General features: G+C 45.7%; 1 non-coding gene across 1 annotated transcript; it reads left to right on the top strand.

Moving 5' to 3' along the window:
- The first annotated feature begins 25,732 nt into the window (after window positions 1-25,732).
- On the top strand, window positions 25,733-25,839 carry LOC123945328. The gene has a single exon (XR_006819172.1). It is a non-coding gene; the product is annotated as a U6 spliceosomal RNA (small nuclear RNA).
- Window positions 25,840-72,089: the final 46,250 nt, after the last annotated feature.

The raw sequence follows: 72,089 nt of genomic DNA on the forward strand, positions 1-72,089 counted from the left end.
AGAGATACACTGTAATCATAAAAATACTCAAATGATGAGCATTACGGAGGGCACTTGTAATGAGCATTTGGCGTTATATGGAATTGATGAATCACTAAATTCTACCCCTGAAATTAATAAAACACCATATGTTAACTAACTTGAATTTAAATAAAACCAAAAAAAAAAAACCCTCAAATATTTCAAAATTAGGAAGAACAAAAGGAAAAGAAGAACAACAGATTGGACAAATAGAAAAATAAAATGTCAAGACAATAGATTTAAATCTAATTATATCAATCATCACATTAAATATAAATGATCTAAACATCACCAATTGGGTGATTTTCTTAAAAGCCCAATACAATAAATGATGCTAGAATAATTGGATATCTACATGGGAAAAAACGACTTCCATCCATACCCACACCATATACAAAAACTAACTCAAAATGGATTATGGATCTAAATTGTAAAACCTAAAACTACAAATCTTCTGGAAGAAAACAAAGAAGTCAGTCTTCATAACCTCACTTTTCTTTTTTTTTTTTTATTCATTTATTTGACACAAAGATCACAAGTAGGCAGAGAGGCAGGCAGGGGTGGGGGGGGAGCAGGCTCCCCGTGGAGCAGAGAGCCTGATGCGGGGCTCAATCCCAGGACCCTGGGAATCATGACCTGAGCCAAAGGCAGAGGCTTTAACCCACTGAGCCACCCAGGTGCCCCTATAACCTCACTTTTCTTTCCTCTGGACATTTTTCTCAGGCCATCCTCTCTACCTGGAATACCCTTTCCTTCACCTCTGTGTATCAAGATGTTATGCGAGCAACTGTTCTTTCACTGTTCTTTGAAAGTTGTTCCCTATACTTTTTTCAGGATGCACATCAAATATGATCTCTCGTGTTTTGTAATTTTCCATCCTATTCTAGTTTTTTCAGTATTTCTCACTATCTAGAATTCTTGAGATATATAGATACTCTAATTTTCTTATAACATAGGAAGCTCCTTGAAGGCAGAGATCAGATCTCATTTATGTTCTAATTTCTCCCAGTGCTTCGCAAGGCACTTGGCACAGAGTAGGCATTACCAGCATTACCAAGACCCTGCCATATGCCAGGGAGCGATGGAGATGGCAACTGAGAACCGGCCCCTGTGTTCTGCTGCTGGGATGCTAAGAGGTGAAAGCATACCTGTTCACTGAGCCTGTTCATTGCCTTCATGATCATGGCAAACATCAGTATTAGATGTATCATTATACTATAAGTACTAAGCAGTATAAATTTGGGTAGTTCAATATCTTTACCCAACATGTCCAGTTCAGAGGCTAATGCATACCTGAAACGGAATCTCTTGATCACTCAAGAATTGTGTTGGTCATTTTCCACAATAATTTCTTGTTTTTTGAATGCTATTTTTTGAGAGAGAGACAGAGAGAGCACACAGGCAGAGGGAGAGAGAGAGAGAGAATCTTAAGCAGGCTCCTTGCTCAGTGTGGAATCCAACACAGAATTTGATCTCACAACCCTGAGATCATGACCTGAGCTTAAATCAAACGTCAGACGCTTAACTGTCGGAGCTACCCATGATATGACGGAAACAGGGACTTGGCCTCAATTCTAGCATTGCTGGTGGGGGGAGGAGGGAATGTAGATTTTATTATAAATTTACATCCAAAGAGGTGGGTTTGTAGGACCAGGGAAGATTTTTCTGGATAGGAGTATCGCAGGGAGGTTGGATCCTTTCTCAACCAGATCTGGGAATTAGCAGGAAGAAACTGGCATCTGTGACCTTGCTCATTAAATGAGGAGTCGAATGTGCTAGCATCTATCTGCATGGGGTGCCAAAAATGCTGCCCCAAACCCTTCCCAGCCTCTCCCTCAAGACAATGTCAGGGCAGTGAATGTACAGAAGCCATGGTAATCCCAGAGACTCTGAACACACAGAGAAAAGGCACTTAGCTCAGACCTGAGGGAAAGAGAGGGAGCTTCCTGGAAGAGGAGTCATCAAGACAGACTAAAGGAAGTCTACAATCTAACCAGAAACAGGTTGACACATGCACAGTTTTCTGGGCAACGCCCAGAAGCCAGAGAGCAGAAGGCCACTCTGGGCCCTTGAGAGAACGTTTGGTGAAGCCAAGGGGTGAGGGTTTAGAGGTAGGGATGGGCTGGAGCAGGAGGCAGAGCCAGGTCATGAAGGACAAAGGGCCCAGAGTACAAAGCTTAGTATTTGGAATTTACTTTGAAGGCAATGGGGATTGATGAGAAGTTCAAATACACAAGAGAGGGCATGTGATTGACTGCCTTAGTTGGGGAAGCTTGAAGGACCCCAAAGAGACTGGTACAACCTGCTTCAGAAGAGGAGAGACCATTTTGAATGGGTGATGCATGCAGAAGTGCCCAGACAATAATCAAGTCCTTGGAGAAATGGATGTTAAGTTACCAACTGAGTTTGTTAGTCACAGACTAGGAAGCCTAGTCACAGAGTGCCACGAGGGCCTCAGAAGGTCAGGAAAGTCTCCCCAAAGAAGTGACATTTAGGCAGGGACCAAAGAAATGAGAAGAGTAGATGAGACATGATAAAGCCTTTTGGGTCTGGGGGCACAGCATGTGCTAAGGTCCTGAGGTAGGCAGAGCAGCTCTGGCCCCTTCCAGGCTCTCCACACCTGTCTTCCATGACCCCCCACTCCAGTGCTCCTGGGCATATGTGGCACTTTCCCATCTCCCTTCTGGGTTGCTCATCTTTTCCCTGCAGCCCCCTGGGGCAGTGCCAGGGGCACCTCCTCTGTGAAGTCCTCTGTAGCTTACCTGGCACTTGGCCACGCACCACAACACCATATAAGCGTCTCCTGTCTGGGTTTATCATTTCTGAAAACACATTTGGCTTTCCCACTAAATTGCAAGTAGGTCCATAGACCGTGCTTTACTTTGTCTGGTTTTCATCTCTGGTTTTCCCGGTGCACGGTCTGGCACACGGAAGGCCCCAGTGAGTGGGTTTTGCATTAAGGAGTTCATCCAGGTTTCTTAACCCCAGCATTGTTGACATTTGGGGACGATACCTCTTTGCTGTGGGGGCTGTTCTGTATGCAGTGGGATGTTCAGCAGCCACCCTTGTTCTGCCCATTAGATGCCAGCAACACCCTCCACACCAAACTGTGACCGCCCAAAATGTCCCCAGATATTGCCAAACGTCCCCTGGGCAGAGAAGTCGCTCCCAGTTGAGAACCGCTGGATTAGTCCAGTGCAGACTCTCACTCTGCAGGGCAATGGGACAGACGTTGTCTGCCAGCCAGGCTTCTCTCCCAGGGGACTTTCCGTCGACAAGCGCACCGTCAGGAAGGAACTGAAAGTAAGGCAAAGGGGAAAGAAACGGGCTCCAAACACACAGATTCCCTTATCCTAACTCTCCTGACAACATCGACAATTGGACCACAGAGCGGATCCCCATCTTATAAACAAGAAGAGAAGCGGCTAGAAAGACAACACCCTCCCTCACTGGCCCTGGGAAGGGCTGGCCCACTTTCAGACCCTGGGAGGTGGCCACTCAGCGTCTCCAGAGGACACGCGGCCCTGCCACGCGACTGCTGCCCGGGAGTACAACAGAAGCCTCTTCTGGGGCTGTAAAGGGACGGACAGACGGAGCAGGGAGCACATGCGACAAGCAGCCGGACGGGAGTGAGCACAGGAACGCCACGCAAAGGTGTGGCTGTTCTCACAGTAGGGATTTCCCAACCGGGACCGGGGCCGGTGTCAAGGTTAAGAGTGCCCGTGCAGGGGCCCGCTCCCATAGGCTTGGATTCTGGCTCTGCCCCCAACTGGAAGCATAACATGGGCTAAAATACTCAGCTTCCTCACCTGGAAAATGGGCATAGTCATCCCACGTCAATCGTGCGGCGTCCTTAGCACAGTGAGGAGAACGTAACTGTGCACAAGCTGAGCACATGGGTGTGCCCCCTGCTACTACCATTGTCGAGGCACACACACCAGGTCCAGGAAGTAGGTTTTCCCTGAGAGATTTTAAACGTTTTAAGAATAGTAAGGAGGCTCTGTGACGTCAGACACGGGGTCACAGAAGAGGAGAAGCCCAGATCTGCCATGTAACCTACCTTCTCATTTTGGTATCGTCACTGACGGAAAAGAAGACGGTGAAACCTCTCCTACTTGCTTGTCAAAGCCGTAGCCAGGGTCAAATCAGATCTCATCATTTTCCTAACATTTTGACTGTGACCCACAATAAGAAATAAACAGTAAAATCTAGAACACACACACACACATGCACACACACACACACAGCTGAAACAGAAGTTTCAATGAACAATTATCTCCCTCCCTGTGTATAACACACTCTAACAAATTCTATCCTGTTTGATTTAAATTTTTGCAGTCCCCTCAAGTGATTTCATGACCCTCCCTTAGAAAAGCAAGAAGCTTTACCAAAATGGAAGAGTCATTGATAAAGCTGAGGAGTGATGGTCAACCCCAAGTGGGCAGATTAGCGTTATGGGTGGGGTTCCAGTTAAATATTGCTGCATAAGAAACAACCCTACAACATAGTGGTTGACACCAATAATGTATTATTAATTTTCACAGCTGGGAGGATTACATGAGCTCTCGTGCATCCAGCTGGGACTGTGGTCATCTGAAAGCTGGGCTGGGCTGGATATCCAAGACGGTGCCCTCCGAGGGCTGAAAAAGTGGATGTTGGCGGTCAGCTGAGGCTGTCACCCAGAACACCTGCAATGGCGTCTCCAGGTGACGTGGATTTCTCATATTATGACAGCTTAGTTCAGAGAGAAAGTGAACCAAGAGTAAAGGTTCCAAGAAGCCAGAACCAAAAGCCGCCGGGCCATTAAAGGCTATGCCTGGAAGTGGACAAAGCTGTCACAGCATCATCCCAGATTCAAGAGGGAAGAAATAGACTTCACCCCTGCAAGGAAGGATGGAAAGACCACGTCGCAGAAGAGCTTGTGGGATGGGAGACATGGCCGCACCCACCTGTGGAAAATACAGCCCTGTGGCAGTCGTTAATTGGAGCCTTTCTCCCGCAGCTCACTCTGGGATCGTGTATAGACCGCCTCATCTGCTCTGGGCTCCATTTCTCATCAACAGAAAAACAAAAAAAAGGAATTGATTAAATATGTCAAAACACTTTCTAACTCCAAGCGTCTGTGTTCAGGATAAAGTTGGGGAATACATACACCACCTTACATTTTGTGTATTTGGCATAGCGGAAAGTCACCCAACTCACCTTGATTCTTGCTTTGTATTTGCCAAGCCCTGAAATACCCTTACAGGTTTTCATATCAGAAGAAAAAACACCTCTTTCGCTCCCACCAGCCAGGCAAAGTCATGCTGACAAGATCCTCACAGGCTGTCCTTGGTTTTCACTCCCCAAAGCCATCAGGACATGAACTAGGTTCTCCAAGTACCCATTTGGTGAAAACTGATCAAAGAGGCGCGATGAGTATTTGCAGTAGGCAGGGAACCGCGTTCTCCCATCCATCCTGCCCAAGCCACACGGGAAAGAAGCAAAAACCGCGAGGATTTTGTGAAGCATCACCTTGTCAGGCTTAGAGGAGGCAGAAAAGAAATACACAGCCAGAACTACAAAAAGAACGTCCTGCCAGACTTCAAGATCAATTCCAGTATAAACCAAAATGACTGCTTTTCAGGGGGAATCGTATTTCTTGTCCACTGCACCAAGAAGCTATAGGCACTTACAGTATTCGAATCTGTTCTCCTTCTCTTTGGATACAATCACTAATCTTTCTTCCTTGCCTTTTTTCTTTTCTTTTCTTTTCTTTTTTTTTTTTTCCTGGGGATGCAACCTAGTCACCTAGCACATAAAATACTCATATTATGACACCCAGGCTTTAGAGCTTTACATGAGAATCAGCAAACCTTATTTTAGCCCAATCCAGAGAACGTGTGAAGCACGGAGGGAACTCTGGGCTTATTCCCCAGATAAGTCATTTATTTCTTTCCTCAAAGAAAAATCCAATATCCTGAGATCAGATGCATATTGAAGCTTTGGTGGAAAAGAGCCAGACGGGGCTGGATTAACATGTTCACACTGGCCTCTCCCCGTAGAGTGATCTGTGAGGATGCAGGGAGGCTCCGTGGAGGAATGTCCCACGCCGGGCGGGGGCAGGGCCTCTGACCTGGTCATCAGCCACACCGTCCGTCCTGGAGCAGGGTAGAATCCACCTCACCCGAGCGATCCTGGAAGCACTTTCTGACTTACCGACTCCAGAGAGAGGCATGCATTTCCTTCATGGTTCAAGAGACTATTTAAGAGCAAGCAGAAAACAGCAAGCCTGGACTTCCTACCTGTTCAGGACCCTCCTTCCCACCCATGGTCCTGCACACCCAGCTACACCACGCAAGGCAAGCTGTTGCAGGCGTCTGGGCACATAGTGCTCCCTCTGCCTGTGACACCCTTCTCCACCCCACCCCTACTTAGAAGCACCTACTCATTTGAAGGTCCTGAGCCCAGGACACCCCACAGTCGACCCTTCGTGGAGTTTTCCTCTCCCACCCTGGCCCACACTCCCCAGAGCTCCCTGACCTGACTTTGTTGTGTGCTTTCACATGCTATAACCCCCCTCACCGGTGTAGCTGTTTCTTAAAGACAGGACTCCTATCTTTGTGTAGCTGGAACCCCGAAGAGCACCTCACACACAACGCTGGTACGTTTTAATGGAATAACCAGAGAGACAGCGGGAAGAATGACCAATCAGCCACCAGCTAGGCTGCAGCCTTTGTATCCCAAACGTCATCTTCCAGGCTGATTTTTCGGAACCGCCTCCAAAATGGCACCACACTCTATGGCAGATTTTCACAGCAGAAACCCAAGAGTCCTTCCTGTTACCTGCTTCTCCCTCACACCACACCTTCCTCCCTCCCCTCCCCAAGTGTTGCCCACACCACCTCCAAAACAGGTCTTCAAAGCCCACCCACCTCTCTCCTTCCACAAGGTTTCCGCCATCGCTCACCCAGATCCCCTTCAGCAAAGGATGTGTGGCCCCAGCCAGCAGCCCCCAGCCAGTCACCCCCTTCAGAGCCTCACCCAAGAGCATGTGTTTCCCAGAACAGCTCCCCGCCAGAGACTGACAGACGGGAGTCTGAAGACCCTGTCATTTCACCCAGCACGGCTATCGACGCTCACCACTGGGGACACGGAGGTGCCGTCAGCCTGCGTCCCAGCTGGACTTCCTCCTTTGCACAGCCCTGCTGCCCCCCCTGCCCTTGCATGGGAATTTATCCCTCATAAGCGCCCTGCCCATCCCATTCCTGTCTGCTTCCTGAGACACGCACCTGCCATGCATGGGCGGGGGGGGTAGGGTGTAGGAGTCCACCCGCGGAGCTGCCCTTCTAGTGTACATATTGGGCTGCTGGGGCGCCTGGGAGGCTCGGATGATTGAGCATCTGCCTTCAGCTCAGGTCATGATCTCCAGGTCCTGGGGTCAGGCACTCTGATCAGTGGGGAGTCTGCTTCTCCCTCTCCCTCTGCATCTCCCCCTGCTTTTGCTCACTGTCTCTCTCAAGTGAATAAATAAAAAAGTTTTTAAAAAATACAAAATGGGATTAGGAGGGAGACAAACCATAAGAGACTCTTAATCTCACAAAACAAACGGAAGGTTGCTGCAGGGAGGGGTGGTGTGGAGAGGGTGGCTGGGTGATGGACATTGGGGAGGGTATGTGCTATGGTGAGTGCTGTGAAGTGTGTAAGCCTGACCATTCACAGACCTGTACCCCTGGGGCAAATAATGCATTATATGTTAGTAAAAATAGTTAATTAAAAAGAATCTTTAAAAAAATACAAAATAGATATTGGGGCACGGCACAGTCCATTTGGGCTGCTATCACCAAACTCCACAGACCAGGAAGCTTCAATAGCGAAGGTTTACTTCCTACTGTTCTGGAAGTCCAAGGTCAAGGTGCCAGCAGGTTCAGTGTCTGCTGAGAACCTGCCTCCTGGTTTATAGGCAGCACCTTCTCGCTGGGTCCTCACCTTGCAGAAAGCATGAGGAAGCATGCTGGGGTCTCTTTTATAATGACACTAATCCCAAAGACCCTACTTCCCAGGATTTAGGATGAGAACTTCACCATATGAATTTGGAAGACACAAACATACAGTCCACTGCACGAGCCAACTGCATTCTTAAAAGGTGTCCACTGCTGAAAATCAGAAAACGATGAAAGCTTTTATACCACACAGCACTTCCTCCTCCATGCAGTCGTCCCAAAGATAGCTGGCCAAAAAGCAAGAAGAAAAGAAAGACTAGGAGGAAAGAAAGAGGGAAAAGAAGAAGGAAGACTTCTGGGGCTTTCAACACAGCGCAGGACCCTGTGTAATGTTCTTCCTCCTCTCTGTCCTTTCTCCCACCTGTCTGTCTGTCTCTCTCTCTCTTTCTCTCTCTCTCTCTCACACACACACACACACACACACACACACTCACTCACTCAGACACAGTTTCTGCATTCGGCTCATCTCCCCATTAGACCAGAGCCCTTTGAGGCCAGGGAGAAAGCCCACCCTTCTGCATCGTACCCACACGAGTCCCAGACCAGGCAACGATGGGCCATAAGCTTGCAAGTGGTTTGCACTCACTCTTAATCAACCTTATGGGTCGACGTTTCTTTGGATTACTGTAGCTATGTCATAAGTCTTGAAGTCAGGTAAAGTGACTTCTCCCACTTGATTCTTCTTTTTCAAAGTTACTATAGCTGTTCCAGTTCCTTTCCATGTCAATTTTAGAATAATTTTGCCGATCTACAAAAATCATGGTGGACTTTTTTTTTTTTAAGATTTTATTTATTCATTTGACAGACAGAGATCACAAGTAGGCAGAGAGGCAGGCGGGGGGGGGGGGGGGGCGGGGGGGGAGGCAGGCTCCCTGCTGAGCAGAGAGCCCGATGTGAGGTTCCAACCCAGGACCCTGGGATCATGACCTGAGCCGAAGGCAGAGGCTTAACCCACTGAGCCACCCAGGTGCCTCATGGTGGACTTTTGATAGGCATGTATTAAACCTCTTTGTCAACATGGAGAGATCCTCTGTCTTCATCACACTGACTTTCCTGACATGAACGCAGCGTGTCTCTCCATTCACGTGCCCTTCTTTGATGGCTTCCATCAGTATTTTGTAGTTTTCAACATCTGAGCTCTGTTATTTATACCTAAATATTGTTTGAGCGTTTATACGTGGTACTTTTTTAAATTTTTTATTTCCATGGGTTCTTCACTAGTACGCACAAATAAAATCATTCTGTGTATATTTATCTTGTCTCTTACAACTTTGCTGGCTCTCTTGCTCGTTTTAGGAGGATGTTTTTGCAGATTCCGTGGGATTTTCTACAAAGACCATCATGTCATACACAGGTATACCTTTGTTTTGATCACCACCTTCTATTTCTAGTACATGATCCTAATTTCCCATTTATAATCGTGGTCTAATGTTTCCCTTTTAAACAAGTCTATGTAGAAAAAAGCGAATTGATTTACATGAAAATAGTAAATAAATCATGGTAAAGCAAATACATACATGAGACCAAAGTTGTAATCGGTGGCACAGTGTGGGAAACCTTGCATTCTATCGTAATGCTCACACCGGCCCTACGGCACCAGGTGGGACGCAGCTGGGTGCAAGGAGTGCTAGGAGGAAGCAGACGGGACGGAGGCATCCTGATTGCCGGCGCTGACTGAGTTTTTGCCAGAATCTCTATGGCAGTAGCTCAATTCTTTTAAAACTCAGAAATTGGTCCGTTAGGTCAACTGTAGGTAAAACTTCTGAATGAAGACGTTCCACGTTAAGTTGCATAACCCAGAGCACCTCCGCCAGCGCATCTGGTAGACCAGGGTCCTCCTGACACACTGGCGCGAGCTCCGCTCTCCCGTCGGCCGCCCTAATTAGCTTTTGTGCAAACGGCCTCATCAGATCTAATAAAAATCTCTCCCTCCGAACAAGACGCTTCATGACATCACTCCCCTTGGGGAAGCTGGGACGATGACCTTCCATTTGATGAAAGCGGAGGATTCGTTTTTATGGTCTGCCCCTGCTAATGTGTGTTTAGACAGAGCAGGACGATCAATACTAAGGAGAGGAGGCTGATTTGACTCACCGGAGTTGAGGAAAGGACCTTGCTTCCCCATCCATTTTTATAAATCACTTTAAAGGCCTATCGATCTTTCCCTGGGCACCGAGGGGCGCTAACTCCCCGGGCAGCAGCCTGTCAAGCCCCTTAACCCTTTCTGGTATCCCACTCGTGGCCAGAGCCACTTGGGCTGATGTTCCCTCCCCAGGCCCAGAGTCTGGCTGAATCGTTCACCAAGTGTGACTTCCAAGGCATTTGGGAAATAAGGAGGTGCCCTTCAGCCCTATCTACGCACACGGGTGCACGTGCATGAGTGCACACACTTGCACACTGCATCTCGCTCGCCTACAGAGACCCGTGCAAACCCAGCACCAAAATAAAGCTAACGCACGAGGTGCGAATACAAGCAGTAGGTCTGTACGCCTCCTCTGAGCACCGCAACAAAGGGGCCATTCGCCGTCCCTCCAACTGTATTTTGCCCCAGTTTCGCCACTCGGGAGGGTGGGACAGTGGTGTATAATGGGTTTCCTTCTGGGCCACCCCAAATGGCAGGGGCAGCTCTGATCGGAGCCTCTCCCTTCCCGTGTCCCGAGATGTCGCCCACACGTGTGACGGACGGTTCTCATCCACAGCCCCACCACGCACAGGTGCACCCTGGAGACGGCGCTTGAGATGTCCCAAGTGGTTATTAAAAATAGTCACTTAAAAGAGAGTTTGGGGTAATCTTCCTAACTTAGAGGAGAGCTCCTTCCAGGAGGAGCATGACAGCAGGGTCACCACGGAGCATTTGAATCCCAGCCCGCTGCCCTGCGTCTGTGACCTCCCACCCCAGTGGCTTGATGCGTCTCTACTTCAGCCGCTCCCCGTGGCCCTTCATCTTCGGGGGGCATTGTGTGACACTGTGCGTCGGTGGGGTTGGGGTCTGCACAGGACTGTGATGGGATGGGGTCCAGCCAGCGGCTAGGAGCCCATGCGGACCTCAGGGTGCAGGTGACCCATCCGAGCTATGGGTGCTGGGCGGCTTATGCAGAAGGGAGGGGGCGCCTCCATTGTCCCGAGTGCCTCTGATGGGGCATCTGTTGGTGCAGGGTCCTGTGGACCCTTCTCGGGGGTTAGGGCTCAGGGCTTCCCAGGAAATAAGAAACGGGAAGTAGGCAGCCAGTGGGAGGGGGAGGACATGCTCTGCCCTTGCACTAACCTTGAGGATGCCTTAATCACAAAAAAGCTCCAGCTCTATCGCTTTTGTGGAACTAAACCCAAAACTTCTGGCAGGGACAGGAAGTAGATATTGCCAACCACGTAAGGAAAGGGAAGGGAGGGGAACCAAAGGGAGGGCAAGGGTCCCTCTTTCCTGAGCCTGCTCCGCCCCTTACCCTTTGCCCCTGTTGCTCCTCCTGCTTCCGCCTTGGTCCCTCCAGGCCACCGTCTTCCAATCTGGCAAACGGCGTGGCCCTCCCCAGGCACCAAGAGACAGGTCACCTCCCACTTCAACCCTCCGTCTCCTGCCGTGAAAAGGTTAAAATCAGATCTCTTTTCCTAATGCTCAAGGTCCTTTGAGTCTGGTCGTGGGGGACTCCTTGCCTCAGACCCGGCCACGAGCCCCATGCAGACCCCAGCACCTCGGGGTCTCCCCATGATGTCCCCCACACCTCCTCTCCTTCATTCATGCTCCTACCTCATCAGCCCCAACTTCAGGTGGAGAAACTGCGGTTTGGAGAGACTACGTTGTTTGCCCAAGGTCACACGCTGGGACTTGTGCAGACCTGAAGACCATGCTCTTTCTCCCACAGGAAAAGGGTCCGATGGTGAGGCCTCGTCTCCACCCGTTTGTAGCCCAGATGGAGCAAAGACAGCATGGCCTGCAGTTCCCGGGTGGCCCTGGTGTGCGGCCCAGCTTCTTCCTCCTTCCCGGGGTGGCCCTTGCCTGGTCACTGAAGGTCTCAGTCTCTTACTCTGAGTGGAGCGAGACACAGCCTGGGCAGCTTGCAGTGGCATCCAGGGTCTCTCATAGAAGTGCTGTGGCCTTCTGCAGGCAGAGTCCCGACTGCCCGGCTTCTCCCCACCTGGGGAAGTGGGCAAGCGTTCCGGAGAGGAGGGGGGCTTGCTTGGTGCCCCTCAAGTTTCAGGGATAACTCTGATCTGCGAGGCCCCTGGGATGTGACTGACTGACTGTCCACCCTGTAGGATTAGAAAAAATGCGTGAAAACGCTGGGAACCAGGAGCTCTGAGCAAATGGGGAGATTACGGTGACCAAAGCCTGGCTGCCTGGCTGGGGGTGGGAGAGAGGGGGATTCGCGAAAGGGAAAGAGGCAAGGCTGGGGAGGAACTGGAAAACACTGTTATCGGCTGGATTCCAGCAGAGAAGGGCTGACTGCACAACTGTTTGCTCACAGAAGACGCCATGCCTTGCTGTGTGATCCTGAGTAAGTTCCCGAACTTCTCTGAACCCCTTTCCTACAGCTGTAAAATCAGAACATTGGACTGGCCTTTTCGATCTTTCCAGACATTAGAAGTACCACCCATGTTCCCCCAAGTCTGCGCCGTGAGGCACAGTCCCTGCCATCCTGGGGGAGGTCATTGCTCCCATGTTCAACTGAGGCTCTGAGAATCGTGTTGTTCCCAAGGTTGGAGAACAAGATGGCGGGCTGGGCCAGGAGCAGAACCGGCTCCATCCGCCTCCAGGGCGGTGCTCTCCCTCCTTGCAGGCGCTGGCCTGAACTGGCTGGCCGGCCCCCCAAGCCTCCCATGCTGGTGGGAGGCCCGCCAGGCACAGCCAGTGTGTCCTCCGCGGCGGCCCGTGCCAAGCGGCCCTGCCCAGACCGCACGAGGAGCTGGCCGTGGCCTGCCAGCCTGTTTCTCATTTAGAGCAAGCCCCGGCTGCAGCCCAGACATTCCAGAGGGGACATGCAGACGCCAATCCCGCCCATGGCTTGGGAAACCGGGCTGCAGGCAGCCCCGTGGTCAGAAAGTGCCAGTGTTTTCCCTTCCCTGTCGACATTTTAAAAATTGCTTAACCCCTCAAGGAGTTTGGGCCACTCTTTCGGGGGCCCTGACCCTGGCATTCAAGGCCCCCGTGGCCAGGAATACACGTGCCTCTGCAGAGCAGGCCAGACTCCCCTGGGGCCCCACGCGCTTCTGCATCGGCCCTTCCCTGGGTCTGTGCGCACAGGCCGGTCCCCGCCTCGCAGATGGCCTCACCGGCAGCTGGGGGTCCAGAGGCTTCCTGGTGGAGGCGGCCTTGAACAACACAATGCCACTGATGTTATGTCAGCTGCTGGCTGAAGTGAGGTCCCCACCTCCTCCCAGGAAGGAGCAGGTGCTCTAACTGTCCCTGGAAGAATCCTACCCTTCACACATCCTTGAGTGAGTTAATTAGAGACTGCCTCCTAATGATGTAAGTAGGGCTCCTGAATTCGGCCCAAGTGGCAATTTGCCGTCAACATAAGGCTGCGGCCCGTGCTGCTAGCCGGCTAGGCATCCGGCGCGAGGCTCGGAGCTCTTCCTGGCCACCCCCCTCCTCCTGCTGCCCGGCCCTGGATTACGCTTGCTTGGTCTGCTAGTCAAAATAAATTCTTTTTCCCGCCAGGGTGCCATTTCAGCTCCCGGAAGGTAGGGCTTTGTCTTCTTTTCCCTTATCTGGTTTTTTTTTTTTTTTTTCCCCTTTCTGATTTATAAGTCCTTGCTAATGGGACCAGAGGCTTTTAAAAATGCTCCCCCTTCCCACCAATGGCGGTTCCTTAAAAAATTAAAAATAGAATTCTCATGTGATCTAGCAAGTCCACTTCTGGGTATAGACTCAGAAGAATTGAGAAAAGGGTCTTGAATAGATATTTGTACACTCATTCATAGCAGCATTATTCCCAAGAGCCGAAGGGCGACACAACCCCAGTGTCCGTCCGTGGGTGAATGGACGAGTGGATAAGCCGCACGCGGTCCAGCCAGACAATGGAATATTACGGAACCTTCAAGAGGAAGGAGATTCTGATACCTGCTCCAACGTGGATGAAGCTCGAGGACGCTGTGTTGAGTGATATAAGCCAGTCACAAAACACAGATCTGAGTGATTCCACTCAGTATGAGCTCAAAACCCTAAAGACAGAAGGAATGGGGGTTGCCAGGAGCTGGGGGAGGGGGAAAGGAAAGTTCGCGTTTAAAGGGACAGATTTAGCTTTTGCAGGATGAAAGGTATTCAGGGGATGGACAGACGTGAAGGTGCTCGATGTGTCCCTCAGCGGCATACTTGAAAATGGTGAAGACGATCATTTTTATGTCATGTGTATTTTACCACAATAAAAAAAAAATGGTTAAAAAAAAAAAGCAATGGAGATGCCTGGGTGACTCAGTCATTAAGTGTCTGCCTTTGGCTCAGGTCATCATCCCGGGGTCCTGGGATTGAGTCCCACATCAAGTCCCACATACTGAGCAGGGAGCCTGCTTATCCCTTTCCCTCTGCCGCTCCTCCTGCTTCTCTCTCTCTCTCTCTATCAAATTAATAAATAAAATCTTTTAAAAAAAGGCCATAGTTGTCCAGGCTCCCTGATCGGTGGCCTTCAGGCTGAAGGATGACAGGTCACTCTGATGCTGCAGAAATCAGCGTCTCTACAGGACAGAGCCTCTCCCACGTGCAGACGCCATGCCAGCCAGGCTCAAACTGGGACCTCGGGGAGAGGGAAGGAAGTGACGGGCCCAGGGTCATGCATGTTGCTGCCAAAGCAAGCAAGACTGAGGGAGGGAACCTGGCCCTGACACCACATAGTGCTCTCTCTGCAGGACAGGAAAACATTCTGGGTAAAGGACACACTCCCCTCCGGGAGATGGCCCTTTAATGAGGCAGCTGGGAAGGAAGCAAGTGCCTTTTTCCAGCACCGTTATAGCCTCTCCTGCCCCAAACCATGCCCAGGCATGGGGGCAGGCAGGTGAGGAGGCCAGGCCATGAGTTATGAGCCTCCTGAGCAGCTTCCTTCCATTTCCCCAGAGGCAGACCATGCTGGAAGTGCACAGGCATCTCCAGGGGTGTACATGGGTCTTCCTCCAACCACCTGTTCTTCTCCTTATCCAGCTCCGGGTTACAGGCTTGGCCGAAGATCCGCTCACCCCCAACTCCAAAGATGAACACGTGACCCAGCCTAGCCACTCAGAACACTGGAACTCCTACCATCAACCAAAGGGTATATGTGTGACCCAAGTCAGAGTGGACTCCAGGACTTATTCTAAAATAATTGAGGTAAATAGTATCTCTTTCCCCAAAGATAAAGGAGGAGCTAATCTCGGAGCTGCTATAGACCATCTTTGCCACCTTAGAGAACATGAAGTCAACATAAAGAAAAACAGGAAAGAGAAAGAGAGCTTGCCACCATGCCTGAGCACCTAGATCTAGCCATACCTGAGGCTTCATTCATCCCCCACATTTTAATAAATTTCCTTTTCTTCTTAAGTTATTTTGAGTGGAGTTTCTGTCCCTTGCAAACAAAAGACAATTCTATTTGATACAGAAACAGACTCTCAGAATTAATCCCTGCCGGCTTCCACCCACTGTTTTGCCCTCTCCCTGTGTGGGACTGTGCTGTTCCTGTAACACACAACCTGAAAACCTAAGTGGTTTAACACAGCCAAGGTTTATTTCTGACTTACCTCCCAGTTCACTGCAGAAGAAGGGAGGTTAGTGGGGGGCTGGCCTGGCTCCAGGCAGCTTTCTGGAGACCCAGGGTCCTTCCAACAAGTGGACCACTACCTTGAGCCTCGCAATATCCACCGGGGTATGAGTCTGCCCCCAATGAATGAGGCGCCAGAGCATGAAGAAAGGACACAGCTGTTCTTAGCAGCCCAGGCCAGAGGGGACAGTCACCTCTGCTCATCCTCCACAAGTGAGAGCCTGGCCCAGAGAAAAGAGGCTGTCATGGGCACACAGCACCCATGTCTGTCTACCCTCATCCCTCTCCCCGTGCTCTGCCCCCATATGAAGCTGTTGACCTTCACAGCTAGTCTCACAGCGTTTGCCCCACTCCCCACCACCTTCCACCCTCCTCGACTCATCTATGATTCCAGTGTGATGATCTAGAGGGGCTTTGCCCTCCCTGAAGGCCAGGTATGATCTATACGGCAGGGAACCAGAGTCCCACCCACCCTTAAAGTGTTTGTGGGGTGGAACGGGAGGGGGCTGGGCAAAGGCCAGGGGAGGTGTGGTGGCAAAACAATGTCCTTGGCATCTAGAATGCCAGCTGTTGCCTGATGACCTCTGTCTCTCCCTCCCCCAAACACCCTCCACCACTACCCAGACAGGACCCTCAAATGGAGACCCAGAGAGGACTTATAGAATGTGGCCCAAACCCAGCTCATTTTATAGATGGGTAATATGTGAGTTACAGGGCAGAGTCCAGATGCACATCCCAGGGACCCTGTCCAGGGCTCGACCCCTGGGCCATCTCCCAAGCCCTGATCCAGGAAAGGACAGACAATAGGAGGGACCCTGCATTTACAGATCCCTGCTGAGTGTCCCGGCTTGTGCAAGTTGCCTTTTGTATCACTCGGGTTCTAGATCCCACAATTAGTTCCCAATTCCACCAAACAGTAACAGGGCAGGTCCCTCTGAGAGGGGGCAGTGTGCGCTCAGGAGGAGAGGAGGGCAGCCTGTCTACGGAGAAGTCAGGCTGCAGGCCGGACGGAGGGGCTCCACACTGCCTATCATTCACCTCCAGGTCCCGCATGGATCCCGGAGTGGATCCCGGAGCTCCTTCTCAGTCCCTAGGCAGCCAGGGAGGCAAACGTAAGCTGGGCTGGTGCAGGATGGGGCAAGCGGGACGGGGACAGGGACAGGGACAGGGTCAGGGTCAGGGGGGCCAAGACGGGTCCAGGCGGATATGGGACATCACACATGGACTCAGCTGCCAAGAGGGAGGAGAAAAAGAGAGAGAGAGAGAAACGTGGCCAAAACAAAGGCACTGGGAAAGAAAAGCCAAGAACAAAGCCCACTAATATTACTAGTCAAAGACCCATTTCTCTGTAAACTTTAATTCATCCACTAAATGTCAAGCGCCGTTGGCTGGGGCACCTTCTCCACACTTCCCCTGGTTATTAATGCGTACTTAGCGGCAACGGGAATTAGAAGCTCCGTAATAATACCCTTTCCAAAACACTGCAGATGAACATTTCTGTTTGAAATTTAAGGAGAATTCTATTACGGCTGCAACACGCTATGTGAAAGGCCGGCGTTGGCAAGGTTTCGCTTCTGCTGCCCCCCCACCGGGGGCTAGAGCTACCGAGCCAGGACCCAAGCTTATGGAATGTGGCCATGTGCGGTCAGGGGCAGGGACACAGCCAACGTGGCCTGTGGAATTCTGCTCCCCCCGCCCCACCCCGCGAGGCCTCATCAGCCTTCCCCGGGCTCCGTCCTCCTTTCTGGGGCCATGCAGGGGGGGGCCCGCAGGGTGTCTGGGGACTGCCAAGCTCTTGCTCCAGCCCCAATCAACCCAGTGTCAGGAGGCCCCCTGGCTTGGGAGCTCAGAGTGTGAAAAATAAAGTCTACACTTTGTCGAAACTGACCTTCTTAATCCAAGACTGGGGTATGGGTCACCCCTGCATTTGTTTTCACTTCCGCCCACACTGTGAAGGAAGATGACACGATCAGGTCCTGTTACACCTCACTGTGTCCTTCGAGTTCTCTGCCATCCCTCGCGGGGACGCAGAGATGGCCAGCCCACCTGCAGTCTCACCCTTCCCATCCAAGTCACAGAACTCCTGAAGCCCAGATGGCACCCTGTAGCTCTTCAGCTCATTTCCTTAGCCAAGAACCTAGGATCCTGCCAAGGCCGGCCCACCCGGGCCTTCCCTGCTCCCGACTCACTCATCTGGGGTTTCACCCCTCCATACTTTGGTAGGACTGTGCGGCAAATTGCTCGGCAATGTGTATGCTTCCTTATACCCCAGGGTTTTTGCATATGTTATCTCTGGAACCCCCCTCCTCCACCACCTAGCTAACCCATCCATCCTTCAGGCAGCCCCTCCTTCAGGAAGCCTCTGCCCCTCTCCCACTGCTCCCCAGACTGGCTCAGTGCCCCTCTGTGGACCCACAGCCCCATATAATTTCCACATAACCTCTGCCTGGTCCTGAGCCTGTCCCTCTCCCTATGCAGGTGCTTAGGGCAGAGACTAGGTTCCTACCATTTCTGTGTTGCCAGCCCCTGGCACTGACCCTGGCACATAGTAGATGCCCCCCGCCAAAAAAAAAAAAAAAAATTTTGCCCAGTGAATGAAACTTGCTGAACTAGGCACAATCCCTCCCCCGTGTTCAGGTTCACTGGACGAGCAGCATGACTTTATGATGCATGGGATTGGCTAGGCAGGGCTAAGCCTCCCCAGTTTCACTCTCTGTAGCCCTCCAGTTGGGAGGGGCCCCAGACATATCCTCATAGGACGCTTGGAGGGTGGGCTGAAGTGGAAGCCTCTCTTCCACTTCAAGCTCAGAACCCTGGGTGACCACTTCTGTAGCTCACACCCGCTGCCCAGCTCCTGGCTTGCCTCAGCGTGAAACGAGGCTGCAACTGCCCCATTATCACGCACGCGCTCCTTCAGCTCTCTAGCCCTGGGCCGCCGTGTGTTTTGCTTCTCCGTGCAGGACTCCAGCTCCTCAGGCAGGACAGCCTGGAAGACACGACAAGCAACTGGGGCGGCAACATCCATCCCCACACGCTGCAGCATGGTTTCTGATTCACCTGACTCTTGACGTCCTCACTTCCCACTTCACATCCTGCGTCCCTTCCCAAACCTCTGCTCTACAGACTGGGAGCTCCAGCTTCGGAAGTAAGGCCAGCAGTGCACAGGGACAGCGTGCACAGCTCCCACAACGGTGTGAGGCCAGCTCCCTACAGCAGACCACGCACTTGCCAGTGGTTCTGCTCTTGGCTGATGGACAGAAGAAGATGGTCCTGCACTGACTCAACCAGACTGAGACATAATGAGAAGCTCCAACATGGGAACACCAAAGCATCATGAGCGAGAGATGTCCGGGAAAGTTCCAGAGAGGGGTGGCCTCTGAGCTCAACCTTGAAGATCAGGAGTATCCAGTGGAGGCAGCCTGTGGTCCCCAGGCTGAGGAAGGAGGCCCCATCAGAGCCAGGCCTCCAATGTGTGGGAGGATGGCCATCCAAGGGTCCTCAACTCCAGCTCCCAAGCCTGCGGGGTGATGCTAACCCAGACCGGGGCTGCTTGGCCTTTCCCTGTGCCCAAGGTTCTCATGATCAGAGAATGAAGGTCAATCAATCCCAAGAGAAATCTGCTCAAGCCAAACATGACGTTGGAGAGTTGGGTGCTGGCATTTTTTATGGAGAAAAGGGTCAAGTCTGGGGTGAGATGCAGAAGTGGAGTTTGGCCAGGCTGAGGGCAGAGTGGAGCTCTGCCTTGCTTCTAAGAGAGCATGGAGATGGCAAGCCCATGGCATTGCCCCACCAGCCGTGTGCCCAGGGAAAGGGATGTGGCCGCAAAGGGCTCTCAGGGACTGAAAAGATGTTCCCAGGCCCCCCTGCCAGCACCCAAGCAACTAGGAGAAGACCGCCATGGAAAGGCAAGGGACATGCCCGGGACAACATGGAGTAGAGACGGGGACAAGTGATGATCACAGATGGCCCACATGCGCTCCTCTTAGATGGTGGACTCAACCCCAGAGCGAGGGGTCCCCCTAAACTGACAAAAATACACTTCTGTCATTTGGAATTAAGCTCGGTCATAAGGCCTTCAAGGAGGTCCCTGGAACCCCCACAGACAGTGGCCTGAGATTTGCACAGAAACCAATCTCCAAGTTCCTATTTCAAGACGACTCCCATGCATTCACAGAGCTGGAAACGCGACCACCACCAGAGGGACCGGCTGCCGTAGGGCGAGGATTTCCAGCAGTGGTGGAAAATGCCAGGGCAGGATTTAAAGCTAACCAACAAAACCAATTGGAAACAGCAGGGGAATTTGCTGTGAAAGTTGGTTTCAAGCTCACCCCATCCATAATTACTCACTTTGAAAGTGTCACGATTCTCCTGCCAAAATTATGGCTTCCCTCCCCTTATTAAACCCCTTTCACACCACTCCTTCTTCGCTCTGCAAAAATGGATTTCACTCAAAAAAGAAATTAGAAAAATAATTGATGTAATAACCATAACCTTGAAAATACTTCTGCCAGAATTTAAGAGCAGAAGGGAAAGGAGGCCCAAAATAAAGGCATCTCTCTGGAAATCAGAAATCTAAATTAGTTCTGAGCACCAGCTACACCCACTTCCCCGCCAACTCCTTGAAGGTGAACATGAGTGATCCTGCTCCCGTTACACAGGAGGCAGGACAGTGTGTTGACTCCCGTTACACAGGAGACAGGACAGTGTGTTGCCGCGGGGTGTCTGGTGCCCGCTGGTCCTGCCTCCTGCTTTTACAGATGGGCAAACTGAGGCACACATCTCTGCCCATTCTCCTTCCGGGAGCCTGATAGAATGTGGCTCCTCAGCTCCTTGGACGTCAGGTGTGGCCAGACGACTAGCTTTGACCAAAGAAATAGGAGTAGAAACAACGCGGGTCATTTCTGGTGGAAGCTCTAAGTGTCTCGGGGTGACACCCCAGTCTCCCCCTGGCCCTTTTTAGGGATCACGAAACCCCGTGTCTAGGCGATTCTGCGTCAGCCTGCACTTCTGACCAGCTGTGACCAACGGAGCCCTCCTGCTGACCAGCGCTCAACACGTAGCACGAGCCAAAGTCCAGCCATGTTGTTTTTAAGCTACGGCGTGTGGGGCTGTTTGTTACTGCCCCAAACCTGCCTTATACTCTGTCGGTGCTACCGATCCGCTGCTCTCGTTTTTCTGAAAACCGTCCCTAACGGCAGGATCCACGTTTCATCTGACTACCATGCAGGATCCACAAAGAAAACCTACCACGTCGCTGGGCCGAGAACGTCCGTGGAATGGCAGAGTGAAGACGCCATGAGGAAGTGAGTCAAAAACTGGTGTTAAGTGGCGATCTTGGATCAGACCACCTGACGTGTGTGGATAAGAACAGTCCGCCCTCTGGCAATGGATCAACAGGGCCCACAGGCTCTTAACACGGAACCCAAAATCCACCCAAGTGACTACTAACCACTGCCTCATAAAGGCAAGGCAAAGAGGCCCAGAGCACTTAGGTGAGTCACCCAAGGTCACAGCTAGCATGTGAGCTGCCAAGCTGACTCCAAAGCCTGGGATGGTCCCCAGCCTGCCTGGGCGCTCGCACTCCAGGACAGGAGCCCCAGGGGGAAGCCCATGTCCTTGCTGCTCACCTGACGCTCCCAGTCAAGTATAAGCACGGGCAGAAGCTGACATGTGAGATGAGCAAACGTGCCAGATGCCAATGTAACGTCAACCCCGGATGCCTCTTCCAGAATGTGGAAGCCATAGGCATCAGGAAGCCTGCGGCCAGGAAGAGCACTGAGCTGGGTGTGGGAGTCCTACACTCCGATCCTGCCAGCGGATCACCTCTTCTCTGTGCCTCAGTTTCTCCTGTAGGTACAACAGACAGGCTGGACAAATTCACCCTCAGGACCTGTTCCAGCTCCAAAGATCTATAGTTCCTGTAAACATACCTCTGGCTGATAAAGGAAAGAAAGTCGAACCCTTTTAAGAAAATCGCAAAAGCCCTAAAATTACGTGAAAGCCTTTGAGATCCGTGAAAGAAAGGCATTTGCTAAATCCCCTCTATTATTTCCAAAGGATATTTTCTATTATTATTATTTACCAAAGGAATTTCTGGACAGAGTTTAAGTGCCTCAGAGCCCACAAAATAATCATCTCTTCGAAACATAACAAAAGGTCCGGAATATTCTTGGCTGATGACTTTTCTTTGAAACATGTTCTCCACAGAACAAAGGATTTTCTTCGTTTTCCCAATTTTTCTAACTTTAAGTAAAACACACACACGAATCCTCATCATGATTACTAACTTAAATGCTTTTTAAGTTGGCTAAAGGACCTAAGAACACATTTTTTTTTTAATTTATTTGACAGAGAGAAATCACAAGAGAGGCAGGCAGAGAGAGAGGAAGGGAAGCAGGCTCTCCGCTGAGCAGAGAGCCCGATGCGGGACTCAATCCCAGGACCCTGAGATCATGACCTGAGCCGAAGGCAGCGGCTTAACCCACTGAGCCACCCAGGCGCCCCACATTTATAATATCAATGATTCTCGTTTCGGGCGTGCTCTGTATGATCCACTATCCTAGGAACTGGTTATTAGGAGAAAAACAAAAATGGGATGTACTTATTGAGCGAGATGAGCCAGGCTCTGTGCCAAGAGCTTACACTCATTCTCTCACTTGAACCTCTGCATAACCCAGTGATATGGGGAAACTGAGTCCAAGAGCCATTTAGTCTAAGCTGATCTAAGATCAGGCAGCTGGTAGGCGCTGAAGTTGGGTTCAAACAGGGGTCTCACGGACTCCAGAGTCCATGCTTTTAACTATCAGGCTATGTTCACTCCATACAATGCCGCACTGAATCCTGACACCCAGCCTATAAGGCAAGGAGCCCCTTTATACAGACGAGGAAACTGGGAATGGGCCAGATCAAGTCACTGGCCCATTGTCATCTAGACGGAGTGTCTGTCAGGGAAGTCAGGATTCAAATTCAAGTCCATCAAACTGGATAGCCCTTTGCCTGACTCTACACTATTTCCAGGTAACATAGGCCTCAAGACACAAGCTCTTCTTGCCTGGGCCTACCTCGTGGCCCAACACATTGATAGTGCCAAATCCCAAAACTTCCAAGTCTTCAGTGAATGAAAGAAAAAGGGAATTCTTTGCAGTGCCAGTAAACATGTGTGGCCAAAGAACTGTTTAAATCTCTAGAGCCGGGGGGGAAACTCTGCACTTGGTGAGCACTGCACTGCTTTTGCCCAGAGACCTGAGCCCTGTCAATAATTCCACTGTAGGCAGCTGCTTGCAAAGGTTAATAACTCGAACCATAAAAATGTGCGGCGAGTTGCAACTTGGCACCAGCCGCCTCAGACTGGGAGAGAAGCTAGCGTTTGCAAAATATGGTTCAAATAATCCCGCCTCTCCTTTTTTTTTTTTCCTTCTTTAGCTTTAAGAGTGCAAGAAACATAGAAGTTTTGTGGTTTCACACTGTCTTTTTATGGTTCGAAAGACTCCCAAACAGAGTTGATTAAAAAAATGCCTCTGCATAACGCCGACCATTGTGTGGGCATTTTCAAGGAAGCATGCCATCCAATGCTGGGACTTTGGGGACTTGGACGTTCTTCATTGGCTTAAATGAAAGGTTTTGTTCTTAAACAAAAGGGACATCCTGACTCAACAACTGTTTGTGTTCTGACCTCTGCACTTAAATCCCGAATCTGCCCACAAGAGGCAATTTGATACAAGGGAACGAGCATGGACTTTGGATCCAGCCAGGAAAATGTGATGGTGCCTAGCTCAGCTTCTTCCTAGCTTTAGGACTCTGAGAATCTTAGGAATCTCAGAGGATCATCTTTCCTCATCTCTGTAATGGGCACATTTTTTTTGTATTTTTTTTGTATTTATTTTATACCTTATATTTTATATTTATTTTAAACCTTAGGGTTCCTGAAAAACTTGAAAGAGATGATGTAGGTAAAACACAAAGTGGATTCACCCATTCCTTCAAAAAATAATTGTTGAGTACCTACTAAGTGCCTGGCGTTATTTTCAATATTGGAAAGTCAACAGTGAACAAGTCAGACCCAGATACTGACCTGGTATATCTCACATTCTTGCTGGGGTGAGACCATAAATGAATAAAGACATAAATGAGATCATATTTGATGATGAAGGCTTAAGGAGCAGGAGGTAGTACAGTGGAGAATGAGTGGGGGTGGGGAGCAGTGCTGGACTACTTCAGCAAGGGTAACCAGGGAGGGCTTCTCTGAGGAGTTGGCGCTTGAACTGACGCTGAGTAGTATGAAAGAGACATCAAAAGGATTAGCATGTGCCAAGGCCCTGAGGCAGAATGAGATGGCCAGGTTAGAACATGTGAGGTAGGTAGGAGTAACGGAGGAGAGGATACAAGGGAACACAACGGCCAGATCAGGGGACGCCTTGAAGTTCACAATAAGAGATTGTATTGGGCTTTGTTCTAAGTTCAATGGGAAGCCATCTGTAGGTTTTAAGCAGTGAAATTGCAGGGTTAATTTCCATCCTGACTCTGCTAGACGGGGACAGAAGCACAGTAAGATATGCAGGAAAAGACAAAGACCAGTTAAGACACTTTCTCAGTCTAGCCAAAGATAATGGACTATCACAGACGCAATAGAGAGGGAGGGAAGTGTATTAATCTGGGAATACAGCTTGGTAATGAAGTTAGATGGAATGTGGAGAAAAGAAGCTTAACCTTTAGAAGCTGGACAAAGGAGTGTTGGAATGGTTGCCAGTGAGACGGGAAGAAAACAGGAGAGTGCAGTGTCCTGGAAGCACTGCAGGAAAAGAATTTGGTGAAGAATGGAAAGGCCACCTGAGCCAAGAGAGCAACAAGAGGACAAAGAACAGCCTACTGGATCTGGCCAGATGAAGATCACACAGGGGACTTTGACTGATACACACCATTTCTGTGAGGGAGCTGGGAAGGCAGAGACTGAAAATAAGTTCAATGCATGCAAGGTATTTTAAAATTCCTCCCTTAGAGATGGAAATTGGGTACCTCATACCTTATCTATGGAGACTAAGACATTTCTTTCATGATATTAAAAATATCCATAATAATAACAACTCATGAGCCTCACATGTCCAGTCAGTATGGCAGACTGAGCAGACAATGAAAAACTATTCACCTCACATACCCCCAGTCTGAAAAAATAAAAATGTTGGATACAATGTGACAATAAACTATTTAAATACAAAATCAATTTCAAAAGTATGAAAAGGAAAATCTCCGGGAGCTCAAAATGAAGATAAAACCCAAACCAGAGTCATTGATAAAAGCTGAAGACAAAAATCTCACAAGATACTGGAACTGGTTATAGGAGCTGAAGTCTAGGGAAGAACAAGACTTGAGGCTTAAGTGAGGAGAGTGTGCTTCTGAGTCCCTTCATAAAGCCAAGAACCATGAAGCATGGCATGTCCATGAAACTCCAAGCTGAAATGTTATAAAATTTGTCCAGAGCTGATAAAACTCACAGGATCCTGAGTAGCTTCCAATGTGAAGCTACTCAGAAGGGATTCCTTCAAAATTCAAGAGAGCAAGGCTCCTATGAAACCCTCCCCCATTCGAGATGAGCTCACAACAAAAAATTACAATCCACAGGAGCAAAAAAATCACCCTGAGGTTTAGTAACAATCAATAGACATAGCAAATGAGATAAATTCACCTTAAAAACCAGAAATAAAAGAAAAAATTAGAAGAAACTTTCCATATGTAAAATCTTCAAAGAGAAATAGGAAAAAAATACCTACAAAAACAAGATTGAATGTAAAAGCAAAGCCACATCTGAAAAGAACTAAATGGAGATTCTAAAAGTGAAAAATACAATCATTAAGGTAGAAAAGTTAAATAGGCTAAGTAGAATAGACACATTGAAGCAAAAATATTGAACTCTAAAACGGACATTTGGAAATCACACAGAATGCAGAAAAAATAAGTAATTTAAGTGGATAATATGAAAGAGTAATTTAAGATCTGCATAACAGAAAGAGAGCTCCTGTACTCACTTAAGCAGCACATAAACTAAAATTGGAATGAGACAGAGAAGATTAACATGGCCCCAACACAAGGATAACATGCAAATTCACGAAGTGTTTCATATTTTTAGTGCATGGAGCACTGGGTGTTGTACATAAATCATGAATCTTGGAATACTGCATCAAAAACTAATGATGTATTTTATGGTGACTAACATAACACAATAAAAAAAAATAAAAAATAAATTTAAAGAAAAAAGGAAAAAAAAAGAGTAACTCCAATATATTAAGTTGAACTCTCTTTGTAGGTCTAAAATGGTTGACTCTCAGCAATTTCATACAGTTTTATCTACAATGTCTAATACAAGTGGTGGGAAGGGGAAAAATAAAGAATGAAGGAGGGGCTCCTGGATAGCTTAGTCGGTTAAACATCCCAACTCTTGGTTTCAGCTCAGGTCATTGTCTTGTGGTGTTGAGATGAAGCCCCACACCAGGCTCTGCACTGCGTGCAAAGTCTGCTTGAGATTCCCCTCCCTCTTCCATCCCATCTGCTCCTCCCCCTGCTTGCACTCTTTCTCTCTCTAAAAATAAATAAAATCTTTTTTTAAATGTGGGAAAGAGACAATGTTTAGAGAGCTGACAGTTGAGAATTTTGCAGAATTTAAAAAACCACGAGTCCTCATATTGACTCAAAACAATAGAAATTAAGTGTAGTAGACCTATCAAATATCAACGATAAAAGGGGAAATGAATAGAGAGAAAAGAAAGGAAGGATTGAATGACAGTTGAATGATAACATCTTGCCATTCTTTTACAAGTCCAGAAGACAATGATACAATCTTATAAAGACTTACAGGAAATGATAAGCCCACCATTCAAGTGAGAGCTGTAAAGGACATATTCAGATATACAAGGAAAAGGACAAACACATCACCCACAGACTCTTAACTAAGAAAAGTGCTACGATGAGAAAGCAAAGTCAGAAAGAAGGAGGGGAGTGCATGAAGCAGAGTGAGTCTACAAATTGGTAAATAGTTGGAAATCCAAATAAATATCAACTGAAAAGATGTTAGAATGACTAAAGAAGAGTAAAAATAGGGTAGAACTAAAATATTAAACAATACTAACATTCTTTAAAGAGGGAAGTATTCAGAATTTAAAGCATTCTAAGGTCACTAAGTAGTTAGGGCAGAGGATATAAAGACCTGCAGATTTTACTAAATATACACCTTAAAATTTGAGGACAACTGCTAAAAATATAATTGTAGAATGCATTTCTCCCAAATCTGTAGTTACAAAAAATTAAATCAACCCTACAGAGAGGTCTAGGCACTTATTCTATAAAGGGCCAGATAGGAAATATTTTCCAATTTGTACGGTTCCTGCCAAAACTATTCAGCTCTCACTGTAATGCAAAAACAGCCACTGACCATATGTAAGACAATAACCCTAACTATATGCCAATAAGTTTTATTTACAAAAACAGGTGGCAGGCCAGATTTGATCTGAAAGCCATAATTTGCCACCTACTGCCATAGAAGGCAAACGAAAGGACAAAAGAGAGTAATCAAGAAAATGTATATATGTAAAAAAAAAAAAAAAAAAATAAGTCCATGAAGAATCACAATAAAAGTAAATGCATTAAATTTATCAATTAGAATACCCACATTGCAGAATGACACCGTGTGATGCCACGTATATACAGGTTTGAAACACAGAACAATACCATTTACTTTTTATGGCCATGCTCATGTGTAGTAAAGGTACAGAAAGGATGAATCCAATTCCAGAGAGTGTTGCCTCAGGCAGGAAGTGAGAAGAATAGATTTGGAGAAGGGTCCAATAGAGAATCAATATAACTGTCCAAAGATTTTGTTTCCAAAACAAACAAAAAAGCCAAAGCCAGTTTAGCAAACATTAATATTTATTAATTCTAGGTAGTGGGTACATGGGCATTAGTTACATTACTCTTCATATTTTTAAGTTTGAAAAGTGTCTTTTTTAAGCACTCATATCTCATTCAAACCTTAGCAATCATTAGGAGAATGGTATCCCAAACTCTGTTTCCAGATGAGGCATTTGAATTTCCACACAGGCCAGAGACTTGGAAAAATGAGACCATAATCTTCCAATTCAATTAAATGCACTCTAGATACTGCATGATGTTTTGTGGGAACTTGAAGACATCTATTTTGCAAACACCCTGTCTCTATGATCCCCAGGACCCCCATCTTTACCAGATACTTTTTCTCTTCCAACCAGTCCTTCTGCCTCACCCTCTTCCCACCCATCCTCTGCACTCTAGACATTTATAGTGTGAAAATACAGCTTGAATCACACCACACTCCACCTCTTCAGTGTCGGCTGTGGGCCTGAGGATATGAAAACAAAGAAGACATAGTTCTCGGTGTGATTTAATTTCCAACTCAACCAACCTCTACTTGGGCAAATGTGAACTTCTGTAAGTCTCCATCTCTTCATCTTTAAAATGGTCATCACTAACCCTACCATACATGCTACCTAAGGCTCTTTTTTTTTCCCCAAGAAAAAAATGAAATCATCTAGCAGATAATCTGTCCTTACAGAAAAATTCCAAACTCCTGAGCACAGGGCCTAGTAGGGTTACCCAGATCACACAGGTCACATTTGGGGAAAAAAAAATGGTGTATTGTCCTGCACACACATGACCATCACCAGAACACCATAAGCCAATCACACACCCTCTGTAGGCCTCTGCTTTCCAGTCATTATAGAACAGGTTGGTCCAGACAATCTCTAAGAATACTTTCAGCTCTGCCACCTTGGGTCACCCACTTGGTTCCCCTAGGACCCATGAAAGCAGAGCCTTCAAGTCTTGTCCTATGTAAACATCAGCCCCAGCCATGGTGAAGAGCATGGCATCATTAGTATTGCTCATGATAAGTGGGATGCTGAGTTCCCTAGAAATGAAAAGGCTTATTTATAGAGGTGTGGGAAGGGGAGCTAGCATTCCTGTTGCTGCTGCCCACCACACTGGCCCCTGTCAGTTCCTGATAGGCCAAGTTCCTCCCACCACTGGGCCTTTGAGCATGCACTATCCTCCCCTTGTGGAATACTCTTCTCCACCTCTTCACCTAATTAATGCCTACTCTGCTCTGCCACCAGGCCTCAGCTCAGTCTCTGTTTCCTCGGAGAAGTCATCTGCATCTTTTGGGACTAGTCAAATTCACTGATTACACAGTCTCATGGAGATCTCTGTATCAGTCATGTATTACCATGATAATGCTGTGAAACAAAACCACCCAAAGTTTAACACAATCACTGTATATTATTTCTGTAAGCCTATAAATCAGCCAGACAGCCCTACCAATCTAAGCCAGGCTTAGCTGATCTCAGGTGGGTTCACACTTATATCTGGGGTCATCTGGTGAGTCAGAGTTGGAGGCTGGTTCAACTGGTATGCCACTGTCATGTTCCACATGACCTCTCAGCCACAACAAGCTCACCTAGGCATGTGCTCATTTCGGTGGCAAGAAGCATGTAAGACCTCTTGATACCTACACTTGGAATTGGTATAGCCTCATTCTCATTGCATTCCATTGGCCAAAGCATGTCACAGACCATCCCATAGGCATGGGGTGGAGAAATATCTTCCACCTCTTAATGGGAGGAACTGAAAAGTCACATTACACAAGGAAGGTGGGGACCTGGAACTATTTTTGCAATCAGTGTATCATACTCCATTTTGAAGTAGCCATCACAATTGTAATCTCCCCTTTTATTCATGTGATTGTCATCATCTCACCCACTAAACTGTGTAGTGTAAGGAACAAACCTTGGTTGTATTAAATCATTGAGATATTAGGGCTATTTGTTATACAGCATAACTAACCTATCCTGACTAATACAAATGTCTATAGCTGCCCACAGATCCCAAAACTCCAGCTCTGTTCCTAGCCTGGAAAGTCAGCAGAAATGCACATTCCTGTGGTTGTTTGGAGGTTAGCCCTCTGGCCCTAATTGAGGTTCTTAGCAGAGTGGACACTTTTATGTGTGCTGAGCATCTGTTTTATAATTGCATTTCTTCTGCACATAGAGGGTTCTCCCAAAACAGACAGAGGGTAGTGGGAGGGGGATCGGGACTGAGCACAAAAGAATCCTTCACTTGGTGGTTTAAGTTCCACACAAGCTATTCATCTCCAGAACCATTAATATTCACCTTCTATTCCAGGCCTGTATCAAACCCTAGACATAGAAAGGGGAGATGCTCACTTGGTGGATAATTGAGTCCAGCTTCCTGATTAAGCAGATGGTGAGCACAAGACTTTATTCCATTTGCTGGGGCAGAGACTGATAACGGCTCCCTCAAAATATGGCTAAGTTAAGGCTAACACCACCCAGCAGCCACTGATACACCCATCCATCCATCTATCCATTCAATATCTTGAATACCTGCTATATGCTGTTCCAGATCACCCTGTTCTAGTTACTGAGGATATACCAGAGAGCAAGAGGGACCAGAATGCTTCCCTGTGAAGTATTCATTCTGGTGAGGAGTGGACAGAGGTAGAGAAGGTTGTCCATGGTGGCAGACATCAGAATCACCACAAGTGCTTTGGGGCCCACCCTTCTTCTGCATTTACATCAATATATGTAGGAAGTTCTCCAGAAGCTGGTCCCATAGTTGGTTCAGAAGCATTTAAGGAGTCCTGGGCACCCCTCTTAAAGGAGAAGACCAGCCTTCAAGCCAATATCAAACATGGTAGGACCCACAAGTCTCAGATGAGCTCTGAGAGACCTTGCACAGTCCTGCCATGAAGAGACGCTCACCGCGTATTCCCTGCCCCAGCCACATGTCAACCCAGAGGAAAGAAGAGAGAGAAGCTGGGATCCCCCCATTCTTAGGGGTTCTACCCCAAGCCTTCCACATAGACCACGTGAGGAGCATCTAATAGCAGGTTGTAGCTGGTGTGCTCAGCTAGCCACTTGGCTTGAGAAAGAAATCAACAGCATCTGTTGCCAGAAAATCCACAGCAGCCAAACCCTTTTTGAGGTCTGAAGGCTGCACATGCTTGAGGCTTCCAGTCCTTGGGAACCAACAGGTTCATATTGCCAGAGGGAGGGCCTTCCAGAAACATCCGTATCAGCCTTGGTTGACACAGCACTTTGGATTACTCAGCCAACCTCTTAAAGGCCACCTCTCCAGCCAGAGCCTGCTCCAGTGCGCTGCCCCCTTAGCCATCCTGCAGGCCACGGACATGGGCTCAGGTGGGTGCAGCAGGGGTATCACACTGGCAGCTCAAGCAAACTCCTGGGGTTTCACTTGGTTCTGCCATGCCCTCCCTAAGTCTTGATTTCTTTATGTACAAAATAAAGATGTAATAACAACCTCCCCAGCCAGAGTAATTGTGATTTTTTTTTAAGTGAGATACATGGATATAGCTCCTACCACAGAATCAGAATGTTTGCTGACTTATAATATTAATGCCTTCATATTACACCTGCACTGAGTTCTTGCCATGAGCCGGGCATGGGGCACAGCTGTGTTTGTGCATCACTCCATTTAATCACTTAACTATATGGGTGGGCATTTTTATTATACCCATTTCATAAACACTGAGGCTCAGAGAGATGAACTGTGAGCACATGGTTAGAAACAGGGCTTAAGCTCTGAGTATGTGCAAACCTCTTACTGACGTAGGAGGCTGCAGAAAGAGGCAAATGGGCAATCACAGGGGCAGGCTCCACTTTCACTTTTGCCCTTGACCCTGTCTTCCCTTTTCTTGTTTCAGTAGCCTGGGCAATTCCCACACACCTTCCCTTTCCAAGTGCACCAGAAGCGTGGGCCTCAAGACAGTGGGACCCCAAATCCAACGCACCCAGGCCTGTCAAAGAAGAAACATGCAAATGTATTAAGCAGGGTGGGAATGGATTTTTATGATTCTACCAAATGTCTGATAGTGGGAACATCGCCCACGACAAGTATGTATCAGCTCAAGAGAGGCAGGGAGCATTTTAGGACACCATGTGCGCCCAGCCTGGCAGTGGCAGCTTCAGGGCTGGGTGACAAAGCAGCCCAGAGGCCTCTCTCTCATGGAAGCTGGTGCCTGACTCCGAAGGGGCTGAGAGGCCCTGGCTGGGTGTTGAGGCTGGCCTCACCACCAGCTTTGGCCACGTGCTCCCTCTGAATGTCTTCTCCCTCCCAATTCACTGCCCATTCCTGCCACCCTGCCTGAGTCAACTCCTTCAGATCCCAGACGTACAGATATGGAAACTGAGGCTCACAGAGGCGATGTGACCAGGGACACATGGTTAATAAGGGCTTGGATCCAGGGCTTGGCCCAGGTCACAGGCTCCAGGCATTGCCCCCCACCCTGCCTACCTTCAGCAGCCCCCATGAGGCCTGAGCAGGGAACCAGGCAATGCACAGGTGGGAGGGATGTTCCAGCTGCTGGGGTGATGATAGACCACAAACGCTGGGTGCCATGGAGCTAGGACAGCTCTGCTGCGTGCACACTGTACGCCCCTGCAGCAGACATTGACCCTGGCAACTCTCAGTCCCACATTTATAAGTGGAGAGCCCATGAGCTCTTGAGGGGTTCAAGCTGGGCCGTGGTGGTAAGAAAACCCTGCAGCCTGCAGCCAATCTCAGACATCAGCCAGTGTCTGCAGAGCACGTGCTGCTGGCCAGGAGCTACGGAAAACCCTCCCTTCACATGATCTCATGGTCCTTGCCTTTTCATGCACATGGCAGAAAACCAGTTCTGGAAGATCTCCAGGAGAACAGAACTACCTCCCTAGCGCAAACTATTTCCTTGAACTAATATGGGTTCTAAACCCCAGAGACTAAGACACTATGTCTCACTTGTCTGTGAAACTCACCATATACAACCTCACCAGCTTCCAAAGACATTTTGAGGTGTCTTATGCTGACACACTCACAGACTAGGGTATCCAGCAAAACTGGAAATGCCGACCAGAATGCAAACTTCTCCGAGGGAGAGACGTCACCTCCCAAAGGCCTCTTTATCCCCAGGGTTTAAATATTCCTGATGCATAGTAGATGCTCCATAACTATTTCTTGAATGAACTAATGCCTGAGCTAACAATGATGGGCATTCCGGGGCACACTCCAAGGCACATTTCCAGGCATTGTCTTGTCCGGTCTTGGTGAGAGGTGACCGTTAGGTTCCCACCTCGCAGAAGCAGCAGGGGACACTGACAGCAGGAGTCTCTTCACTTGGATGGCAGATCAAACCTTGGCTTACTGAGCTCCTTTTCATCCATCAGGGCTTAGAGTTCATGCCGCCTCCTCCATGACACCTTCCCAGTCTTCCCCCATCTCCCAGAACCCTTCACCAAACCACTATCACTCCTTGTTCGCATTCCGGTGATACCAGGACCCACTGTGTACTACCCATCTTCCTCTACTGCTCATGTTCTATACGTCTCACGTCCCCAGAACTAACACAATGCTCAACACACAGTATGTCCTCAACCAAGGTGTACTAACTTCAATATGTCCTCAATAATCAACTTACGGCTGAAATGTTGCAGCTAGAAACAATTTTAAAGATCATCTATTATCCCCCAGTTTAGCAGTCTTGATTGTGTTATCCAGAGCATTAGCAGCAAACAGGTCTCTTGCCTCCTAACTGCAGGGCCCTTCCCAACCACCAGACCCCAACCAGAACCCAGACTTACCCTCCTTTACCAGCTCCAGTGGATTAGCAGCGGTTGTCCCTGGCTCGAGTAGATTGCGTGCCACAGTCAGTTAACAAAGTCTGCCCCTGATGCAGGATGGGGCTATGGTAGAAGTTGTTAGCTGACCATGACCTTAGACCGTACTGTTCATATCAGTTAACATTATTGTTCATAGACAGATCTTGCAACCACGACAGAATTCAAAATTGACCCATTCTGCAGCCTTATCAGATTTTCTGTACCCAGCCCTTCTCTCCAGCTCTGCCTGTTTTTCTCTCCAACTAGTTTGGAGTATTCTTCAAGGGCAAGTTCTGAATCTGGTTAATTTCTGCACTCCCACCACCTGCACATAATACAAGGTCCTGTGAGTGTGGAGGGGGGAAATAAGTAAATTAAACTTGGTTCAACAATGATGAATCCAGAAGGTAAGTGGGTGGACATGCAAATGGACAGTAGACTCTCAGATAACACTTCTCGAAGTGTCCTGTCTGCATGAGCCTCACCAGGCAGGAAACAGAGAGAGCCCGACTCCCTGGTGTTCCTGGGTACAGACTCACCCACCACTTTGTGCATGAGCTCACATTTCGGGGGTGTGGAAAGTGCATGCCCATCTTTCCAGCTGTGGGTTGGCACATTAGCAAAATATCCACAAAATATAGGTTTGGGGAAATCATCATACAAATTAGAATGAGCCATTTTCCAAAATAGAAAATTGCCCAATCGTTAAAGGTTTTGTTTTGTTTTGTTTTTTTAATCATTCAAATATCCATGACCTTTATTCCCAGTGGTCCTGTATCTGCTGTGTTATGGAAAAAGGAAAATGTGGATTTATTTGCATTTTATAATATCCCTACTTTCTGGATGAGGTTTACATGTCAGCTATGTGTGAGGAAATATAAATATTCCAATTCAGTCATGAAAGGATGAAGATTTGGGATTCTGAACTTCCTGATTTTAATTGTTTATAAATTCTTTCTCCATACTGTGATTTGTTCAAGGTATTTAATAAGCAAACGAGTCTATAAAAAGACAGAAAGCATATTGTTTTTCATTAAAGATGACCCTATGATCTCAAGCCTTTAAAAATATATTCTGCTTTTGCCTTTCCTAGAAGATAGGAAACACTTCGATTTTCAGGAAGGAGGAAGGGAAAAATGAAGGTGCATACATTATAATAAAAAAACCCAAACAGAATGAAATATTTTGTAATTAAGTCTGTTTCCATTCTAGAAAGTACCAAAAGTTGCTTCTCACAACTCCATTTGTTCCTGTGTCTGAGAACCACAGAAATGAGGTCATATCTCACCCTGGGATATAGAACTCTTGTGTTTTGGATGGGACGCTTGTCAGGACAAGAGCTGGATGCTGTTGGGACCTCAAGGCCAGGCATTGGTTTCAGGTCTTCTTGTGATCAGCTTTATCTCATTTGGGGACATTCACATTTCCACGTTCCCTTAGGTGTGTTCAATCAAACATCTACTCCTTATTCAAAATCATGCCCACAGCACCTATTTTATGCAAGGCACGGGGCTGGGCTATGGAAATCCAGAAAATGATGAGATCAATTCTTGCCCTCCAGACCCTGACGGCCAAGAGCAGATGCCCCCAACTCCACAGAGTACACGTCAGGGGGCTCCGTAGCAGGCTGGTAGGAGCTGGTGTTGGGGGTCAGAGGTGATACTGTGATCTATAATAAGTATATATATTTGGTCTTTGTCCCTATTTCTGGCCAGGGCTACTAAAACCCTTGGAATTTCCTAAGTGATAAGAGCCATAAAGGTGTCAATATAACAAACCCCCTGCAACCATGCCTAAGCTTACGTTAATGATGACTTTCAGAATTCAGGAAAGCACCTAAGAATGGGGGTGGGTTGTCAGGGGAAGAAACCATGTGACTGCAGGTTGCAATGCCCTCCACTCCTGACCTTCAGGGAGGAAGAGAGGAGTTGGACGTTAAATCCATCATGAATGGCCAATGATTTTTTCCATCATGTCTAAGTAACAAAACCCAACCCTCCATAAAAACCCAAAAGGATGGGTTTGTCGTGCTTCTGAGTTGGTAAACATGTGTAGGTGTGGGGAGGGTGGCAGGCTCAGAGAGGGTGGGAAAACTCCAAGATCCTTCCTCCACTCCTAGCCTGTGCATCTCTTCCATCTTGCTGTTCCTGAGTTATATCCTTTTATGATAAACTGGTAACCTATTAAGCGAAATATTCCCTGAGTTCTGTGAGCCAAGCTAGCAAATTCATAGTGCCCAGGGGGGGAGTCATCATAATCTCCAATCAACAGCTGGTGGGTCAGAAACACAGGAGAAAACCTGGACTTAGCAATTGTTATCTGAAGTGGGGGGTGAGGCAGTCTTATAGGACTGAGCCTTTCACTGGTGGGGTCTGAAGCTGTCACTGGATAGATGGTGTCAGAACTGAGTTGAATCTGGTGTCAGACAACTGCTTGGTGTGGGGGAAACCTCACATACTGTAACTAGTGATGAGAAATGTAAGGGTCTGGAGACCTGGGAAACACAGACACGAAAAGTCATTTTCTTTTTCAGAGGCCTTCAAAGATTTCTTTATGTAGCTGATGGTGATTTTTTTTAAATAATGGAGGCAGTCCAAGATGTGGCATTGAAAAACCCTGAACTCACCTTCTCCAGTGGAAATCCACAGCTGCAATAGGGAATCATTTCCATTGAAAAAGAACTGAGAACTAACTGAACAACTCCCTCTACAACAAGGGGATAAAGGACCACGTCAAGATGGGTAGGAGAGTCAGAGAGGTGGTTTCACCAAAATTCCCACCCCCCCAGTATGGCAGTCTACACTAGGGAAGGATCTCATGGGTCCAGAGCCTCTCCCAGAGGAGTGAGAGGTTCATGCCCCACATTGGGCATCCCACTCTTGGGACCTGCACCAGACAGATGAGATCTCAAATATGTCTGGTTTTGGAGACCAGTGGCACTTATAACCAGGGGACCTCAGAGGCTATGGGGATCTGAGATACTACTTTCCAGGGGCTCACACAAAAACTTGCTAATCCTGGGACCCAACTCAAAGGCAGTAGTTTGAAAGTAGTTAGATTATATAAGGAAGATATGTTTTGCTAACCTTAAAGCATCTGCTGGAAGGGAAGACTCTAGTTGAGACGCTCTTGGGTTACCAAGATGCCGACATGTGCCATTTTTGCACTCTCCCTCTACCTTGCAAGCACAGACACACACAGGAAAACGCAGCCTCACTAAAGCTACAGCTGTGCCTTACCCCAGTGTTCTCCCATGGCCCCACTAAGGTCACAGAGTGTCCTGCCCCCAGCAATCTCCCACAGCCTCACTAAGGCTGGCAGATGAAAGCAGTCCTCATAGGGGACATCCCTTGATCCCTTGGCCCTGGTGGCCAGAAGGGTTTGCTTTTCTGGATGGCATGAGACTGTAACAATCAGAAAGACAGCTCCTGGAAGCCTACCACACCCAGAAGACTACACAGACAGCAGACAAAAACACACCCCAGTCTGCTTTGAGAAAAACCCATCTTTTTATCCTAGAGTTTCAACCCAACGAACAGGCTTCGGGTTTGTCCCACATCTGAAGTTACAGAGACACTCTCAGGGAACATGGACAGGGAGACACCATTTCTGAGCCCTCCTTCAACCGAGGGGAAACTAAATGACACTTTAGACTAGATGAACTTAATAGTAATATATAGAATATCCCATCCAAAAGCAGCAGAATACACAGTCTTCTCCAAGTGCAAATGAATAGATCACATGTTGGGCCACAAAACAGTCTCAGTAAATTTCAGAGTACTAAAATCATAGAAAGGATCTTCTCCAACCACAATGGTATATAACTAGAGATCAATTACAAGAAGAAAAACTGGGTAAATGACAAACCTGTGGAGATTAAACAATATGTTACTGAATAACCAATGGATCAATTAAAAAATCAAAAGGGAAATTTAAAAAAGAGGGGAAAAAAATGATACAAAAAAATGGAAACACAACAGTTTAAAATCTGAGATACAGCAAAAGCAGTTCTAAGGGGGAATTTCACAGAACACAGGCCCACCTCAAGAAATAAGAAAAATCTCAAACAGCAATCTAACTTTACACCTATAGGAACTAGAAAAAGAACAAAAGAAGCCCAAAGTTAGTAGAAGGAAGGAAAAAATAAAGATTAACAATAGATGGAATAAAGAGCAAAAAAAGTAAGAAATGATCCCTGAATCTAAGAGCTTGTTCTTTGAAAAGATAAACAAAATTGACAAACTTTTAAGTAGACTCACCAAGAAGAAAGAATGAAAGCTCAAATAAATAAAATCAGAAATGAAAGAGAAGTCACAGCTGATACCACAAAAATGCAGAGGATAATAAGAGACTACTATGAACAATTACATGCCAACAAATCGCACAACATAAAAGAAACAGATAAATTCCTAGAAACATGCAATCTTCTAAGATTGAATCATGAAGAAACAGAAAATCTAAATAGATGATCACTAGGTAAGGAGATTGAGTCAGTAATCAAAAACTTCTCAATAAACAAAAGTCCAGACCCAGAGAACGTCACTGGTGAATTCCACCAAACATTGAAAGATTTAATAGTTGGGACACCTGGGTGTTCAGTGGTTTAAACATCCAACTCTCGATCTCAAGGTCTTAATCTCAGAGTCCAAGCCCCACCTTAGGGCTTACTTAAAAATAAAAAATAAAAATAATTTTAAAATTTAAATTAAAAACATATATGTGTGTGTTTGTGTGTGTGTGATATGTGATATATATATTATATCACACATATATACATATATACACACACACATAGATATAAATATATTTCTATACACTTGAAAATACACACACACACACACACATATTTAATACCTATCCTTCTCAAAGTCTTCTAAATAAAGAGGAGGAAACACTTTCAAACTCATTTTAAGAGACCAGCATTACCTGATACCAAAACTAGATAAGGATACCACAATAAAAGATTACAAGAAAATATCCCCAGTGAACATAGATGCAAAAGTCCTCAGCAACAAAATTATTAACAAACCGAATTCAACAACATATTTTTTTTTTAAAGATTTTATTTATTTGACAGAGAGAGATCACAGGTAGATAGAGAGGCAGGCAGAGAGAGAGAGAGAGGGAAGCAGGCTCTCCGCCAAGCAGAGAGCCTGATGCGGGACTCGATCCCAGGACCTGAGATCATGACCTGAGCCGAAGGCAGCGGCCTAACCCACTGAGCCACCCAGGCGCCCCTTTTTTTTTTTTTTTTAAAGATTTTATTTATTTGACAGAGAGAGATCACAGGTAGATCGAGAGGCAGGCAGAGAGAGAGAGAGAGAATTCAACAACATATTAAAAAGATCATACACCATGGTCAAGTGGGAATTTATTCCAGGAATATAAGGATGGTTCAACATCTTTAACCAATCAATGTGATACACCACACTAACAAAAATGAAAGCTAAAAATCATAAGATCCTCTCAATAGATGCGGGGGGAAAAGCATTTAACATAATTTAACATCCATTCATTATAAAAATTCTCAGCAAAGTTGGTAGTGAGGGAACATACCACAACATAATAAGGTCCATATATGACAAGCCCACAGTTAACATCATGGTCAATGGTCAAAAGCTGAAAGTTTTTCCTCTAAAATCAGGAAAATGGCAGGGATGTCCACTCTTACCACTTTTATTCAACATAGTATTGGAAATCCTAGCCACACCAAATAGATGGGGGAAAGAAGCATCCATATGGGAAAAAAACAGATTACATGACATACCACATATAGAAAAACCTAAAATACCATTAAAAAATTGTTAGAACTGATAAATGAATTGAGTGAAGTTGTAGGATTTAAAAATCAATATACAGAAATCTGTTGCTTTTCTCTACACCAGTAGTGACCTAACAGGAAAGAATTAAAAAATAATCCTGGGGGAGGAGGAAGATGGTGTAGGAGTAGGAGACTTGAAGATCATCAGGGCCTAGAGTTCAGCTAGATAGCTATCAAACCATTCTTAACAGCTACAAACTCAACAGGAGAGAGAAGAGAAGAAGAGCAGCAATTCTAGGAACAGAAAATCAACCACTTTCTTGAAGGTACGACATGAGAAGAAGTGACTCTGAAGCAACGGGAAAATAGACCACGGTGGGAGGGGCCAGCTCCCAGCAAGTGAGAGAGCAGCAGAGCACAAAATCAGAACTTTCAGAAGTCTACTCCACTGAAGAACATCGCTCCAGAGGTTAAGCAGGGGTGGAACCCTCACAGGGACAGTGTGGTCTCAGGATCCACAGGGTCACAGAAAGACTGAGGGTATCTGAGTGTGGCAGAGCCCCAGGTGCTGGAGCAGGGAAACCAACTATAGAGACTGAGACAAGCAGTGAGCTCTCAGCTCGGGGTTACCTTAAACTGTGATCCGAGGCACAGTTGGGCAACTGCCCTTCAAGCAGGGACACCACAAGTGGCAGACCTGGGGAGACTCACATTCCTTCTCCAGAACAAGTGGTGCAGGAGTACGCAGCAGGAATCTTCTGGGTTCAGAGACACCAAATGGGGCTGTACAGCAGAGATGGAAACACTTGGTCACAAGCTGGGTGAGCTTGGAACACAGCTAGAGACCAGGGATATGGAAGTGACTGACTGTTTTTCTCTGAGGGCACACTGAGGAGTGGGCCCAAGCTCTTGGCTCCTAGGGGGCCAGAAATTGGGAGGCCACCATCTTCATTCCCCACCTCCAAAGCTGTACAGAAAGCATTCAGGGAACAAAAGTTCCCAAGAGCAAACCTGAGCAGATTACTTATCCTGGCCCTTGGCAAAGGCAGTGTAATTCCACCTCAGGCAAAGATAATTGAGAATCGATGCAACAGGCCCCTCCCCCAGAAGATCAGCAAGAACAACCAGCCAAGATCAAGTTCACTAATCAAAGAGAACTGCAAAACTCCAAAGCTGGGGGAAAGCAACACATAGAATTCATGGCTTTTTTCCCATGATCCCTTAGTCTTTCAAAGTTAAATTTTTTTAATTTTATTTTTTTCTTATTCTACTTTTTAAATTTTTCCTCTTTCCTATTTTAGCATTTTTTAACTATTTTATCTTACCCATACCTTTTTAAAAAAATCTTTTTAAATTTTCGTTTTTATAGTCATATTTTATCCTTTCATTGTATTTAACCTTATTTTTTGTATACATATAAGTTTTTTTCTCTAAAATTTTGGGATACAGTTTCTTCTAATAGATAAAATATACCCTAAATCTAGCACATGGCTTTGTTCTAGTCTCCAGTCTAATCACATTCTTTCCTCTTTTTATTTCTTTTTCCAACAAACTTCTTATCTTATCAATTCCTTTTTTAGAATCTTTTTTAATTTTCATCTTTACAGTCATATTCCATCCCTTGATCATGTTTACCCTTATTTTTGTATATACGTAATTTTTTTTTCTTTAAAATTTTGGGTGGTAGTTTCTTCTAACAGACCAAAATACACCCAAAATCAAGTGTGTGGATATGCTCTATTCTCCAGTCTAATACATATATTTTTTTTTCTTTCCTCTCCCTTTCTTCTTCCCCCTTTTGTGGGTCTCTTCTGATTTGGTTAGTGTATATTTTTTCTGGAGTAATTGCTACCCTTTTACTATTTTGTTCTCTCATTCATCTATTCTTATCTGGATAAAATGAGAAGGTGGAAAAACTCACCACAAAAAAAAAAAAAAAAAGGCAGTACCAATGGCTAGGGACCTAATCAATATGGACATTAGTAATATGTCAGAACTAGAGTTCAGAATGATGAATATCAAGGTGCTATCTGGGCTTGAAAAAAACATGGAAGATATTAGAGAATCTCCTTCTGGAGAAATAAAATCCCTTTCTGGAGAAATAAAAGAACTAAAATCTAACCAATTTGAATTTTTAAAAAAGCTATTAATGAGGTACAACAAAAAATGTAGGCTCTTACTGCTAGGATGAATGAGGCAGAAGAGAGAATTAGTGATATAGAAGACCAAATGATGGAGAATAAAGAAGCTGAGGGAAAGAGACAAACAACTACTGGACAATGAGGAGGGAATTCAAGAGTTAAGTGATACCAAAAGACAAAACAGTATTAGAATAATTGGGATCCCAGAAGGTATATTGGAGCAAATTATAGCAGAAAATTTCCCTAATGTGGAGAAGGGAACAAGCATCAAAATCCAGGAGGCACAGAGAAGCCCCCTCAAAATCAATAAAAATAAGTCAACACCATGTCATCTACTAATAAAACTTACAAGTCTCAGTGACAAAGAGAAAATCCTGAAAGCAGTTCAGGACAAGAGGTCTGTAACATACAATGGTAGATAGAAATATTAGATTGGCAGCAGACCTATCCACAGAGACCTGGCAGGCCATAAAGGACTGGCATAATATATTCAGAGCACTAAACAAGAAAAATATACAGCCAAGAATACTATATCCAGCTTTACTGTCACTGAAAATAGAAGGAGAGATAAAAAGCTTCCAGGACAAACAAAATCTAAAATAATTTACAAACAACAAACCTGCCCTACAGGAAATATTGAAAGGGTTCCTCTAAGCAAAGAGAGAGCCTAAAAGTAACAGACCAGAAAAGAACTGATACAATATACAGTAAGAGTCACCTTACAGACAACACAGTGGCACTAAATTCATATCTTTCAATAGGTACCTTGAATGTAAGTGGGCTAAATGTCCCAATCAAAAGACACAGGGTATCAGAATGGATTAAAAAAAACAAAACCCATCAATATTTTGTCTACAAGAAACTCATTTTAGACCCAAAGTCACCTTCAGATTTAAAATGAGGGAGTGGAAAACACTTCATCATGCTGATGGACATCAAAAGAAAGCTGATGTGGCAATCCTTCTATCAGAAAAATTACATTTTAAGGCAAAGACCATAATAAGAGATGAGGAAGGACACTATATCATACTCAAAGGGTCTATCCAACAAGATCTAACAATTATAAATATCTATGTCCCTAACATGAAAGCAGCCAATTATATAAACCAATTAATCACAAAATCAAAGAAACATATCAACAATAATACAATAATAGTAGGGGACTTTAACACTCCCCTCACTGAAATGGACAGATCATCTAAGCAAAAGACCAACAAGGAAATAAAAGCTTTAAATGACACACTGGACCAGATGGACATCAGAGATGTATTTAGAACACTCCATCCCAAAACAACAGAATACACATTCTTCTCTAGTGCACATGGAACCTTCTCCAGAATAGATCACATCCTGGGTCACAAATCAGGTCTCAACTGGTACCAAATGATTGGGATCATTCCCTGCATATTTTCAGACCACAATGCTCTGAAGCTAGAACTCAATCACAAGAGGAAATTTGGAAAGAACCCAAAAACATGGAGACTAAACAGCATCCTTCTAAAGAATGAATGGGTCAACCAGGAAATTAAAGAAGAATTGAAAAAATTCATGGAAACAAATGATAATGAAAACACAACTATTCAAAATCTTTGGGACACAGCAAAGGCTGTCCTGAGAGGAAACTATATAGCCATACAAGCCTTTCTCAAGAAACAAGAAGTCTCAAGTACACAACCGAACCCTCCACCTAAAGGAGCTGGAGGAAGAACAGCAAAGAAAGCCTAAACCCAGCAGGAGAAGAGAAACCATAAAGATCAGAGCAGAAATCAATAAAATAGAAACCAAAAGAACAGTAGAACAAATAAATGAAACTAGGAGATGGTTCTTTGAAAGAATTAAGAGTGATAAACCCCTGGCCAGACTTATCAAAAAGAAAAGAGAAAGGACCCAAACTAATAAAATCATGAATGAAAGAGGAGAGATCACAACCAACACCAAAGAAATACAAACAATTATAAGAACATATTATGAGCAACACTACAGCAGCAAATTAGACAATCTGGAAGAAATGGATGCATTCCTAGATGTAAACTACTAAAACTGAACAAGGAAGAAATAGAAAACCTGAACAGCTCCATAACCAGGAAGGAAATTGAAGCAGTCATCAAAAATCTCCCAACAAACAAGAGCCCACAGCCAGATGGCTCCCCAGAGGAATTCTACCAAACATTTAAAGAAGAATTAATACCTATTCTCCTGAAACTGTTCCAAAAAAATAGAAATGGAAAGAAAATTTCCAAACTTTTTATGAGGCCAGCATCACCTTGATCCCAAAACCAGACAAAGACTCCATCAAAAAGGAGAATTACAGACCAATATCCTTGATGAACACGGATGTAAAAATTCTCACCAAAATACTAGCCAATAAGATCCAACAGTACATTAAAAGGATTATTCATCATGACCGAGTGGGATTTATTCCTGAGCTGCAAGGTTGGTTCAAAATCTGCAAATCAATCAATGTGATACAATACATTAATAAAAGAAAGAACAAGAACCCTATGATACTCTCAATAGATGCTGAAAAAGCATTTGACAAATACAGCATCCTTTCTTGATCAAAACTCTTCAAAGTGTAGGGATAAAGGGTATACTTCAGTATCATCAAAGCCATCTATGAAAAACCCACAGTGAATATCATCCTCAATGAGGAAAAACTGAGAGTGTTACCCCTTAGGTCAGGAACATGGCAGGGATGTCCACTATCAGAACTGCTATTCAACATAGTACTAGAAGTCCTAGCCTCAGCAATCAGACAACAAAAAGAAATAAAAGGCCTCTGAATTGACAAAAAAAGAAATCAAACTCTCACTCTTTGCAGATGATATGATACTTCATGTGTAAAACCCGAAAGAGTCCATTCCAAAACTGCTAGAACTCATACAGGAATTCAATAAATTGTCAGGATATAAAATCAATGCACAGAAATCGGTTGCATTTCTACACACCAATAGCAAGACAGAAGAAAGAGAAATTAAGGAGTCGATCCCATTTACAATTGTACCCAAAACCATAAGATACCTAGGAATAAACCTAACCAAAGAGGCAAAGAATCTGTACTCAGAAAACTACAAAGTACTCATAAAAGAAATTGAGGGAGACACAAAGAAATGGAAAAACATTCCATGTTTATGGACTGGAAGAACAAATATTGTGTAAATGTCTATGCCACCTAAAGCAATCTACACATTTAATGCAATCTCTATCAAAAATTTTTTTCAAAGAAATGGAACAAATACTCCTAAAATGTATATGGAACCAGAAAAGACCCCGAATAGCCAGAGGAATGTTGAAAAAGAAATTCAAAGTTGGTGGCATCACAATTCCAGACTTCAAGCTCTATTACAAAGCTGTAATCATCAAGACAATATGGTACTAGTCCAAAAACAGATACATAGATCAATGGAACAGAATAAAGAGCCCAGAAATAGACCCTCAACTCTATGGTCAACTAATCCTCGACAAAGCAGGAAAGAATGTCCAGTGGAAAAAAATCTCTTCAAAAAATGGCTGGGGAAATTTGGACAGCCACATGCAGAAGAATAAAACTGGACCATTTCTTTACACCACACACAAAAATAGTCTCAAAATGGATGAAAGACCTCAGTGTGAGAAAGGAATCCATCAAAATCCTTGAGGAGAACACAGGCAGCAATCTCTTTGACCTCAGCTGCAGCAACTTCTTCCTAGAAATATCACCAAAAGCAAGGGAAGCAAGGGCAAAAGCAAACTATTGGGACTTCATCAAGATCAAAACCTTTTGCACAGCAAAGGAAACAGTCAACAAAACCAAAAGACAGCTGAAAGAATGGGAAAAGACATTTGCAAATGACATATCAGATAAAGGGCTAGTATCCAAAATCTAGAAAGAACTTATCACATTCAACACCCAATGAACAAATAATCCAAGCAAGAAATGGGAAGAAGACATGAACATATATTTCTGCAAAGAAGATATCCAAATGGCCAACAGACACATGAAAAAGTGCTCCACATCATTTGGCATCAGGGTAATACAAATCCAAACCACCTCACACCAGTCAGAATGGCTAAAGTCAGAGATACCACCTCACACCAGTCAGAATGGCTAAAATTAACAAGTCAGGAAATGACAAATGCTGGCAAGGATAAGGAGGAAGGGGAGCCCTCCTACATTGTTGGTGGGAATGCAGCCACTCTGGAAAACAGTATGGAGATTCCTCAAAAAGTTGAAAATAGAGTTATCCTATGGCCCAGCAATCACACTACTGAGTATTTACCCTACAGATACAAATGTAGTGATCTGAAGGGGTACGTGCACCTGAATATTCATAGGAGCAATGTCCACAGTAGCCAAACTATGGAAAAACCTAGATGTCCATCCACAGATGAATGGATAAAGAAGATGTGAGATATATAGATATAGATATATATAGAGAGAGATACATGTATATATACATATACATATATATATATATGTATATACATATATATATACATATATATATGTATATATATACATATATACATACACACACACACAATGGAATACTACGCAGCCATCAAAAGAAATGAAATCTTGCTATTTGCGAAGACATGGATGGAACTAGAGGATATTATGCTAAGCAAAATAAGTCAATCAGAGAAAGACAATTATCATATGATCTCTCTGATATGAGGAATTTGAGAGGCAAGATGTTGGGTTGTGGAGGGTAGGGAGGGAAAAAATGAAACAAGATGGGACTGGGAGGAAGACAAACCATAAGAGACTCTTAATCTCATGAAACAAACTGAGAATTGCTGGGTGATGGTGGGGGGCGGGTAGGGAGAGGGTGGCTGGGTGATGGACATTAGGGAGGGAATGTGCTATGGTGAGAGCTATGAAATGTGTAAGCCTGAAGATTCACAGACCTGTACCCCTGGGGCAAATGACACATTATATGTTAATTTTTAAAATCCCATTTACAATTACATCAAAAAGAATAAAATACCTAGGAATACATTTAACCAAGGAAATGAAGGACCTGTATTCTGTAAACTATAAGACATTGATGAAAGAAATTAAAGATGACACAAATAAATGAAAAGATATTCTGTGCTCATGGATTGGGAAGAATCAATATTGTTTAAAATGTCCATACTACCCCCAAACAATCTACAAAATCAATGAAATCCCTATCAAAATTCCAATAGCATTTTTCACAAAAGTAGACAAAACAATTCTAAAATTTGTGTGGAAAGACCCCAAGTTGTCAAAGCCATCTTGAGAAAGAAGAACAAACTGAAGCTATCACACTCCCTGTTTTTAACTATGCTACAAAGCTACTGCCATCAAAATAGCATAATTGACCTAAACACAGACACAGAAATCAAGGGAACAGAAAACAGCCCAGAAATAAACCCACATATGTGGTCAACTACTTTATGACAATCAATAATGGTGTTTGGAAAATAGGACAGCCACATGCACAAGATTGAAACTAGATCATTTCTTACACCACACACAAAAATTAATTCAAAATGGATTAAAGATTTGATTGCAAGACTTGAAACCATGAAACTCCTAGAAGACACATAGGCAGTAAGCTCCATCGGTCTTGTGTTGAATTTTTGGGTCTGACTCCAAAAGCGAAAGTAACAAAAGCAAAGCTATACAATGTTTGGGACCATGTCAAACTAAAAACTTCCTCACAGCGAAGGAAACCATCAACAACATGAAAAGGCAACTTTCCAAATGGGAGAAAATATTTGCAAATCGATCATGTATCTGATAAGGGGCTAATACCCAAAATATATAAAGAACTCAACTAAATAACAAACAAAATATCTAAATTACAAAATGGGTGGGGGTGCCTGGGTGGCTCAGTCAGTTAAGCAGACGACTCTTGATTTCAGTTCAGGTGGTGATCTCAGGATCGTGAGATGGAGCCCCATGTCCGGGTCTACGCTCAGTGGGGAGTCTGCTTGTCCTTCTCCCTCTCCCTTCATCCCTTTCCCCTCTCTTGCTCTCTATCTAAAATAAATAAATAAATCTTTTCAAAACTGGGCAGAGGATCTAGACTGACATTTTTCCAAAGAAGACATACAGATGGTTAACAGGTACATGAAAAGATGTTCAACATTACTATCAAGGAAATGCAAATCAAAACCATAATGAGATATCACCTCACGCCTATTAGAAAGGTTAATAACAAAAAGACAAGAAGTAACCAGTGTTGGAGAGAATGTGAAAAAAGAGACCCCTCGTGCACTGTTGGTGAGAATGCAAACTAGTGCAACCACTCTGGAAAGCAGCAGGAAGGTGCCTCAAAAAATTACAAATAGAGCTACCATATGATTCAGGTCCAGTTCTGGATATTTGTCCAAAAAAAAAAAGAAAAATGACAACACTAATTCAAAAAGATCTTGCCCCCCTCCATTTGTGGGCAGCATTATTTATCATACCAAAGATAGGGAAACGACCTTCGTGTCCATCAATGGGTAAGGGATAAAGAAGACGTGGTGTGTATGTGCAATGGAATATTACTCAACCCACTTCCAACAACATGGATGCACCTTGACAGTATTAAGCTACATGAAACAAATCAGAGACGGAAAAGCAAATATCATATGATTTCACTTATATGCGGAACCTAAACCACAAAACAAATGAATGAACAAAACAGAACTCCTAGAGACAGAGAACAGATTTGTGGTCTTCAGAGGGGAAGGGTGTTGGGGTGGGCACAATGAGGAAAGGAGGTCAATTGTGTGAAGACAGATGGCAACCAGACATTGTGTTGATCACTTTGTAGTGTATACAAATATCAAATTATTATGCCATACACTTGAAACTAATATCATGCTGTATACCAATTTTACCTTAATAAAAATATTCAGAGAGTTCAGTGACTACCCCATGGCAAGCCCCACACCGGGGCCCCTCAGCTGTTAGCTCATTTTATCATTTACTCACAGGGACTGACCCCCTAGGACGTGAGTAAATTTCTCAACACCCAGAACTTGTATGTAGCTGACCAAGATCCAACCCAGCACCTCCAGCTCCAAACCCTGGGATGATCTCTTCCCTGCACCATGTTCCGCCTTAAGAGATGAATCTGGGGCATCTTTAAATGCCTCACTGACTTCCAGACTTCAAATGAATCAGCATGTCTGCAGAGTGTGTATTGGAATGAACCCAGGAACTAGCTGAGTGATCCAATCACTTTATCTTACAAAAGAGGAAATAGGGCCCAGAGAGGGGAACTGCCCTCCCCAGAGTCACACAGCACTACAATCCAAGTCTTCCAACTCAGGGCTCCGCCTGCAGTTCCGAGCCACCGGCATGCTCCCCCTTCCCTCCGTCCATCTTTTAATGACACCTGGATACCAAGTCAAGAACTATCTCAGTGGAGTCCCTGCAAATATTTTCCATTTGGTTTGCAGGTTAGCGAGATTCCTTTCCTGCCTCGTGGTTTTAGACAATTTACGCTCCCATTCTCAAAACAGATTTTTATCCTAATAAAGGCTTTTATTACTATTATCCACCTGTCATTACAAGGCATTAGACAATTACAGAGCACAGACTGGCTCTCCCGCCACAAACCTTCCCCCCACCCCACCCACCCCCGCTTTCAGCAGGGGGAGGGGCACGCATAAACAGAACATTTCATTAAAAAAAAAAAAAAGAGATTAATCTTTATTTTTTTTTAAGTACTGCCAAGACTGCTACCTACGCTTTTTTAAAACTTTGTTGTGAAAAGTCACTGGCGTGAGTGAGAGGGGGATAAAAAAAAGTGTGGGCTAGAAACCGTCTCCAGCCCCATTTTGATTGCCAGACGATTGACAAAATAATTTGTACCCGTCGATGCTCATGAAGGGAATTTTTACAATGGATTTGCCAAGCAGATTTTTAATTTTAATCAGTAATGAAAAAATGACAACACGGATCACAACAAGACATCAGTTGCTGAGCGGGCTTTGCAGTCCCTGTCAGGCAGCCTCCATCAGGGACCCGCACCTCCGTGAACATCAATCACCGGTTTCAAACTCCTGTACATCTTCAGGATTTAATTAGACATTTAAGTTCTTTACCCGCAATTTGCAAAATTGTCACTTACCAAAAGTGCAAGACGCTAAAAAACGTTCTGCATGTGTCCCGGGAGCCTGTTTACCTCCCGCCCTGGGGAGGACTGCAAGGTATAGCTCGGACACTCTCTCTCTGAGCTGCGCCTGCTGACCCACAGCTACGGATCCTTTTCACAAAGCAAATACTTAACGGCTGATGATTACGGTAAAAAGCAGCCAAACTACTGTGGAAGGACACGAGGGAGGAGGAATGCGTGTGGCGAGGGTTGTTGTATGCACAGGCTGATTCTGAAACTGCCTTGGTGGTGATGGCGGGCTCTGGTATGGAAACCAGAAGAACTTCACAAGCAGGTTGGTATCCTGGCCCCATTGCGAACCAGCTGTGTGACCCTGAGCCAGTCCTACGCCTCTCTGAGCCTTTGCTTCCTTTAAGCCCAGAAATGGGTAAGTAAAAATAAATAAATATCCAGCCTTCATTGACGCTCTATGAATTCCCTGTAGCGTGCTTTGTTGAGGTTAATTCCACCTTGCTTAGGAGATCAGGAAACATCCCACCCATCGAAGAGGGATGTACCATGTAGGTCATGAGGGTGAGAGACAGATCAGCATTCCTACCTACTGTGGCCAGGAGAAAGGCTCCTGACAGCCAGCCTGGCTGGCACTGTGACCACCTGTCCAGGATCACTGGCCAGCAGCCCTGACCAAAGACACGCACGACATAGAGTATATTCTGCCATCTGGGGCTTTCTTCTTCCACCTTCAAAAGCCACTAAAGCTGGGTTCCTCTGAAATCTTTGGAGCTTGGGGTTTTTTTTTCACTGTGTTTGGTTTTCTGGTCTAGATGAAACAAGTATTCTTGGTTTAATTTTTCATCGAGGAGAGAGTAGGTTGGAGGATGAGCTTTCCAAGCTTCTCCCAGGGTCTTGGCTCAGGTGCAGTACTCGCTCAGCAAGCAGATTGGAAAATAAGCAGCGCCTTCTCCTTTAAGAGAGCCTTGGCTTAGGGAAGGCGCATTATTGAAAAGAACATAAAAGGTGGATTGTGAAAGCCTATTACTCACAGATAAGAAATGCACCCCAGGCAAAGCTGAGGAGCACAAACTTCTTTTCTAGCAGAAGTTTCTTTCAAGTGATGGTTGCCCCCCACCCCTAAGAGTGGAGGGGCGGGAGGGATGTTCTCACCTTGCACTCCAGGCTCTAGGTACGATGGACAAGCGCCCCGAAATGCAAGTGTGAAACCAATTTCTTAGTCAAAACTGACAAAATGTGTTTTGCAATTTCGCCCCTACCAAGATTACCTGTCCTCACCTGGGCGAACCCCCACTGCTTTCCTGGAGGAGGCAGACAAGGCGCTGTCTCATTCCCCGCTAGCCATCATTGCAATCTTGTTTTCAGAGTGACCACGAGGGCCTTTCCCAGAAGGATGCAGCCTGTCCCGTCTGGACGGCAGACTCACAGAACCCGCAGCCCATGAATCAGTGTTGGCAGGAACCGAGCCTTGGCAAGTCCAGGCTAGGGCTTTGAGGCCAGGGCTCTAACCCTGCTCAGGTGCCAAAGTGCTGTGTGACACAGACAAGCTACTGCCCTACTCTGCGCCTCAGCTTCCCCATCCGAAAATCAGAGGTGCTGTTAAAATGACCACTAAAATTCCTTCCAACCCTCAGTGAGCTCTGATTCTGTGAAGCCATGACCTTGGATGGGTAGACGCTAATCTAGGGAGAAAAAAACAAACTAACACAAGTTTAGAATCTATAGGTGTACCTTCACGTTCTAACTCTGCCATGACTTTCTGCCTCTGTGTGCACATGTGTGTATGCAAACAGTGCGACTCCTCGTGCACCGGAGCTATTACCTCCTCCAAGAAGCCCTCCCTGATTTCTCTTCCTTAGGCTTTGTGGGGAAGGGCCTGTCTGACCCAGATCCACGTATACCCACCTCACAGCTTTGCCACAGCTCCTTCCTATGTGTTAGTGGGAGCCGTGCTGGGGGCTTTCCCTTCATAATGTCATGATCTCTTGACCTGTCCAGCCTCACCAGGTCTTGGACCTTTTCATCTCTTTTATGGGACCAGGTCCCCAGGATCCACTTTACACTTTTGCATCTGTCCTCCTCTGGTTCCGTCGCTTTTGCCTCTATCAGCCTGTACTTGCAACACCCTTTAGAGGACACATCTGGGCTACCTGAGCTGCCTCACCTGCATTCAGAAAGTCCAAGTACCCAGAAGTTCACCACCCCCTTGGAAGACCCTGGCCCAGCTCCCTGTGCTCCAGTCCTAGGAGCTAAGAGGTACAACTTGTGCTCCAAAGCACCCCTGTGGAGTCAGACTGAGACTGGGGTTTGCCCAAAATCATGCTCTCACTGGCCTTCTCCCCTACCCTCTTCTCAGGGACAAATGCCCCTGTCTCTTATCAGCGTTTCCTGGGAGCACGTCCTTAACATGGGGTTCTGAGCAGCAGAACATCCGCATTGCTCGGGAAGGGTGTGGCCTACAGTGGGTGCCCTACAGTGGGTGCCCCTCAACAAATGTTTGCTGAATGAATGAGTGTCTACGTCCCCAGGCTCAGTAAGTGTTGGGTGGATTCATGAATTATTTCATAGAGCTGGGAAGCCAGAAAAGGCCAGAGGAGGTCTTCCAGGAGAAATCTGCCCTGGAATGTAAGCCCCACAAGAGTAGAGATTTGTATCTGGTTTCATGGCATCCGCAGAGCCTGGCCCATTGTGGGCTCTCGACAAGTGTTTATTGACTGGAAGAGCAAATGTAGTCTGGCCCTTTGCAGCCAACAGGGGCCACGTCCTCCAGTCAGACACTTACTCTGTTTTAAAAGAAGCCTGGGACTCGGCTTTCCACCTCAATGCTGAACAGAGCCTGGGCCCCTCCTTCCAGACTCCCCCCACCCCCACACCGGAGCCACAGCCTGTGACCAGGGCCAAGCTGAGTTGCAGAACAGCTAGTCCCATCTCAGCAAAAGTGTGTTCATGGTTCGTACCCAGAAAAGACGCCCCTGGATAGCATCACCCTGGGTGAGCTCCTTGGCTCTGGGGGAACAATGGCCGGGCAGAGCGATGCCAGCCTTCCGTGGGCCGAGGCGGGCTGGGCCGGCAGGTTCACACACTTCATTCAGCCGTGTGTGAGAGCACCCTTCATAATAGGGCTTTGTCCCGGCCCCAGCACGCCAGCGTCTGCAGAGCCCTGGGAGGGTGCAGGCGGCAGCCCACAGACACAAGGCCACCTTCCAGCTCAGGGAGGCTCGGTCCAGAGTCTGCAAACACGAGGGCTTCCAGGGAGGAGATGAGCTGGTCCTAGGACCCCGCCTGCCAACGCTTCTCTGTGGGGCTAGAGATGTACAAGGACTTACTCCCTGGCCGTTTGAAAAGAAGAACATGATGTGGCCATAAGGAAGAGAGAGGAAACCTCCATCCCCTGAGCACTCACTGTGTACCAGAGCCTGTGCCTTGTACTCTATCTTCCTTATCTCATCCCCCTTCTGTGAGTGGGGAGGGCATTGTCACAACCAGGACACAGAGGAGCCAACTAGGCTCTGAGAAGGAAAGGGACTCGTCCACCAACACCAAGGCCCCACGTGTCTCTGCCTCCAAGGTCTGTGCTCTTGCCCCTCCCCCACACCGATGCGCAGAGGCCTCCTCCTCCCTCCCTACACACCCGCCACCCCTCACCTCTGTCAGAGCGGTCCCAGGGGGATGCATGGTGCACATGCACTTAGCAGGGCATCCCAATTGCCCCAATTGGGATTTCTATTTTACTGAAGTCTGGGAACTAAAATCAGAGACTCTTTATGGACAGAAGGCAACAGAAGGCATGATAGGAGAGCTGCAGGAGAAGGGTGGTGCGGTGGTGGCCAGAGTGTTAGAAGTAGAAAGACCTGGACTCCAGGGACAGTTCCACCACGTCCAAGCTGTGTGACCTAGGAGGAGTTCCTTAACCTCCCTGAGCCTCTGCCCCATCACCTGTGTTTTGGTCAGAGAACCAAGTCCCCCCAGTACACCTAAGAGCATAAGAACAATGGTCTTGGCATAGGACAAATACCCCGTGAAGATTTCCTATAAATATTACTATGGACCATCATCATCTTCCTCATGTTTCAAGACCCAGTTTGCCACTTGTTGTCTGGAGAACTTAGACGAGGGGGTTAGCGTCTCTAGGTCTCAGTTTCTTCATCTACAAAATGGGAATATAAGTCTCCACCATGGAAGGTCATGAGGATTAAGTAAGGTCATGTGCATTAATACTCTTATGGGGTGCTCAGTTGCCATTTGGCAGATCAATTGTCTCCAGCCAGTCCTCAAAGATAATGACAGTCGCCAGGAGTGCACATTGTGTCCACCTCCAGACGCATCAATATCCTGGCCAAGTAGCTTACAGCCGGTCCCAGAAGCTGACTGTGTTCCCCTCATCCCATCTCAGCATTCAGTAGCATCCTTGGGTAGCTTGAAATTATCTAGGTGGAAGTATTGACACCATGGAAATTGGCAAATTGTTGCAAATCAGGAATTTCCCCCAAAAAAAGCTGGTGGTTACACATTAACACCACACCACACCATTGATCATTTCATTTCCTCCAACAACCTCAAGACACGTGTAAGAATAGGAACAGCACAGACACATCCCGCTGGAGCGTGCAGGAGCTGAGACAACAGCTGAAATCCCAGCCGTGGGTTCAGGAGGTCCATTTCACAAGTGAGGAAGTGCAGGACAAGACCTCACTTCTCAACACACTCTTGAGTCCTCCCGGGAAATGACACGAGACAATTAAAACCACAGGGCCCATCGGAAGGTGCTCAACAAGTATGCACAGATGGCCAGGTGAAGGATCACAACCCCTACACTGTCAGAGGCAGAGCCAGCATCCAGAAGACACTGTACCTCAGGAAGCTGCCAAACTCTGATCCATCCCACTGAAACAGTCAAGGGGGACAGCTCAGTCTCCCAGTGATCGATTATCTGCAGGAACTATCCATGTGAACACCCCAGAAATGTAGTCACTGAGCCAAGGAAGCAGCCTTGCCCTTGGTCCAAGAAGCTGTCTGTTGGCCACAGGTAGGGAGAGCGTGCTAGAAAGGCCATGAATGCTCAAGGGGTAGCTCCAACCTCTATAGGATGTGCTGCTCCTCCTGGCTTCAGCCCTGTCCTCCACTCTTCTTGGTGCCAGGGCCACCCCTGCTGGACACCCTACCTCTCACTACAGCCTATCCCTTTTTCACTTTTTAAGGGTTTGTTTTATAGAGAGAGAGAATGAGCAGATTCCTCTCTGAGTGCAGAGCCCAACTCAGGGCTCGATCCCAAAACCCTGAGATCATAACCTGAATTGAAATCAATAGGTCGATGCTTAACAAACTGAGCCACCCAGGCACTCCTGAAGCCCCTCCATTTTCCTCCCTTGAGGTAGATCCTATTTATCCAACACTTGGCTACATGATGGGCCCAAAGCAAGAGCTTCCCTGCCTGCCATTGCCTCATCCTCCCAGGGCCCAAGAGGTGGGCACTGCCAAGTCTTCGTTCTACAGCTGAGAAACTAAGGCTCAGACAGTTTAACTCAGTCAACATCACTCAGCTAGGTGACCTTAATACGGACAACTGTAGAGACTCCAGGGCCCAAGGAAAAATCCAACCGGTAAATACCTGTCAAGCAAGTGAATGAGTGACCAAAGGTATGAGTTTTTTAAATTGTGAACTTTTTTTTTCTTTTTCTTTTTTTTTTAAAGGAGATGGGGGAGGGGCAGAGGGAGAGAGAGTCTTTTTTTTTTTTTTTTAGATTTATTTATTTGACAGAGAGAGATCACGAGTAAGCAGAGAGGCAGGCAGAGAGAGAGAAGGAAGCAGGCTCCCCGCTGAGCAGAGAGCCCGATGCGAGGCTCAATCCTAGGACCCTGAGATCATGACCTGAGCCGAAGGCAGAGGCTTAACCTACTGAGCCACCCAGGTGCCCCTAAATTGTGAACTTTTTAAAGAACAAATTTGATCTTGTTCCTGTCTTGCGTAAAGCTCTTCTAGACAACATGACCTTCAGACTGAGACCAAGGTCCTCGCCTGGCATCCGGAGCTCCCATGGCTGCCCCAGGAACCTGCAGCATTTTCTCCCACTGCCCACACAACTTTGGAGGCCCCGAGGGTGCTGCCGGCACCCTTCCAGACCACCATGCTTCCTGAGCTCCCTCAAGGTCACCCAGAGAACCCTCTCCACAAATCTGCCTTGGCAATCCGCAAAACCTTGGTTGGCCATCCACTTTCACCTACTTGTGGCATCTTATGAAGGCTTCCAGACCTTCCCAAGCAGAGTTGGTGACTATTTCTCCATTTCCAAGATACCTCAGTCTAGCTCCCAAGTAGTTGTCCATGACCTTCCTGCCTTCTCACTGATCCTTAGGGTCCTAAAATCTGGAGTTGAATTGTGTCCCCCCCAAAATTCCTATGCCAAAGTTTCAACACCCAGTACCTGAGCACATGATCATAATTGGAGAGAGATTTGCAGAGTTAAAATGAAGTTTTCAAGTTGAAATGGAGTCATTAGAGTGGGCTCTAATCCAATACAATGGGTGTCCTTCTGAGAAGGAGACATTTAGACACAGAGAGATACACAGCAAGAGCACCATGTGAACATGAAGACAGCACTGACAAACCAAGGAGCGAGAGCAGAACAGCGTTTTCCTCAGCTCACGGAAGGAACCAACCCTGAGGACACTTTGATCTTGGACTTCTGGCTTCCAGAACCATGAGACAACCCATCTCTGTCGGTTGACTCACCCAGGCCGTAGTACTTTGTCATGGCTGCCCCCAGAAACCAGCCCAGGTGGAGGCAGAACTGGCCTCTCACGTTTGTGCCCCACACTCACCTCAGAGCCCTCAGGTAAGTAAAGGGACAGGTGAGTACAATGTTTTGAGGCCAAAATAATAGATTTTTGCACCAAATTAACTGATAACTGAGGCGTTTTTTTTCTTCTGCAGGCCAGCAATTTTTAAATAATAAACCCCAGAAAAATAAATGGGGCATGAAGCAGGGTGCTTCATTCATCCAAGAGCATTTATTGAACACCTGCTATATACCTCGGCTAGGATTGCACATGTGCCTAATTCTCTGGAGCAAAACCAAAGAGCACCACTGCAGTAGAAGACTTTTTCCAACCCACCTGTTCACACGTACACACACACACACACACACACACACACACACACACCAGCTATGAGTAGAATTTTCTCAGTTTCAAGTTCTTCCTGTCCTAAATTTCTCTTAACCTCCTGACTCTCTGTGCTAGTAGAAGATATCACCTACCATACTTCAAACTATAGTGAGTGTATTTCATCATTTTAGGGTTCAAATGCCAACAGTGTTTCATGACATTCTGCAAAGAACATCACGGCCCTTTCTATTTTTAATCTGACAACATCAGGAGTTTCCAAACTGCCATTAAACACACACACACACACACACACACACACACACACACACACACACATTTTGTTTGTTTTGAGGGGAGTTGGAGTTTTTATATCCATCAGCAATTCAAGAAGCGTTGTTCAGTCCTACTAGGTGCCGGGCACCGTGAGCACTGGGAACAGGACAGGTGAGGCTACTGAGAGGAGAGGTCGTGTCTCCACAAAGACCTCCCAGGGCCACTGCCTGTGGGGCCTGTGGGCCACAAAGGGGAGGACAGCTGCTGGAGACAGTCTTTGTCCTGTATCTACCTGTGCCCTGCCCAGAGGGCCAGCACAGCCCCGGCTGCTGGGCACTTGGCTGGCAGGTGGTCAGACCGAGCTGGGGATGAGCTTTAGCTGCCCTGTGCTGCCAAAAAAGGAAATTCAAACCTTGAATGAGCACATCGGTCAGGAGTGACCAGGAAAGATCCAAAGCTGGTAAGGCCAGGACCTGCTGGATAAAAAGACAGAAGATCCCAATCTGGGGAGACCAGAGAGGCTGCACCCATGTAACTCCAAATCCTCATGAAACTTGCATTCATTATGTGCATGTCTATCTGCCTGCTGAAGTCGTGAGCTATTTGAGAACCGTACCCACATCCCTGACCTACCCCAGCACCAGGTGAGCCCTTGGCAAATGCTTCTGGGAATGAACTATTTCTGGCCAGGGTCACAGCAGGACAACAAGGTGAGGTGCAGCTCTCCCTGAGCTCTTGGGGCTCTGCCTTTCCCAGCCCAGTGCTCCGACCTACTCAGCACAGCACCTGGTCCCTTTCCCCAGGGCCCCAAGTTGGAGGAGATGAAACCAAGAGGTCCTGAGTGAGCCCTGTCCACACACGCTAGCTGGAGGCCTCCTGTCTGCAGCGAGATGGCGAGATCTCACACACCTCTGTGTGCTGCTGGGACTGCAGACACACGCACCATTCTCATACTGTCTAGCTCCGGTCTGACTTTCCTGCCGTGCCAGGCTCCATCACTCAGGAGCAGACAGTGGCAGTGATTACCAGGATGACAGAAAGCCTGAGATGACTCCGTGAGCCAGGCACTGTCCTCGCCAACCACCCCTGAGGGAAATGTCATATACCCATTGGACGGATGAACACATGGAGGCACAGAGAAGATGAAGAACTCACTGGAAGTCATGAAGCTGGTAGATGGCCAGGCCAGGCCTCCCCCCAAGGACTCTGCAAACCTTTCAGCAACACTGTGCTGTGCTGAGGGCTATTGGGAGCCAGTTCCTGCCATCTGTGAGCTGTGGGACACGGAGAACATCATGAAACCGCTCTGAGCCTCAAACCCTACAAAGAACAGAGGTGGAAAGGTTTTCAAGGTTTACGTGTAATGGAAAAACATTTTCTTCCACAGTGCTGGGCAATGCATAGGAAAGGCAAATCCTCTTTTGTCTGTGAAGAAGGTAGAGCCCTCAACGAGTTCTCCTCTTTCCACTCCCAAGCCTTCCATCTTCAATGGACGAGGCCTCCCAGCTCATGCAGCTGTGCTGAATCCACGGGGAGGAAGCTGAAATGGGTGACCTGAGGCAGGGCTTTCTGGGTCCCCCAGGAGTCCCACCTGCTGGGCCCTGACTTGCCCCTTGGTCTCTGGGAGGAAAGGTAAAGAAGCACAGTTCCCCACCGCACCCCTGGCATGGTACCCTTTACCTGCCTCGGGGACCCTCCACACAAATCTCCAAAGACACTGTTCTCCCATTTTACGGATGAAGAAACCAAGGCCTAGAATGTTGAAATCAACCATGGACACACCAGGCTCCAGACCTAACGCAGCAGAACCTGAACACCCAGCCATGCACCCTGGGACCCGCCTCCGGCCCAACCTCGTGGCAGCTGCACTGTGCACCACGCACCGGGGCCGGATATGAGAGGCGCTCCTCGGCTGGAAACAGGCAAGAGCCGGCCGGAGCCCTGCCAATCATCCGGCAGAACATATGCATCTCAAGGACGGAACAGTTGTATGCTCTTTTTTACCCAAACTTAATATTTTGCATGTTCCTCTCTCAAACACCACGAACCTTCCTGTCGCCATGTTGCGTAAGCCCCAGAGATATTTTCTTTCTTATGTTTTACCCCACACAGCGGCTGTCTTCTGAGAAAAGAAATCGGCCAAGGGACAAAATCTTGTAAATATTCCAGCCATTCACTTATCCAGCATAATTACCATGCAAAGAGCAACATTTGGGCCTCAACTCACTAGCAGATAACTAACTGCATTATGCAATTAGCCAGCACCCGGTTAGGGGGTTTGCAAAGCACACTCAAGCTCCCAGGGGGCAGCGCAGGGTGCCAGGAGCCCTGTGCACCGGGACAGATGCAACAAAGTGCCACTTGCCCCCAGGGAGATGCCTAGAGAAGGTTCATCTGGAAAAATGAAGGTGAGCTCTGAAAATTTTGGGATCCACCTCTTCCCTTCCATCCAATCTGCCTTCCGCGGGCCCCGTGACTAAGCTCGGGCTGCTCTAACAATACAGACGGGAGGTTCTAACTGACAGACGCTTATTTCTGTTTATTCTGGAGGCTGGGAAGTCCACGATCAAGGAGCCAGATGACTCAGTTTCTGCCAAGGTCCCTCTTCCTAGAGACAGCCCTTTTCCCACTGGGTCCTCCTGTGATGGGAGAGAGAGCACTCTGATGTCTCCTTCTCCTCTTGTTAGACCACCAGCCCTCATGACTTCGGGCCTCACCTTTATGACCCTCTTTTACCTTCCTCACCTCACAGGCCCTAACTCCAAATGCAGTCACGTTTGGGGATGAGGACTTCAATCTACGAATTTGGGGTGGGCACAAACATCAGTCCCCTGGGGGCTGAGTCTACTCCTCACCACTTGTAAATGCAGAATGAAAGCAGGGCTATATGGATGGACCCGTAATTTTTCCAATGCCCCTAAAGGAGACATTCTTCTGGCTCACTTACAGCATGGCCAAGTGAAGCTCGGAGAGATTGGAGGTCTTGGGTTGGGTCCTACCAGCTTCGAACCCACAACCGAAAAACACCAGAGCTCATGCTGCCCCACCCCTGCGCCCATGCTTCTCAAACCTCCTGCACCAAAACCGCTCCGAATGACTGCTAAAAATAAAGATTCCAGGACCTACCCCAGATGGACTGAATCAGTCTCTGAAGCTTTGGCTAAGGAATCTGGATTTTTTTTAAAACATGCCTCCTGAATGATGTGTATAGACAGTAAAGTTTGGAAATCACTGAATGGCATGCCACCTGCTGAGTCCGTCCAGGAAATAGTGCACCTGCCAGGTTTCCAGCACCCATTTCCCAAGCCCAGCGCGTCTGCTGCCACACTGCTGGTGTTTTGTTTGCCGTTTGGGACAAAGTGCGTTCAAAACACTTCCAAGAGCCAGCCCACACCCTTTGTCCACTCCTCCCAAACAATCCTTTCCCTGCAGTTCTGACTGAGCGTGTTGTTCTGTTCAGAGCTGTTGTGTGGTCTTTTTCTTGATCACGCCAGCAGCAATGAGGTGTCTTCTATACCAAATTAATTACGTGCATCATCACCCAAAGAAATCCACTTAGCCCTGTCCGACCTGGAAGGTGATGGGGAAGCCCAGGTCATCCACACGCATCAGCAACGGAAACCGTCAGATGCCAGAGGCTCCAGAACTTGATGTCATCAGCCAAGGATGATGGACTCAGGTAAACTCAGGTCTAAGTTCTGCCTGCCTTTTGCAAGCCTTTGGCAAGCTCAGCAGAGAGTCTACTTCTCCCTCTCCCTCTGCCTGCTGCTCCCCCCACCCTGCTCATGCGCTTGCTCTCTCTCTCTTTCTCTCCCTCCCCCTCCCAAATAAAACCTTAAACCAAAAAAAAAGGGGGGGGGGAACTAGGCAAAAACATCTTCCAAACATGCCAGGCAGATGCAAGCATTTGGATTTACCTTGCTCTCCAAAGTAGAGCTGCTTTGTTTTCAGACGAAGAGGAGAAACTGCTAAGAAGAGGGGAGAAAAGTTTAAAAACAATGTGCAGTCTTTCAGTGGTAAAATACTGAGTGCAAGGAGAGAAGAGCAGAGCATTTCCCGAGTCCCCACAGGCTCCTCTCACTGTGATCTAAGGCTGACTGATTCACTGTGGCCGGCAGGGTCCTGGACATCTGCCCCTTCCCTTTCTCCACTTACCTGTGCTGGTCCTACCCCAGACCCCCAGACCCCTAGCTCCTCTCCCAGTGCTCGCCACACACACACACCCCAGGCGAGGTCTTTGCCATGCTGTTCCCTCTGCCTGGTGCTTTTCCCACGAAGAGCTACCTGTTCACTCCCTCCTCCCTCCAGGCTTTGCTCAGACCCACCACGTCAGCCAGGAGCTGCTAGACCAACCCCCCACACGCCCCTCATACAGGGACCGCCATCTGGCAGCTGGTGTGCTAACTTGTGTCCTCACCAGCGTTCACGTCTGCCCCGTGAGCACCTGCACTTGTCTGTCCACATCTCCAGCAACCTGAACAGGGCCTGGATACTCAATCAATACTTGGTCCATATTGTTTCGTTAATTAATCACTCACGGGCTTATCTCATCTTATCCCCAGGTGTTGTTGCACCAGTTCTGTAAATAACAAAATGAGGCTCAGAGAAACTGATCAACTGGTGCAGCCCGTACGTGGCAGCTGAGTGCCAGGAATTCAAATCCGGTTTTGCCTGGATGTCACGCACACAACTCGCCATTTCACGCACAGCCTAGAGGGGATGGTGCAGAATCAATGAGCTGTGTGTCTGAGAACACACTGGACTAATCAGAAGACCAGTGAAATACCTTTCTGAGCTTTCGATCTGGACATAAACCACAGGGAATAAACTTGTGGCTTCATGCATCACTACTGGCAGCAAGAGCGCCCTTCCCAAGGCTGTGGGTTGTGAGGAACCCGATCACTCTGGGGTCTCCAGGGCTGAGCCCAGAGGTGTGCACTTAGCATGGGAGAGAGGAGGGCACTCTCTGTAAAGTTGCCAGATGAGACAGAAACCTTGCGGGTCCCCACTGAGGGTTCAGGACGGTGGGAGAGCATATCTTTGCTAAGACTCTCCTCTACCCAGGCTCACTCTGCCCCTACCCTTCCCTTCCACCCCTCTTCTTGCCCTCACAACAGATAGGAATGGCAGAGGTCATTGAGACCACCAAGACTCTGTGTACACACCTCCAGAGGGTGCCATTCACATGGTCAATGCTGTGGGAGGTGCTCCTTGTAGTGTGTGCACCATGGCCAACCTGGGCATCAGCCCATTTTAGAGACAGGGAAAGAGGGGCTCAGAGATGGGTCTTGCCTTATCTAAGGTTCCCAGCTGAGCCACTGAGGCAGGATCCCAACCCAGGTGCACCCACCCACACAGCCCACACTTAGTCCATCACCACCACACCCCTCTACACCCCCCCACTCAAGCATAGTCTTTCACTAGGGCTTTGCCGTGACCCAGGGAAAACTGTGTTATATAGGAGCAAATTCCCCCAAAGCAAAGGACTGTGACAGGGCAGCCTCCAACATGACTCTCAACCTAAAGAACCCAGTATTTCATCGAAATCACAGCAATCTTAAAGGAAAGGTAAGACTTGCTGCAGTTTACCCTCAAACACTGTACAAGTCAGCAGCAACCCACCAGACACATCAGGACCAGGGAAAGGGAGAACCCTCTAGAACAGGTAGAAATGCCCACACCCTCACCCCACACCTTTGTCAATCAGGCTCTGAGGGACCGAGTCCACCAACACGTGGTCAGATTGCCCACGCTGGGAAGTGGAGAAATCAGAGTCAGGATCCAAGCCCTCCTGACACCCATGCCAGGCTGTTTTCCCCATACCTCCTCACCTGCTAGTGTCTCATTTATAGGCACAATGACCTGCCCCCCAACTCCCAGGGCATTTTCCAGAACAGCCACAGTATTTCCCAACAGAGTCTTGCCTCTTCTCCATCAAGGACTGCAGTCTGTGTCTCCTCCCCTTGCCCCTGGTGATTCTGGTGAATCTAACAATGGAGGACAGCAAAAGTGTAGCTGCGTGACCTCTGAGGCTCTGTCATAGAAGGCAAGGCAGCCTCCTTGGGTCTCACAGACCACTCACCCTGAGAACTCAGCCACGGTGCCATGAAGGAGCCTGAGGCATATAGAGAGGCCATGCACAAATGTTCTGGCTGACGTCCCTCTGAGAGCCCAGCCAGTAGCCAGCAGCACCCCCTGACACACGAGTGAGGATGACTTCAAGTGGTCAAGCCGCTTGACCACAGCTCCCGACACGTCCTGGGCGAGAACCGCCCTGCTGAGCCCAGCCACCGCCACAAAAAAAAAGGAAGCAATGACGATAAGTGAGTATCGCTTTATCCCAATAGTGGTGTGGTTTGCTGCAGCGACAGACAATCAGAACACTCACCTTATAAAGGAAGATCGGCCTCGGAATCATGCTGTGAAACGTCCAGAGAGAGAGGTCAAACCACACTGCGTGTCTGACCCTCGGCTCCTTCCCAGGAGCAGATGGAAGGAGGCAGAGGCCACTGCTTTGTCCCACCCTTCCCTCCATTGTTTGTGTTCCTTCAGCTTATTAAACCACTGGGACTTCTTTTACTCAGCAAAGTAAAGGAGTCGTGTTTGCTGGCATCATTTCTACACAGTTAGATGAATACAATGTAATCATGTTCTGTAATGACTATTCACATAAAAAATATGTTCTCCTCACAAAGAGTCTCTCTCCCTTTCTTTCTTCTCCCAAGTCAACCCAGACTGCAAGAACTATGAAAAGTACAGCCTTTGAGATGTTATTCAATCTGTCGGATTTGCAGCCCTTCATTATAAGCATAGTCATAATAAATAAAAGATAAGCTTTAGCGTAGCCAAGCTCATCACTGAAAGGTGCAAACTCGCCAGCTCGTCTGCCTATGATGCCTGCCGAACCATGTGGGGGATGCTGGGGGGACAGAAAACCAACAGGAGGTGGTTAAATGCACCCCATCAGCTGGGGGGCCCTGGGAGTCCACCAGAACTAGTGCAACAGCCCAGGCCGAGGCCGAGCAAATTCCTTCCCACACACTCTGGTTTCTTCTCAAACTTCTCCAAGGCAACAGATTTTCACTTTGTTCTAAGATTTCCTTTTGCTCAGAGAGTATAACAGAAAGAAAGACAATAGTACATACTGAGTTCTTACAATGCAAGGCACTGTGCTAGCCAAGCGTGTAATATCTCCAAGCTTCATAACCACCCCAGAGGGTGGGTATTAGCTGACAACAGAATGTGGGCTACAGAACCCAGACAGAAATGAGTTTGAATACCCTCTCCGACTCCTGGTAGTTGTACAAATTCAATAAATGAATACTTACTGGATGAAAAAGTAAAATAAAAGTCTTCCCTTATTCCCCCCCTCCTCCTATTCCCTCTCTCCAGCACACATCCCCATGTATAAGTGCACATAAAAGGTTGAGTCCTGCTTAAAGACTGAGGTCACAGTTCTCAAGGTGGGGCCAAGGCAGGTACTCCTACGTTATGGACCCTCACCAAAACACAGGCTCACCATTGCCCATAAACACAACAAAACCAAGCCTTATGACCTATCTTCCCAAGACTGGGGGAGCTGAAGAACACAGTCCTACTTCTAGGGGAGAGCAAGAGTCACAGGTTTCACCATCCCAGCAGCCTGTGGGACCCAGCACAGTGGGAAAAGTAGGGCTGGTATCACAGCACCTTGGAGATCCCTGGAAGAGCTGGATGTGGTGAGGAGTAATAGAAGATTCCAGAAGATGACAGCAGTAGACAGAATGTGGTGCACTTCCTGTCACCCCAGGCAGATCTTTGAAAGTATCAGAGGACCCAAAGGCCACTGCTCCCCCAGAAAGCACCACGTATTTAAGCGATGTGCCACTCAAGCCCATCATTCCATTCTAATGATATTACTTATTACTAAATATCATTGATACATGGCAACTCACACATCACATCTCACATCTTAAATGACTGCCCTAAAACAAAGTTATAGTGCTTGTAAGTCAGGGCCCCTGAGTTCCAAGTAATATATAGAAGAAAGATTATTACCAGAATCCCAAGCCCCACCTCAAAACAGATTTTATCCAGGTCCCTCCTAGAGCAAACACCTATTACCTATCAGCACAGGGTCTGGTTCAAATGCACTTGGCTTGTATCTGTTCACAGAATGAATGGAGGACACGTATTGCGTGGAGCACTGGGTGTGGTACGTAAACAATGAATTCTGGAACACTGAAAAAGTTTTTAAAATTTTAAAAATTAGAAAATTAAAAATAAAACAAAGAATGAATGGATTAGGCACCATCATATATTTTCTATCATTTAAAAATGGGTGCTCTTTGTTATACTCTCTGAGCCTGTTTCCTAGTCTATAAAATAAGAATATTACCTGGTTAATGGTGTTACAAGATTAAGTGAGATAATATATGCATGGGGGTCTGTGCCTCTACAACAATCAATATATGGTCAATTAAGTCCTGCAAATATTTAATCACCATCATCATTGCTATTAGCTTTCATACATTTGGCATCTTCTAAAATGCTAGAGGCTTTCTAAGCTTCCTGATCCTTATAATTATCCTTCAAGGTGGATAGTACAGTTTCCTTTATTATGTAATCTTTATGAGAGCTTAAGAAGTAAAAAAAAAAAAAAAAAAAGTTAGTACAGAAAAATTCAAGAACTTCCACACTGGGAGTACAGCACACCACGTCCTCCAAGGTACCCTGTCATGTCAAAACAAGACTATCCTGAATAACAAGGACTTCTGACACATTGTTGGGCTGACAAGGCATATGGGGTCTCCAAATCCCCCACCCCATTCCTTCCCCAAATGTGAGCTAGACCTGAAGCTGGGATGAGCCAACAATGCACAGAGAGAAGGAGTTTAATTGCCTTGAATGTGAGCAAGAGTACTGCAATTTGCTTTCTGATCCTAGGACCAAAATCAAGGCAGAGTTGCTGAACCTAGTGATTCCTTGCAGATCTGGGAAGCTCAAGGTAATAGAAGTGTCTCCAGGTCTTTGGTGGCCCTGAATCACAACAGAACCAGTTAGAAATCTCTGGAGGAAAGCATCCCCAGTTTAGGCCTACAAACATCCCACAGGTTAAAGATAAGCAATGACCCCACAATGAAAAGTCACAGAAACAGAAGGAGGCACGTGTCCATGAGTGGCAGTGACAACAACAACAGATGTAAACATCCAAAGATGGCAGAGATTGAATAGTCTGATACATAATATATAACATCAAGTATGAAATGTATAAGGACAGAAAGGAAGGAATTACAAAGATGAACAATCAACGAAAGATTATCAGGGATGACCAAAGAGGTTTGAAAGATAACCAAATAAAAGTTCTAAAAGTGAACATTTTGATTGATTTTTTAAAACCTCAAAGGATGATTGATTATACACAACTAAAAGTAAAATTTATGAGCCCAAGAGTAAGAGTCTGATTAAACTACCAAACTGCAGTACCAAGCGACAGTGAAATAGAAAAACATAGAGGGAAATGTAGGAGATATGAAAATAGAATGAGAAGTGCTAACATATATCTAATCAGAGTCCCAGAAGGTTAGTGCAGAGACAGGTCATATTCAAGGGATAGTAGTTAAGAAGTTTCTAGAACAGATGAGAAATATAAATCCAAGATTCAGGATCATAATATATTCCAAGTAAAATTCAATATTTTAAATCCCCTCAATCCTCCTATGGTGAATCTTTAAAATACCAAAGACAAAAATATTTTTAAAGCAGTCAGACAAAAGGAAGAGAAAATTTTCAAAAGAATGACAATAAGGGTGAGGGAAAACTTTTCGGCTCCAACAATGCAGCCAGAAGGCATTTGTGAGCACCTTCCACATGAAGAGGTGCATTTAGTGTCAATCTAGAATTGGGTACTTCACAAAACTGTGTACCCAGCAGGGCAAAAATAAAATGAAGATATATTCAGACATGTGTGGTTAATGGTAAACCAGCAGATATTCCCGAAGGAAGGAAAGCAAATGATCACAAAAAGAGCAGTGTGAGATGCCAAGAGGGGACGGTGAGCAAAGAAGCTGACAGACATGTATGTAAAGTTAACAAAAGTGTGGGTCTAAAATAATAATAGTCCAATTTATAAAGTTAAAGAAAATAACAGAATTAAAATATTAGAAAACAATAATATGTAAGTCAAAAAGGTGGTGATTTAATTTTGGTTATCCCTCTTATTATTCAAAAGATACTACAATAATGCTTTATCTCATGGGTTGTTAAGCTAAATATGCATGGTTTAGTGTCCAAGATGATCAGAAGAACAATAACAAGAAAGAATACATTTCAATGCAGTATAAGGATAAGAAAAATGGAATAAGAAAAAAAGCAAATGGATAACTTTTTTTTAAAACTCAAAAGGCAAGAAAGAACAAAAGGGAATGATAGAAAAAACTGGAAAAAGATAAATCACAAAGATAATAGAAACAATAAAAAATAAATCAATAATCTAAATAAATATAAATGGACTAAACTAACCAACTCAAGATTGTCCAAAATGTTTTTTTTAACTCAAGAAGCACCAGGTGTACCTACTACCTCATTAAAAACTAAGACATTATCAGCAAAATTGACACATCTTTGTCCAAGAGTACAAATCTGATCTCAGACCTACACTCCCACCAGAAATAAATGAGTATCCAATTCAGAACCTATTAAAATGATCAGTTTCATATATTTCACTAAAATGTAAATATTACTACACACGCACATTTTTTTCAGCACATCACATTTTTACTCAATATTACATTCATGATATTCATGCCCATTTTGATACATTAACTTTAATTCATTAATTTTCACTGCTGTATTATTTGTAAAGGGCTATGCCACAATTGATTTATCCATTTCCCCTGTTGATTGGCATTGCTATTATAAAAACTGTTTACATTTGCAAAAGTTTCTCTCCAAGATAAATATTCTTAGGTGTAGAATTTCTCAGTCATGGAATGTAAATACCTTCAATTCTCCTAGATATTGACAAATTGAAAGTAGTCGTACCAGATTGCCACATTTCTGGCAATGGCAGACTAGGTAATTAGGGCCAACTTCACCACTCTACAACCTAGAAAATATGGATAAACTTTTAAATTAAAAATCAAATGCCTGAAGGCATTGGAGAGTTATCAAGATAGTGAAGATTTATGGCCAAGATCCAGAAGAAGAAGGAAACTCGATGAGACAAGCTGAGCATTTGGATAGATTTTCCCCTAAAGGTGCTCACTGATTCTGGAAGGAGAGGCTGAGAGACTGAAATTTTGACAAATTCATATCACTAGTGGGACAAAAATAAAAGTTCAGTGACCATTCATAAGGGGGACTTAGTAAACCACCAACACCAAAACAGTATCTATTTTTCTTATGATATTCTTTTCTTTTTCTTTGCCTTTTATGGAAGAATTGGTTGGGTTTTGTTTTTTAACTGACTTCAGAGGGATCCACCCTATAATATGCTGTCCTTCTGAAGGAATTAGCCCAGTCTAAAACATCTCCACCCCTAATTGTATTAAGCACATCTGGCTTTGCTAGTAGCCTATGCCAGAAACCAGCATTAAACCCAGTACTCAATTTATCTCTACATTTTTCCTAGTGCATACAAGGCATACAAGGAAACAAAATTACATGGCTGAAAACAAAGAGGCACTACATAAAAGGAAATTTCCCACAAGACCTCCTGGAAGTGGAAGTATCTGACCCAGAGTTTTGAAATAACTAGCTTATTATGTTCTAGGAAGCAAAAGATTGAGGATTACATCAGAGAACCAGAAACTATAAAAATGGATAAAATGTAAATTCTATGAATGAAAAATTGAATGACTGAAATTTAAAAATCAGTGGATAGATTTAATAACAAGATACAGCTGAAGGAATAATCAGTGAACCGAAAGATCTGTCAGAAGGAAATATCTAAAATGATGCATGGAGAGACTTGAAGATAGGGGAAAAGTGTGAGAGACATATGAGAAACCACCAAAAAGTCTAACATGTGAAACTGGAGTCCCAGAAGAACAGAAGAAAGAGTGAGGAAGAAGCAATATCTCAAGAGATAATAGCTGAGAATTATCAAAAAGTGTAAATTATACTTAAAAGATTCAAGTGGCACTATTAACGCTCAAGCAAAATAAACACAAAGGGAACCACACTTAGATCATACTAACTCAACTGAAAGCCAAAGACAAAGAGAAGAATCTTAAAAATCAGAGAGGAGGAAAAAAGAAACACTACTTGCAAAAGAGAAAGAATAATATTAACATCTGACTTCTCTGCAGAACAATAAAGCCAGAAGACAACAGAACACTATATACAAAGTATTGGAAACAAAATTTGTCAACATAAAATTCCCCAGCGAAATAATATCCTTCAATAATAAAGGTGAAATAAAGACATTTTCAGACTGGGAGAAGAATATTTTCAGGCTGAGAAAATACTCACCAGCAGCCCACAAGAAAGGAAATACTGAAAGGCACTCGAGCAGAAAGCTTGTACACATAGTTAACAATGACAAAATGATGGAAAGTTGAATGTGTGGGTAGATGTAAATTAATATCAACTGTATGAAAGACAGTAATAATGACTTGCGGGACATGGAATAGAGAACTAAAATGCAAGTAAAATATTTATAAGTAGAGAAGGGGAGGAGTAAATAAGTTAAAGCCCTCTAAAACCCTTGCCAAGGGGCAGTTGGGTGGCTCAGTGGGTTAAGCCTGTGCCTTCAGCTCAGGTGACGATCTCAGGGTCCTGGGATCGAGCCCCACATCGGGCTCTCTGCTCAGCGGGGAGACTGCTTCCCCCTCTCTCTCTGCCTACTTATGATCTCTGTCAAATAAATAAAATATTTAAAAAAAAAAAAAAAACCTTGCCAAGTAGTGGGGAAAGTCCTGTTTTGTATTAGACAGAAGAAAAAAATCAAAGACTTCCACTTAATCTCTGGGGTAACAGTTGTCAAAATGTGGTTAATAGAGCCCTAGGAGTTCCAGAGGGGTCTTCAAGGTGAAAACTATTTTTATAACAATACTAAGGCATCATTTGCCCTTTTTTATCGTGTCGGCATATGTACTGCTATTGTAAAAGCTACAGTAGATAAAAATGCTGGTGCCTTAGCACAAATCATGAGAGTGGCAAGAAACCACAACACCAGTCGTTGTAATCTACATTACAATATGCTTGCAAGGAAAATGTGGGATGGGAGAGCCAATTTTATTCAACCAGCCTCCATAGAATAGTTTTTTGAAAGCATTAATTTTTATTAAATCATGACCCTTGACCACATATTTTTAACATTTCATGTGATGGAATGGGACATGGACATAAAGCACAGCTACTTCATCCTGAAATAAAATGGTTGTCTCAAGGAAGAACACCTGTGTGATTAAGTTGCAAGGTGAACTAACCACTTTTTAATCCAACACCATTTCAATTGGAAAGAACAGCTAATAGACTATGGTTATTCCAACCTGGATATTTGGCAGTCATCCTCTGAAAAATTAACAAAGTTAACATGTTACTTAAGGAAAACAATTTACAGTGTGTATTACCCATGACATAATTTGAGTTTTCAAATTAGAAATTAAAAGTTAATATTTTGGAAAACTTGTATTAGCCATCATGAACTTAGTGGTTCCACAAGTATTTAAAGACTTTTCTGGTAAGTTTAATGCTGATATAAATAAGTGTAATTTTTATGTTATATATTCAAATATGTCAACATTTGGAAGACCTGCATAACTCAAAGAAGTAATATTTTTCAAATAATCAATGTAGTGTTACAAAATTATGCAGGAGCAATGACCTATTCCAATTGCAAGAGAAACCAATGGATTTTAATGAAACAAAATATTAAAAGTTCATTGATATAGTTTCAATTCAAATTATAATTCAAATTCCAAATTATAACTAATCTTTAAGAAAACACCATTTGCAAAGTTTTAATATCAGATAAAAGAAGAAAATAGATAATATTTTGGAAAAGCTATTAAAATACTCATCTTGTAAGGAAATACAAATTAGAGTGGAAATAGACTTAAAAACAGAAAAGATCAATGAAACCATGAACTGGTTCTTTGCAAGGATAAACAAAATTTATAAACCTTTAGCCAGACCCACCAAGAAAAAAGATAGAGAAATCAAATAAATAAAATCAGAAATAAAGGTTGAGAAATAACAACCAACACAAAATTACAAAGAATTAAAGAGAATACTATGAAAATTTAAATGTCAAAAAATGAGACCATCTAAAAGAAATGGAAAAATGCTTAGAAATATACAGTCTTCCAAAAATGAGTAAGGAAAATATAAAAAACTTGACCAGACCAATTATTAATAAGAAAATTGAATCAGTAATAAAAAAAAAAAAAAACTCAACAAACAGAAGTCCAGAACCAAGTGGCCTCACAGGTGAATTCTACCAAACATTTAAGGAAGATTTAATACCTATTTTTTCCAAACTACAAAAAATAGAAGAGGAAGGAAAACTTCCAGATTTATTCTAGAAGGCCAGCGTTACCCTGATACTAAAAAAAGACATTACAAAAACCACAGGCCCATGTCCCTAATGAACACAGAATGTAAAAATCCTCAACAAAATATTATCAAACTGAACTCAACAATGCAGTAAAGGGGTCATTCACAGGTGCCAAGGTGGCTCAGTCAGTTAAGCATTTGCCTTTGGCTCAGGTCATGATCCAGGGGTTCAAGGATTGAGTCCCATGTCGAGCTCCCTGTTCAGTGGGGAACCTGCTTCTCCCTCTCCCTCTGTCGCTCTTCCTGGTTGTGCACTCTCTCTCTTTCTCTCAAATAAATAATAAAATCTTTAAATAAATAAATAAATAAATCATTCACTATTATCAAGTGGAATTTATTCCAGGAGAGCAAAGGTAGTTTAATATTCCTAAATCAATGTGATGCATCACATTAACAAGAGAAACTTGTTTATCTCAATAGAGGCAGAAAAAAAGCATTTGACAAAATGCAACATCCACTCATGCTAAAAACTCCCAACAAAGTGGGTTTAGAGGGAACATATCTCAACACAATAAAAGCCATATATGAAAAACCTACAGCTAACTTCATTCTTAATGACAAAAAAACTGAAAGCTTTTTCCCTAAGATTAGAAAGAAGACAAGGATGTCTACTCCCACCACTTCAGTTCAACATAGTACTGGAAGTCCTAGCTGTAGATATTAGATAGGAGAAAAAAAATAAAAGGCATCCAAATTGGTAAGGAAGAATTAAAACTGTCACTATTCACAGATGGCATAATACTATACATAGAAAACCCTAAAAACACTGCCAAAAAACTCTTT

This window comes from Meles meles, chromosome 6 (assembly GCF_922984935.1).
Source record: "Meles meles chromosome 6, mMelMel3.1 paternal haplotype, whole genome shotgun sequence".
NCBI classification, from domain to species: Eukaryota; Metazoa; Chordata; class Mammalia; order Carnivora; family Mustelidae; genus Meles; species Meles meles.